Source organism: Grammomys surdaster, unplaced genomic scaffold, assembly GCF_004785775.1.
Source record: "Grammomys surdaster isolate TR1022 unplaced genomic scaffold, NIH_TR_1.0 126176, whole genome shotgun sequence".
Taxonomy (NCBI): Eukaryota; Metazoa; Chordata; class Mammalia; order Rodentia; family Muridae; genus Grammomys; species Grammomys surdaster.
Window position 1 is genome coordinate 4,422,879 of NW_021620983.1, and position 72,089 is coordinate 4,494,967.

Below are 72,089 nucleotides of genomic sequence, written 5' to 3' on the forward strand. Positions count from 1 at the left end.
TGGGTATGTTTTGTGCATGTGTGTCTGTGTACCATATGTGTGCCTGATGCCCTGTATGTATGTCTATGTACCTTGCATGTGTTTGATGCCCTGTATTTATGTCTGTGCACCATGAGTGTGCATGATACCCTGTATGTGTGTCTGTGCACCATGAATGTGTTTGATGCCCTGTATTTATGTCTGTGTACCATATGTGTGCCTGATGCCCTGTATGTATGTCTGTGTACCATGCATGTGTTTGATGCCCTGTATTTATGTCTGTGCACTATGAGTGTGCATGATGCCCTGTATGTGTGTCTGCACCATGAGTGTGCCTGATGCCCTGTATGTATGTCTGTGTACTTTGCATGTGTTTGATGCCCTGTATTTATGTCTGTGCACCATGAATATACTTGACGCCCATGGAGGCCACTGGGACTCCTAGGACTAGAACCTGACTAATCTGAGCTGCCATGTGGATGCTGAGAGTTGAACCCAGGTCCTCTGGAAGAGGCCCTAGTCCTCTTAATCCCTGAGCCATCTCTCCAGCTCCACACACGAATTTCTGTGGTTTATTCAAAGCAACACAACTATAGCAAAAACCAGTGCTTTTCATTTTCTTTTAAAGCATTGTCATAAATTGAAAAATTGAACTTATACGTGTCTGTGTGTTAAGTGATCTCTCTACAGATTGTCAACCTGTGAAGGTCTTAGCCCCTGGTAAGATCTCTGTCAGAGTTAACATGTACGTGTTGGGGAACACTTAGTGGGGAACCTAGTGGTAGAACACTTGACTAGAATGACCTAGGCCCTGGGTTCAGTCCCCCGGCATTGACAGGAGAGTAAAGGAGGGAGAAGCACATGGCCCTGGGAAGGTCACTGTCCTTTTGAGGATGTCAATACTGCACTTCCACAAGAATGGCAAAGGGAGACCTGACAGTGCTGAGGGTGGTGACATATTTGCAGACACTGATGTGACAGACAAGAAGAGACAGACGTCTCCTCCCAGGGCTCAAAGTGTCTCTTTGTGTTGAGAGAGCAAGAAGGGGGTCTCCAGTTTTTGTAATGATTTTTTTTCTACGAGGCTGATCCAATGTGATTTTAAGCATATTCTAATCAAGGGTCTGGTCCCACATAAGACACGTGACCTCTGCCTCCTGTCATGATGACTTCATGTACAGCCGGACTCTATTTAGAGTGTTGACAAGAGGCAAATTCGCATCCTGAAGCCAGGAAACTCATGATCGGGTTGGGGTAGAAGTTTATCCATAAAGTCACCATTGCGTGGCTTTCTAGCTATGTCTAAAAAACCCATGGCTAATCTCCCCCCAAAGTTATGGTCACTGGAGGTTTTGAAAATACAATATAAAAAAAACCTTTCCAATTTTCATGTTTTTAAATATTCATTTTTATTTTATGTGTCTGGGTGTTTTGCCTGCGTGCACGTCTACACCATGTGCGTGCAGGGCCCACAGGCTGGAAGACTGTATTGGATCCCCTTGCCCTGAGTCACTGATGGCATTTACATGTTTGGAATTGCACCAGGGTCCTCTGCAAGAGCAGCAGATGCTAACCACTGAGCCATCTCTCCGGCCCCTTACCGTTCCATTCTTAACAGATCTATTCCATACACTGATTTTCCAAGGTGAATTGTTTTTTAAAAAATGGCTACACTGAGTTTAAGGGTAGTAATATAACATAGTGAATATTTCTCATTCAAGGTTCCTTCACCGTGGGAAACAGGTGATTCAGGCTTTAATCTCTGGCATCTTGTGAGATAGGAGGAAACAGCCTAACATGCAGATGGCTAATAATGAAAAGAATGGCCAAGAGCCATTGGCTGACCTTGCGGTTGAGTTCATTCCTTAATCAGTGAGCGGCAGAGATAGAAATCAGAGTGGGAAACAGCCAGACAAGTTCTGCGTTCCACGTGAGTGTCTATGTGTCCAGGTCTGTGTGTCTGTAAGGCTGTGATATCACAGACCTTGGACGTCAAGGTGGTGGCAGCATCTTCCATATGTGATGACTTTTTGGATCAGTGAGTTCTGAGGACAAGAGATGGCCCTCTGTTAGATAGACCCCACCCCATCAGTCGAGACCCTAAGGACACAGTGAAGTTTCCTAGGAACTTGATTCTTAGGTTTTAACAGAAAATTCCTCCTGAGATTTCCAGCCTGCTTGGTGTCCGCTGCAGGTCACTGACTCAAGACAATAGCTCACATGTCCGAATTTCCAGTTGTCAGGTTCCCCACCTGATTGGTTAATTTTGACTGGCTTGTTTGATAGTTAGCTTCAGCTGTGGTCTTGACCTCTGGGAAGAGGGTCCCTTGATTGAAGAACTGACTGGAATCCAAGATTGGCCGTTGGACTTGTCTGTGGGGCATTAAAAAAAAATGCTAACAGATGTAGGTGGACTCACATCTACAATAGTCCACTGTGGGTGGTATATCCCTGGGCTGGTGGACCTGACTGCATAAGGAATGTTGCTGTGGATGAAGACTGGGGAGTCTTATGGAAGAATAGGAGGAAGGATTGTGAGCTACAAAGGGGATAGAAACCCCACTGGAAGACCAACAGAGTCAACTAACCTGGACCCGTGAAGCTCCCAGAGACTGAACTACCAACCAAAAAACTGTACATGGGTTGAACCTAGGCCTCCTCACACATATGTAGCAGATGTACAGCTTGGTCTTCATATGGGTCATGAACAACTGGAACAGGGGCTATCCTAAAAGCTGTTGTCTGTCCCAAGTCATGAGCTAATTGAATTCCTTAAACTCAGTGTCTAAACTGATACAGATATGCAGGCCATGGACGAATCCTCTTCCCAACTGTGTCTTAGGGATCCAGGTTGATCCAGTGACTGATGACATTGTCACCTGTGCTGAGGATTTTTCCCTCAGGAAGGAACACATGTGGAGTTTTTTCTCCTCTTGATCCAGGTCCACCGGTTCAGAACACTGCTAATCAGCTAAGGTACCTCAGCTAGTTTACTAATGGCAGACAGTACCTAAGAGAAACAGGAGTTCTAAAGCCCTTAGTATTCCTATGCCCCCCTAAAGAGGGATGATGCTGTCATATATGCAGGCACAAGCATCCGGGAGGGAAGTGGTTTTGAGGGCTGGGTTACAAAAAGCCCCTTAAATTATTGTTAGTTTTTTCTGGCTTGAGTACCATGTCTTAAGAATGTAGATGTATCCAAAAATATTTAAACGTTGGGTGGAAAGGTTATGGTGTGTATATATGTGTGTGTGCCTGTGCATATGCACGCATATATGTATATATGTATACACATATATATGTGTGCCTATGTGTATGTGTGTGCCTGTGTCTGTATGTGTGCCTGTGTGTGTATTTGTGTGTGTGTGTATGTGTGTGTGTATGTGTGTGTGTATAACTGGGGGGGGGTAGGAAGACATTATCAAGTAAGCAGCCACTTTCATGATAAAAGCTCATCTCATGTCATAACTAAATCCACAGACTCGGACCACTGTGGTTCCTCTGGAGCCTGCTGCACTCACACACAGTGTAAAGCCCAGCTCCAATTCCATGCTCACTGCGCTGTTTCTGTCAGGCTCAACTTAGGAGGCCAGAGGAGGGCCTCATCAATGTTTGGACTTGTCATTCTTAGTATTGCCCAGTTACTCACTTTTGTGTCTGTCTGTCTGTCTGTCTGTCTGTCTGTCTGTCTATGTGTGCATGTATGTATGTGTGTATATATGTATATATGTGTGTATGCATATATATATGTATGTGTGTATGTATATATAAGTAATATATGTATGTGTGTATTATGTATATTTGTATGCATATGTGTATGTATGTGCATGTATGCATGCATGCACATATGTAGGAACATAAACATGCATGTATATATGTATAATTATACATACATATGTATATAAGTATGTATGTGAATATGTACATGCATGTATACATATGTGTGTATGTGTATATATGTATTTATGTATATACATGTATATATACACATGTATATACATGTATATACATAAATACATACATATATATGCATTTATGTATATATATAGAAAAACACTCTATGTTATGGGTATTTTGTCTGAATGTATGCACGCATACCATAGAGGTCAGAAGAGGGCATCAGATCCCTGGGAAATGTAGTGACTGGTTGTTAGCTGCCATCTTGGTGGTAGGAACTGAACGAGGGTCTTCTGCAAGAACAGTCAGTGGTCTTGACCACTGAACCATCTCTCTGAACCCTGTCCCTTCTTAACAAACTTTTGCTGTTGTTTTGAGATATAGTCTCAGGTAACCCAATCTGACTTCACACATGTAGCTGATGGTGACCTTAAAATTCTGATCTTTCTGCCTCCCCCTCCCAAATGCTAGGATTACAGGTGTGAACCATCACACCTTGTGTGTGTGTTACACTCTGGAGCCAGGGAAGGACTCTACCAAATGGGCTACATCTCCTTCCTGTTCCCGTTCTTTCTTGCTGATCTATTTAAATGTCTGGAGTCAGCTTTCAAAGTCTGCAGGTAATTTTACTTTTATATTTCCCTTCTATTAATATGTTTTCTCTTTCTGGTGTTTTGGGTTAGCCATGACTGTATGCACTGGTAATTATTTATGTTACTCTGTCTCTCCCACTAGACTAGCAATTTCTCAAGAGATTTTGTATAATTCAGTTTTCTATCCTTCCTGAACAAAAATTCTTCTGTCTTGGTTAGGGTTTTTATTGCTGTGAAGACACCATGACCACAGTAATGCTTATAAAGGAAAACATTTAAGTGGGGCTGGCTTACAGTCCAGAGGTTTATCACATTATTGTCATGGCAGGAGGTGTGGCGGTGTGTGGGCAGACACAGTGCTGGAGAAAGAGCTGAAAGTTATACATGGGGATCTTCAAGCAGCAGGAAGAGAGAGACTCTGGGCCTAGCTTGAGCATCTGAAACCTCAAGGCTCACCCCCAGTGATACACCAAGTCCACACCTACTCCAACAAGGCCACACCTCCTAATAGTGCCACTCCCTATGAGCCTATGGGGGCTGTTTCCATTCAGACCACTACACCTGACATCACAGACCAGGGCTCCATTTGAGTTCCCAGCACAGTGGCTCCCGTCTAGTTTGGCACTTGCTGGCTCCATGCTTTTGTTCTTGCAGAACAATGTGTGCCAATGAGTGTTGCAGCCCTGGTTTGCAGGTTTCGTCACGTCCTCTTAGAGAGTTCACTGGAAACAGGCCTGATAGGAAAAAAACAGCTGAGAATCAGGAGCCTGGAATTAGCTTTGAGGTGAAAATCCAGCATCTAGCATCTCCTGGACAAATTCCTGGATCACACCAAATGAGAGCTTTCTCCCTGACCCCTTGTGTGTTGGCCCGCCCGTCCGTGCTCACGGACAGGATGTCCACTCGGATACAGCTCTTTATAGTGGATGCGGTGCCCACAGCCGCAGCTTAGCTTTGGCCAGGACCACCACCTTTTCAAGTCTGGAGTTTTCTATTCCCACACAGAGATTATGGGTCCAACTTCTCTCTAGATCAACACTTTTGGAACAAGATCACTGCCTCCTGCTTCCTAGTGATTGCTTTGGACTCCACCAGCCAGTCTTTAACTCAGAGTCTGAAAATGGCTTTGATTCGACCTGGATTTACCACAGCACTTTGCCCATGGTGATTTGGGCTGCCTCCTCTGGGCTGGCCTGGCTCTGGTCTTCACTGCATTGTCCTGCCAATTTCCTCTCGAAGCCTCAGCTTGCAAGAGCTCTTACTTGGCCCAAAGAGACATAACCATTTAGCTTTGAAAATCATTCTAGCTTCCTGGTGTGTGGGTTTAATTTAATTTAATTTAATAATTTTTTTAGAGGGTATCTTTAACAATCTAAAAATCGCACCTGCTGGATTGGTTTCGAAGTGATTTAAAACCTTGCCATGCATAGCTTTGCTAGCAGACCAGTAGCAATAGAAACCCCTGCATGCTCTTGGAAATAAAAGTGTAATCTCTTAAGAGCCTTCGCAGGCCTACCAAATCAGAACTCTCATCTCAGCGAGATGCCTTCTCTGTGCGTTTAGTCCAAAAGCGCTGATCTTGAAGCTGTTCGGTATCAGAGCCACAGCACGCTTGGCAACCAGATCATTTGCAGAAATGATCTTATCAATAAAGGGCAGGGGAGATGGCTCTGTGGGGAAAGTCTTGTTGCAGAAGCATAAGAACCCAGTTCAGATCATCAGCATCCATGTGGAGATTAAAGCACAGTGCATGTGTCTGTATGGCTGGTACTGGGGAGAGGGAGACAGGAGGATCCTAGGAGGTTCTCTGGCCAGGGAGTCTAGTCAACCTCTAAGCACCAGGTTCAGTGAGAGACCCTGTCTCAAAAATACAGTGCAGAGTGATCAAAGGTCAGCCTCTGGCTTTTAAATGCACATACATGTGCACACATATGTACATAGCACACCTCATAACAGTAAAATAAAACAATCCGATCTGTTATTGAATAGGCTGACATTACAGTGCTCAGAGGGGCCCTGGGCTCTGCTTGTGAATGTTCCCTTAAATGGCTAACTTTCCTTTTGAGCATTTTCCTGGCACTTACTTCTCATCTGGGACTCCTGTGAGGAAGGCATCACGGTGGTCCATTACCACAGGAAGTTACAGGAGCTCTTAATTAGTGAATTCCTACACATTATTTAGTCCTGAGGGCATAGCTACACAATTAGAAAGACCAACAAGGCTCTCAGCCAAGCTGCAGCCCGGCTGTCTCTTGGAACTCATCCTTGGTGAGTGCTCCCCCTTACAGTCACATGGTCAGGAAAGCTCTCTGCCAATGGCAGCTGGCTGGCTGAGAACATGTGAGGGACCTGAGCCCTCGGAGGGTCAGCACAACCCTGAGAGCCATCTTCCTCCAGTAACAGGGCTGAAGCTTTCTTAGAACTGAACTGAGGCTGAGTGAGGGCGGGTGTGAGGAGTGTGGTGTGTGAGTGTGTGACAGTGTATACGAGTGTGAGTGTGTGTGAGTGAATATGTATTTGTGAATTCGTGTGAGTGTGTACGTGTGTGTGAGAGACTGTGAGAGATGTGTGTGTGTGTGAATGTGAATGTATTTGTGAATGTGTGTGACTGTGTGTGACTGTGTGTGAGATGTGTGTGTTTGAGAGTGTATTTGTTAATTGTGTGAGTGTACATGTGTTGTGACTGTGTGTGAGAGATTGTATGTGTGTGTACATGTTTGTTGGGGGAACCAGGCCGTGTGTGGGTGAGGCTGCATGTGTGTATTTGTGCATATGCAAGCCAGAGGACAAGGTTGAGTATCTTATTCCTGTTTTAGGAGGCAGGGTTTCTACTGGGTGCAGTTCACTGACTGGGCTGGCTGGCCAGTGAATCCTGGGAATCTGCCCATCTCTGTCTGCCCAGTGCTGGGGTAATAAGAATGCACCACTATGCCTGTTTCCTTAAAATGTATTTTTAATACTTTAAAGTTATGTGTGGTATGTGTGCATGTGTGCAGGTGAGTGCAGGTCTCCACACAGGCCGGAGGTGTCAGATCATTCTGGATTTGGAATTACAGGCAATCGTGAGCTGCCCAATATAGGTGTTGGGACTTGAACTTAGCTCCCCTGCACTGGTGTACCCTACTCCTAACCTCTGAGCCATCTCTCCAGCCCCCATAGCTGGACTTTTATATGGGTTCTGGGGACCAAACTTAGGTCCTTGTGCTTGTGAGGCAAGCACTCTTTTTAAAGAAGAAAACCATGAAGCCACCTCCACAGCCCTGTAGCTGAGCGCAGATCTCCCTGGCCTATTACACAGCTCAGCAGTGATTCTCACACTAGCTGGGCTGCAACTGAGCCAGCAGACAGCAGAACCAGAGCAAGAGGCACAGCCAGACAGTTCAGGACACCACGCTCCCCACGACCCAACAAAATAACCCTAAATCCAGCTATGGCCCGACACCTCCAAACTGAGAAGCACCAAGCCTCCCTAGGCTGACTTCCTTCCACACAACATGATGTTATTATGCAGCTGTCAATATTCCGTTTGCCCTCTCCAGGCCCCTGATGAAATTCCAAGGTCTCCTCTGCCTCAGTTTCTTTAGGTTTTTGTCTCCTGTCTTAAGCCTCTCCAAGAGCTCTACTCCTGTCCCGGTATGTTTGTTGTCAACTTGACACAAACTAGCCTCACCTGGGAAGAGGGATTCTCAGTTAAGATGTTGCCTCCGTTGGATTGGCTGGTCTGTATAGCATTATCTTGATTGATGACTGGTGTGGGCAGTGCCAGCTCTGAGCAGGTGGTTTGGGGCTGCGTATGGAAGCAAGCTGAGCAAGCCCAAGAACATCCTTACTCCGTGGCTCGTGCCCCTGCTCCTGCCTGATTTCTTTGATGACTTCAGTGATTGGAATGTGCAAGCCAAAGGAACTTCCCTCTCCAAGTCGATTTTGGTCAGTGTTTTGTCACAGAAACAGAAAAGCAAACTAGAACAGTTTCTTCACTTTAGACCCGGGAACTCCACAGGACACTTTGGTACTCACTGGCCAGTCAGAGAGACACGGACCTTCCAAGCCATGCTCCCTTTACACTTCTGGCTTGGATGTGTGTTTTTCGGATTGTTCATGCTTAGCTGACTGATTTCAGTGGTAACTACCATGTGTCCTCTCTTCATCCTCCATGATTACCTCTGTGCCCCCTTGTTACATGTGTATGTGTGTTTCGCTGGCATGTGTGTTTGAACACTACTTGTTTGCCTGTGCCTGAAGAGGCCAGAAGAGGGATTTGGATTCTCTGAGTGATCTGCCATGTGGATGCTGAAAATTGAAACCAGGTCCTCTGCAAGAACAGCAACTGCTTTTAACCCCTGAGCCATCTCTCCAGCATCTACCTCCCTCTTATTGTTGGTCTAAGGTACTTTCTTCGGCTTGTCTGAATTTCATACTGTGGGGGGGGGGGAGTGAGGCAGAGAGAGGGGGAGACAAACAGACACAGAGACAGACACAGAGAGGGACAGAGACAAAGAGAGCAGAGAGAGATCGCAGAGAGAGATTGTCTCGAGAAAGCCCTCAATTTGGAGTTGAGAATTCTGAATTTGAGCCTCTGTCCCCAACACGTGAACAAACCAACCGCTCGGAGAAAGGAGCCTCACTAACCAGGCCCCTGACCCCCGAAGCTCCTTTCTGTTCCAAGCACGGCAACTTAGAGAAGCCTGCACATCTGCTCTTGGACTCACATTGCCTTTTTGTAACTTTGTTGTTGTTCTTGTTGCTGTTTGTTCGTTTCTCTTAAGAGTTCAGTTGCTTAGAAGATGCTCATGGTGTGGGGTGTGTGTATCTGATGTTGAGCATCTGTGGTGGTTTGAAAGAGGTATTCCTCCAGGATCTGGCATTTGAATCTCTGGTAGCTAGTTAGCGAGCAGTTTGGGAAGGCTTGGGAGGCGTGGTCTTGATGCCGGAAATATGTCACTGAGGCGGGCTCCGAGAATGCAAAGCTGCAACCTGCTTCTGGTCACTCTTTGTGCGTGAGATTCAAGTTAGGAGCCAGGATATCCAGCTCCAGTTTCGTTGTCTGCTACCTGTTACCTCCACTCCGCCATCCGGGGCTCTAACCCTCTGGAGCCATAAGCCTGAAAAATACGTTGCCTTTGTCCTTGTGTTTTCTCACAGCAACAAGAAAGTAACTCAGACATTGTCTAATCTTAAGAAGATTCTGTTATGAGCTATATACACAACCCTACACATTGTGAAGACTCTTTAAATCATAACATCGCCGCACCTTTCATTTTTTTTTCTTAATGTATTGGAATAGGACCTGGGACTTGTACATGCTGGGTTATATATATGCCAGTCCTTTTATTTATTTTTATTTCATGTGTATGATCATCTTGACTGCGGCTAAGCGCATCACAGGCGCACAGAGCCAAATCGGACAGAAGACGGCATTACATCCTCTGGAACTTGAGTTACTACTAATGAAGTTACAGACCAGAATATCTGTAAATGGATCTTCCTGCACAGTTATCCGTTAGCAGGATTTGCTCCTTGATTATGCTTAAAAACTATTTCACCCATGATTCACCATATGCAGCTGAACAGCCGGACAACAGAGCTCTGGGATATCTCAAGACACACCTGAGACTCGAACCGAGGGAGAAGATGGGTCCATCTCCAGAGAGGAGCCAATTGCTAATGTGCTTTTCAGTCTCATGTCTTCACACTCTGTTAGGAATGGGAAGGGGCAAAAAGTACATGTACTTCATCCTTTTAATTACCTGCTAATCAGACAATGGGACAATTGGAGCGGTATAGGCCAAAGGCATATTCATAGGGTGTCCTCAGAGGGTACAATCAATTAAGGGAGAAGGGGAGAAAGGTTCGGCTGAGTTACGGATTGTGATTCAAGCCCCTGAGACCTGCTCAGATTCATTGGCCTCAAGTTTTATTTGGAATGTGAAGTGGTTCCATTTGCCTGGGAGAGTAGCAGGTTTGTTAATGTAACAAGTTTGAGAGCCCAGAGGACCAACCCCCTTCCCCCCCCCCCCCCCCGTATAAAAGTTTACATAACATTTTCATGCTATTCATGGCTATTCATATCTAATATTTCCACCAGAAATAATTATGTTGCTTGTGGTAAAAAAAATTATATACCACATTCTCTTTGTGGTTTTTTCACAGGGAAACAAACATGTACTCTCTCTCTCTCTCTCTCTCTCTCTCTCTCTCTCTCTCTCTCTCTCAAACATTTTCTCTCTCTCTCTCTCTCTCTCTCTCTCACACACACACACACACACACACACACACACACATCTGTTAAACCAGTAGCAAAAATTTCTTCCAGATCTACCAAAAAGGATGTAGAAAAAAGTTCTACTGAAATCCTTGAAGAATGTTTTGACATTTAAGGTTTCACAGTAGGAGTGAGCACATAGGGCCTGGGGTTGGCCAGCATGATGGACACTTCACATTCTCTGTCCCGGCCTGCGGGACTCGGTTATTCGTGGGGGCGAGGGGAACCAAAACCTGGAAGAGAAATGGGCGAGAGAAAGGAAGGACCCAAGCAAACGGTTGCTTGTCAAGAGCTGTGTATTTTAAAAAAGGCAAGCTTTTTATAACAAGCTCGGGTTGGGGAGGGGGAAGGCAGGTGGGGTCATGGAAAGGTACAGCTTCTTCTTGGCCTGTGCCCTAGAACATTTTGTGGTTAGGGGCTTTTCTCAGAAGTAGCTATCTCTTTGTGCATCAGCTTTCAGCAGGATGAGGCATAGTCAAGGTATTCAACTGAACAGGATGTAGGTGGGTGACAAGGCTTCGGTTTCCAGGCGAGGGGGAAGGCTGGCAGGGGTCCCTGTTAGGGGTCCTGGTCTCTGACATCTCCCCCTTCCCTGTAAACTAAAGAGGGCGTCTTTTAGAGGAAGAAACTCAAGGATGGGAGAATTTGGGAGGGCATCCCGGCCGTAGGCAGCTCGCGGTCCCAGAAGGGCAGCAAGGCCATTGAGAGGCACCGTTGGTAGACAGTCTTGGCTGTCTGTCAAGACCAAGTTCGTGGTCATGAAGGAGAAGGGGAGACCACTCTCTCACGTGCAATGGCAGCTAAGGCCCGTGAGGTGCAAGAGCTGGTCCCCTTGCGATCCTCATACCCACTCCTGGTGCAATGGAAGCAAGTCCTCAGGGTGCAGGGGCTATGAGGTCGCGTCCTATTTAGTGCCAGGCTTGCAGTTAGGCCAAGGCTGGGATGTAGCTAGGCCAAGGCAGGGATGCAGCTGTCGAGGCAGCTATTGGGAGGTTCTTTCAAGCAATAGCAGGGGCAAGCCAATTAAACGGGGTGGGGTGGAGACGCCTGTCTTCAATTATCTAGGGATACGGAAGGTCAGCCAAGAGAGCCAGGAGCTCCCCTGTAGGGCCCGAAAGTTAAGAGGCCGGCCAAGGGAGGAGCGCGCGGGCCCCACATCTTCATCTTCAGGTTGTGTCACCACCACATGGGCGACAGCCTCGGTGTCGTCCTCTGCTTTTAGCTGATGGTAGTAGACTTCAACTGGTCTTTTAACTGTGGAATCTATCTGGTTTTTAACAAAACTTGTGAGGCGATTAAAAGCCCAAGGGCCAAAGGAGAGAAGCAAAAGAATACCAACAAGGGGCCCCAATATAGTGGGCAGCAGGGTAGTAAGCCAAGGGGAGGTAGAAAACCAATTTTTGTACCAAGATTCTTGTTGTTCTCTTGCTTTCTTTCTCTCTTCAAGGCTCTTTTTAACTTTCTCTAAACTGTTTTTCACCAAACCTGTCTTATCTGAGTAAAAGCAACACTCTTCTCTAAGGGCCACACACAATCCCCCCTCCTTCAAAAAGAGTAGGTCAAGTCCTCGTCGGTTTTGGAGGACCACCTCGGAAAGGGAGGCCACTGACTCAGTGAGGTCTTGGATGCCCTCTCTCAGGTGACCAAGGTCCTGATCAATTAAAGACTGGAGGTGGGCAAAATTTTGGTCATTCCTTACAAGGGACGCAATACCCGTTCCTGCCCCGACTGCACCCAGACCCAGGATGACTGAGAGGGTGAGCGCAGTCAGAGGCTCTCTCTTGTCTCTGTGTGGGACCCCGGATTCAAAGAAGCGTAGGAAGGACTCGGGCTCATAAACAAAAAATTGAGGGAGGACGGTAACAACAACACAATAATCATGGGAAAGGAATCTGGAGGTGGAGATGTAAGCGGTCAGTCCATTTGAGCAGGCAAAGAGGGTATTATTAGGCGCAACCACATACAGATAGGTTGTATTGATAGTGAGAGTCTGATTGCAAACAGGGAAAAGATCTCTAGGGGGAAGCATCTTGGGCCCAAGCAGGCAGGTGCCCATGCCAGAGATAGAGGCTAGGGTCAATCCACCCTCAGGGTTTGGGAGGGGAAGGAGGGTTAAGGAGTTGTTGGTAAACTGGGGGTCTGCGAAGGTCGCAATGCCTTCATAAAATGGTGGGGTAGGGTCAAAACACATCCAACACTCAGGAAAAGCAGAAGAATTAGCCACGCGCATGGCTTCAAGGGAAGCATTGGCCAGAGAGACAATAAGGTCTGCAGAGCGAGGGGGTCCCCCGGGAATGGTGGGCTGAAAAAGAGTGACCAGAGGGACAGCTGAGGCATGGGGAAGGAGGAGGGGACTGGTAGGGCGTCGAGCGGGAGGAGGAGCGGGCTGCCGCAGGGCAGGATTTGGGCCTAGAGCAGCCTGATGTTTGTTGGGGATTTCTTTAAGAAGCTTAATGGTAAAGAGGAGTCCTGGATTCCAGCTCTTAAAGTAGGCGCGGAGACCCCAGGTGTACCCCGAGCCTGTCCAATCTTGGGACTGGCCCGATGAGGTGAAGAAAATGGATATGGGGTTGCACCAGCCACGGCAAAGCATGTAGGGGTTACCGGGCATGGCAGAGCGGTTGACAGTGATATAGTCCCAGGAGGATGAAGGCTTCCAGTATGTGTCTCCCGTGGTTTCACATCCCCACGAAGCGCAAAAAAAGTCTGCAACCCCTCCACACCGATAGCCTGTGCCATGAGGGCGGTGACGGGGACCAGGGCAAACATAAATTCCCCTTCTAAGAAAGTTGTGGAGGGTAGAGCGCCCTGGGGCCGAACGACAGGGTTCGAATTTTGTTGTGTCTCGCTCAGGAAGATTGGGGGCCCCCTCCAGGGGCCAGACCTGGTCTTCCAGCCCCCAATATGGATCAGCCCCCACAGCCAGAGCACAAAGGTCGATGTGGAGGACGGGCCAATGGGGAGAGGTACCAAGGGAGGAGCTGGAGTTGACCATGTCTCCGGCTTGATTGATGATCACCCAAGTGAAGTTGTACACCATATAAGGATTGTGAGGCAGGTTGATGGCTGTAGCAACCAAGGTCCAAGTCGCCAGGAGCGAGGTGGATAGCAGCATCCTTGGGGCTCCTGCAAGAGAGCACATTTAGGCGTTCTCAGGGGGGTTCCCTGGAAGGGGGTCACAATTTTTAGGAGAAGAGTCCATTATTTTTATCAGTCTGTCTGGTAGCCAGCGTGCACTCTGTTCTTTGGAGTCATAGATGCACGCATGTCCCTTCCCCCAGATCAGGACTGGGTCGGGGCCATTCCACCTATGTGTAAGTGGATCCTTCCACAAGGCCCTGGCATAGGACTCCGCTGTGGAAGGGTGCCAGAACCTGTCTGCAGCAGATCTGCCCCTCTCATCGAGGGTTAGGAAATTGAGGACAAACAAGGCATGGTTTAGTAACACCTTACAATTTCCCTTTTGGGGGTAGAGAATGCCCCCTGAATGTTGCAACTTTAAGAGCATGTTTTTTAGAGACTGATGTGCCCTTTCAACAATTCCCTGTCCCTGAGGGTTATAGGGAATGCCTGTGATATGTTTAATGTTGAGCTGAGCACAAAACTGTTTAAAGGCAGTGCTCGTGTATCCAGGGCCGTTGTCAGTTTTAAGAACCTTGGGCAAGGTTACATAGGCAAGGCAGGAGATCAAATGATTAACAACATGTTTGGTGGCCTCTCCAGCCTGTAGTGAAGCACAGAGAAAGCCACTGAAGGTGTCAATGGAGACATGAATGTATTTAAGTTTACCAAAGGGGGCAAAATGGGTAACATCCATTTGCCACAAATCCCCTGGAGTAAGACCTCAGGGGTTCACCCCCAAATGGGGCTCAGGCAGGAGGGTAAGACAGCCTGGACACTGGCGGACAACCTGGCGTGCTTGCTCTCTGGTGATGGAGAACAGCCGCCGGAGGGTCTGGGCATTCAGGTGGTGGAGTCGATGAGCCTCTTGTGCCCTCTGGACGGCATCAGGGAGTGTGGCCAGCGTCACCAGAGGTGTTTGAGAGTCCCTGGTGGCCCTATCGACAAGGTCATTACCCCCACTAAGGGGTCCAGGGAGGCCAGAGTGGGCACGTATGTGTCCCACAAAGAACGGGTGTGATCTGGCCAGGATTAGCCTCTGTAGCTCAGAAAAAAGTGGGGAGGCATTGGTGGATGGCCTAATAAAAGGAACAGTTTCCAATAGGGGCACTGACTGAGCCACATATGCACTATCAGTAAACAGGTTAAAGGCACGGTCTGGGAGAGCCTTAAAGACCTGAATAACTGCAACCAACTCCACCAACTGTGCCGAGGAAAATTCTGTTTGGACTCTAGAAACCCGTCCATCGAGATGAAAGGCTGCAATCCCGGAGGAGGATCCATCTGTAAAGACTAGAGATGCCTGGGGAATGGGAGAGTTTTTGGTAATTCTAGGGAAGACCACTGCCTGGTGCTCAAGAAACTGTATAAGCTTATCAGAAGGATAGTGGTTGTCTATCTTTCCCTGAAACGAGACACAATTGACAGCCCAGTCATCTGAAGTCTGTAAGAGCCATTTGACCTGAGCAGCGTTGTAAGGGAGGCTGACAATGTCAGGGTCTCTACCAAAAAGTTTGAGGGAAGTCTCTCTTCCTAGTTTTATTATTTGTGCCACCAGGGACGGATAGGTGGGCAAAACCTTAGCAGGGGTGGCAGGCAGGTGGAGCCAATATAAAGGCTTGGATTGCCATAAGAGTCCTGTGGGGGCGAACACAGTGGGGAGGATCAACAGCCACAAAGGGGAAGCAGGAGAATAATAAGTAACAGTCTGTTGTTGAATAGCCTTCTCCACACGCGCAAGGGCGGAGGCGGCCTCAAGGGTCAGTGTGCGGGGGGAAGAAGGATCTGAATCTCCCTGAAGAATGTCAAAAAGAGGTTTAAGTTCTCCAGTGGTCAGCTTCAGGTAGGGGCGTAGCCAATTTATATCTCCCAGGAGGCGCTGAAAGTCATTAAGTGTGCGCAGGGAGTCCTTTCTGAGCTCAATCTTTTGGGAAAGAATCTTAGAAGGGTGAAGCTCAAAGCCTAAGAATAAATGGGGAGGCTGAAGCTGGACCTTTTCGGGGGCTATCTGTAGCCCAAGGTCCTGGAGAGCAGTGATCAGCTGCTGGCCTGTCCCATGTAGGGCAGTCTCATCAGGACCGGCCAGAAGGATATCATCCATGTAATGAATGATGTACAACTCGGGATGTTGAAGGCGGAAGGGGTCAATGGCTTGCGCCACGAATTTTTGGCATAGGGTAGGACTATTAGCCATGCCCTGGGGCAGGACCCTCCACTGGAACCGGGGAGATGGTCCAATGCAGTTAACAATGGGAAGACTAAAAGCAAAGCGCTTGCTATCCTCTGGGTGTAGAGGGATGCAGAAGAAGCAATCTTTCAAATCAATGACCATTTTGTAATATCTTTTAGGTATGGCCACAGGGGAGGGGAGGCCAGGCTGGAGGGCTCCCATCGGAACCATGGTCTTATTAACTTCTCTGAGGTCTTGGAGCAGTCTCCACCTACCCCCCTTTTTCTGGATCACAAATATAGGGGTATTCCAAGGGGAGGTAGAAGGCTCAATGTGGCCAGCATCTAGCTGTTCCTGCACCAACTGCATGGCCGCAGTGAGCTTGTGTTGAGGAAGGGACCATTGGTCAATCCAGACAGGGAGATCTGATTTCCAGGTGATCTTGTCTGCCTGGAGTGCAGGGGGAGCAATGGCCCTCAAGAAAAATTTGAGTCATAACCTAGTCCTGAACGCGAGGTCTTTGGCAAGACCTCAAGGGGAGCAGGAATTCCCTGGTTGTTTTTACCCAGGCCCTGGCCAGGAATAAATCCCTGATCTAGCATCTGATGGGTGACAGCCACAGAGGGGCTGAACATGAGAACTCCCATTTGACTCAAAATGTCTCGGCCCCACAAATTGATAGGGAGGCCTGGAACAATGAAAGGTCTGACGTGTCCAGAGTTGCCCTCAGGGTCCTCCCAGGTTAGCAATTGGGAACTCTGGAGGGTATTGGTGGACTGGCCAATGCCTTGGAGGTGGGTCAGAGAGGGCTGGCAGGGCCAGGAAGGGGGCCAAGAGGCCTGGGAGATAACTGTGGAGTCAGCCCCAGAGTCCAGAATGCCCACAAAGGCTTTGCCATTAAGCTTAAGTTTTAATTGTGGGCGTTCTTGTGAAATTCTTTGAACCCAATAGACATCTGAGGACCCCGGGGTGGAGGCGCCCCGGGATGAGCCCAGTGAAGGCGAGGTCGTGTCCAATGGGAGGGGAAGGGCCTGTGCAAGGCGCTGTCCCTGGCGAATATGGAGGGGGCCTCGGGAGCTTGCAGCCAAAACCTTAATCTCTCCCACATAGTCATTATCAACAATCGAGGGGAAGACAGTGATGCCCTGGAGCGTGGCAGAAGCTCTGCCCAAGATGAGATAGTAAGTTTTAGGCGGAGGGGGGCCAAAGACCCCTGAGGGAATTATCTGGACTCCTTTATCCGCCTCTAATATTGTATCGGTGGAGGCACAGAGGTCCATTCCCGCGCTCCCTGGGGTAGCCCGGCGGAGGGCTGTGACTGGCTTGGGAGCTGCTGTTGAAGGGTCTGGCGTGGCCCCGCCTGGCTGTTCCCCGAGGCCGGCAGGAAGGTGACTGGTTGAGGGGCCCGGGGCTGGCCCCTCACTCCGTTTCCCGGAAGGGGAGAAAGAGGGTTTCCCAGAATATCAGTCCTAGAGCGACAGGTATTAGCCCAGTGTCTACCCCGCCTGCAGCGAGGGCAGAGGGCAGAAGGCAAAGGGCGCTCTCTCCCCGCTTGGGGGAGGGCTCTATCTGAGGGGCACTGGCGAGCAAAGTGGCCAGTTTGGCCGCACCGAAAGCAGGATGTATGATTCTGGGCGGCGCCAGTTGCAGCACCCACAGCCAGATTTATAGACTGGGAGACTTTCTGAGCGAAGGGATCTACATCTTTGCAGAGTTTAATCATTTCATCTAGGTCTTTGTCCTTATACCTGCCCCTGAGGGCGGTCCTGCACGCTAAATTGGCGTTCTCATAAGCCAATTGCAAAAGGAGTTTGTTGTTCTCCTGACCCGTCCCCCAAGTTCTCTCTGCTGCCTCCAGGAGGCGAGCGATGAATTCTGAGAACTCCTCATTAGCCCCCTGAGTAACCTTCGTTAAAGGGGAAAGGACTGAACCCTTCATAGGAATCGCTCTCCAGGCACTCATGGCGGCCGAGGAACTTTGGGCCAGAAGGCCCAAAGAGAATTTCTGTTGCCTCTGATCTGTGGCATACTTGCCCCTCCCTAAAAGTTTATCGAGAGTCCACTTTGAAGCGGGGCGGCGGCCCGAGGAGAGATTACTCCGAGCCTGCTGGCGGCAGCGATCAGCCCAATCAGCCTGCCAGGAAAGGAACTGGCCACGAGTTAGCACGGCCTGGGCGACTGAAAACCACTCATTGGGGGTCAAATAGCCACCGCCACCCAGGCTTTCAAGAAGAGACAGCGTAAAGGGGGCGTTCGGTCCATAATCACGGACCGCCGAGTTCAAATCTTTGAGTTGTTTAAAACGGAGCTTTTTAAAGACTGTGGCGGGGGGAGCAGGCGCAGGAGGAACGGGAGCGTCCGGGGGAGCGGGTGTTTCCTCCTCGCTTTCGCTTCCTCCCTCCTCTGAAGCACTCCCGTCCGAGGAATCATGAACTGGGCCCGGGGGAGGGTCACCCGTAGGGGGCGCGGGATTCATGGGCGGGGACCCCTGGTTAGTTGTGGAAGAGGGCTGGGGGTCCGGAGCAGGGTCTGAGGACCCATGGCCGGAGCGGGTAACCGGAAAAGCCAAGCGCAAGGAAGGTTGAGGTGCACAAAGAACTGAAAGGCGCGCGACCTGATCCTGAAGGCGGAGAATGTCAGTCAGTTCCCGGAGCTGATCAGAAAGGTGAGCGCGAACGGAAGACAGAGAAGAGGGCAGGTCTGGCCCAGATATGAGGGGAAAAGTCAAAGTTCTTAGAGGAGGCTGATCAGGAGCATGTCGGCGGGCAGCTTCCACCTCAAGGTTGGCTGTATCAGTAAGATCTAAGGAATCAGGAAGCTGGGAAGAGGGCGAGAGAGGGGACGGAGCAGTGGAAGGGAAGACAGGAGCAATAAAAGGAGAAGAAACTTCGGGAGGGGGGCAGGGAGGCGCGGAGGGTAGAACATATGGAGGCGGACGCAAAGGAGAGGAAGAGAGGAGGGGGGGCGATGGCAGAGGGGGATAAAGGCGAACGGGGGAGGGCTTAGGTGAAGTGACCGACACATCAAGGATGGAAAAGGAGTCAGATGCCCGGGAGGGCGGTCTAAGGGGATCAATCTCCCTGGCGGGGCCAGCTTCATTGGTCAAGGTGTCCGATGGATCTTGGTCGCGATTGGAATTTCGCGACCCAGGACGAGACTGGCTAAGACAATATTCAGCCACCGAAAGCAGTTGGCGCTTTCCCTCATCTCCCTGAGCATCCTCAATGACATCTCTAATTAAACCCCAAAAAGAAAATATTGTCTTTGTTATTCCCTCATCTTTATCCTTGGCTATTTTTTCATTTAATTCTCGTCCAACTTTCTGCCATTTCTTTGGATGTATAGTCGGTCCATCAATCATAAACCAAGGACATTTTTCATCAACAAAAATAAAAAATTTTACGAGATCCTTTTTCTTTACCCTGATTCCTCTCTCTCTGAGTGCATCTTTGAGGCCCTTAATGAAACTCGCCTCCTTTGACAATGAATGGCCCATTTCTATGGGACGGAATGAAAATAAAACTCACCGAGGTCGGCAGGTCTAGGGCGGCGACGACTGCCTCTCTCTTCAACGATGTCGCAGCTGCTCTCTCTTGGGGTGTCCGTCCGGAGAGGTTCGTGCCTCGAGCCCCAAACGTTGGGCGCCACCTGTCCCGGCCTGCGGGACTCGGTTATTCGTGGGGGCGAGGGGAACCAAAACCTGGAAGAGAAATGGGCGAGAGAAAGGAAGGACCCAAGCAAACGGTTGCTTGTCAAGAGCCGTGTATTTTAAAAAAGGCAAGCTTTTTATAACAAGCTCGGGTTGGGGAGGGGGAAGGCAGGTGGGGTCATGGAAAGGTACAGCTTCTTCTTGGCCTGTGCCCTAGAACATTTTGTGGTTAGGGGCTTTTCTCAGAAGTAGCTATCTCTTTGTGCATCAGCTTTCAGCAGGATGAGGCATAGTCAAGGTATTCAACTGAACAGGATGTAGGTGGGTGACAAGGCTTCGGTTTCCAGGCGAGGGGGAAGGCTGGCAGGGGTCCCTGTTAGGGGTCCTGGTCTCTGACAATTCTCCATCTTGGTCCTGTTCAGCTGCTGTGGATCTACCCGGGAAGATGCAGGAGGAAGCCCACATCTCCATGGCCCTCTGAGTTCAGATTTCCTAAGCTGACAGTGTTGGCTGCTTAGTGCTAGATTTGGCTGAAAGAGCCATTGGTTTAAGTATTTTAAAATTAATATACTTTTATTTTCAAAGATGTTTGAGGTTTAAAAAAAATAAGCAGAAGAAACATGTACTGGCTGGTTTTCTGTGTCAACTTGACACAAACTGGAGTTATCACAGAGAAAGGATCCTTCCTTGAGGAAATGCCTCCATGAGATCCAGCTGTAAGGTATTTTCTCAGTTAGTGATCAAGGGTCGGGGGAAGTTCCATTGTGAGTGATGCCATCCCTGGGCTCATAGTCCTGGGTTCTATAAGAAAGCAGGCTGAGCAAGCCAGGGGAAGCAATCCAATAAGCAGCATTCTTCCATGGCCTCTGCATCAGCTCCTGCCTGTAAGTTCCTGCCCTGTGTGAGTTCCAGTCCTGACTTCCTTTGGTGATGAACAGCAACATGGAAGTGTAAGTTGAATAAACCTTTTCCTCTCCAACTTGCTTCTTGGTCATGATGTTTTGTGCAGGAATAGAAACCTAGACTAAGACACATGCTAATTCTGTTACCTCCCCTGCCCTCCGAAGTCTTTCTCATTGGCAGGTACTCATGCAATCCTGTTGTGTTATTGCTTTGCTGATGAGCTGATCTTGATGTACATTGCTAGCTAAAGTTATTAAGGGCTCAGCATAAGGATGTGAGGGCTCAGGTTTCATGTTGTGCCTTGTGGTGCTTTCTTTTCTTTTATTTGTTTGAAGGAAGGATGGCACTGAACTTCTTCCGTTATCTTCTAAGTGCCGGGATCACAGGTGTGAGCTACCATGCCTGTTTATGGGTGATGGAAATCAAAACTGTGTATGCAACCTTTCCAAAAACATAAATTTAAACCCATAAAGATACAAATCCAACTGCAACCCAAGCTAGTAGCTTGTACTGATATCAACATCCAGGTTGACCTCACAGGCTCAAATTTTACTGGCATGACTCCACTGAGTCAAAATGCAGCGAGGAATTTCTCTGTATTAGTTGTTACACTTGCATGCGAAGGGATAGAAAGGAGATGTGCCATGGGGGAAGAGATCGTCTGAGAGTTACAAGGATCAGCGTGAAGAGAGTGGCCTCAATGGGCTAGCCTCCTCTACACCAGCCTAGGAAAAGGAATTTGATGTCACTGCCTATGGGAAAAGATTTTGGGAAACTACGGAGTGGAAACTTAGTGACTTCTGGGGCTTAATTTCTCCTTTTCATTGGGGGTGATTTGCAGATGATTCAGTTCTCCACCAACACCCTCCACTGTCTGAGGAATTGTGTCCCCTTCCTCCTGGGACTTCTAGGAACCTTGACTCAGGACAAATCAGGATCCAGGGCTTCTGGGCAGAGAAGAATTTTAGGACTAGCTGGTTTATGACAAAGCAGGGTTGGAGGTTTTGTTAAATGCCGAGCCCTGCATGGTCACAGAAGGGACGGTGTGACACGGTCCTGTCCCTGGAACAAAACCAGCAGGGCATGGCCTCCACAAGTGTTGACAGTTGCTAGTGTGAAGCTTGTTTGTATAAAAGAATATATTTTACTTCACGTTCTTCCTTCGGGAAATATTCTCCCTGCCAAGTTTATCAAGGCATGTCCTCTCTGCAAAGGTTAATGACTCTCTGATAAACAGAGACAGCATGAATCTGGGAGACAAGGGTGTGGCTATGTCCTTAGCAAAAGTGGTAAACACTGAGACCTTCAGAACAGTCCTTAAGGTTGTGGGAAAGAACTCTGAAAACATGAGTTCAAAAATATATAATTTCTCAACTATGCAAAATATAAAGATGCCATATGTGTTATAAAAGAGACTTCATGGACCTAAAAGAACAGAGGCAGTTGCACTGTGAGACAGCTTGTCAGAAAGACACAAAGGCAGGCAGATCTCTGAGTTCGAGGTCAGCCTTGGACAGAATTTAGGTCTGGGTGTAGTGGGAGAGGTGAGTTCAGAGCTGGATCCCACCCAGCTAGCTTATTGTCTGTGCTTATAAAGGCAGGTAGATCTCTGCATTCATTTGCAATATTAAGAAAAATGAGCTTGCTGTCTTTTCCTAGGAGTCAAGGGGCTAAGGTAAGAAAATGCTGATTGGTAGGATAATCAAAAGGGAACCTGGGATGGATGATTGAACTGATGTGTAAATAAAAGACCGGGCTTTGTTCTGTAAGAACTGAGGCTGTCTGGTGATCTGCAGAAAGCTGTCTTGAGCAGAACACAGGCTGTCAGCTTCTACCCATGACTCCTTCTTTTCATGGCTCCCAAACACCCAGCCCTCAGGATCCCCCCAACCAAGCCGAGGCTGGTCCTTGGCAATTAAAGATATTCTAATACGGGTATGAGAGTGAGATCTAAGAAGAAAGAGACATTCAGAAGGAAGTAAGCCGAGCTCAAGTGTGGGTCTGGGCTTCCCATGGGAAAGTGAGGGACCAGGTTCGGGTAAGACCGTTCCTGTCTCCGAGAAAACAGAAGCAAAGAGTCACCTTAGCTGAAGCCATGTTTAAGGTTTTGGCAGTTCTCAAGTTATATCTCAAAAGTTGCTAAGAAGCTACTCCCTCTTTTCCCCTCCGATAAGAGAGATAAATGAGGTGTCTCTGGAGATGCCTTGGATAGAGTTATAATTGAAAGCAGAAGAGGCTAGGGCTGCACAAGCCCCCTCCCCTGTAGATGGGGTTTCTGGTGAGAGTCCCAGAAATGGCAGGTTTACAAGAAAGGGGAGAGGCTTCGAGCAGTCATTAATTGTGTTGGAGTCTTTGCTCTGAGGATGACTAGGGGCTTTAATGGGATTCCTGGCAGGGACCTCTTTTTTTCTTCTCATGTCTCCCAAATTCTTCATCTTTCTAATCTGCCTTCTTATTTGTGGTTGTTGGTGTCTCAAACTCCTTAGATAACTTGTTGTACATGACTCCTCTAACCATTAGTATACACTCAAGACCTGCTAGAAACATCTACAGGGGAGGTTCCATGATGCAGGGCAGCCTGGCCTAAGACTCAAGCCTTCAGGCAGTTCAGACAAGAAGTCTGTCTACAACAGGGTTACCAGCTGGACAGGACAAGTGCCCAACAACAGGAAAGGAAACCTCACAATGGATGGGCTCTCTCTAAATGAACAATCCAGATATAACATACAAAAGCAAGCTCCATGGAGGATGGGCTGATGTGTTTATAAAAAGATAATGAGATAAAGAGTATGTTCTGTGGGTGTGTGGAGAGGTATGGGGGAAGGGGATATCTCAGCGGGCCCATGCAGAGGCATCTCTCCCTCCTGAGGTACCAGTCACACACCAGTATAGTATAGAATAGTTTATTCAGGGCATGGGGAGGGGAGCCAGGAGGGTAGTAGAGGCAGAGAAAGAGAGAGAGAAGTAGAGGAGTAGAGGCTGGCCATGACCACGTGGAGGGAGGGGAAGGGGAAGGGGTGAGGGGGGAAGGGGACAGAGAGAAGTTAGAGACAAGAGATCAAGAGAGAGTGGAGGGGGCAAGCAACCCCTTTTATAGTGGGCCAGGCCTACCTGGCTGTTGACAGGTAACTGTGGGGAGGAGCATACCTGGGCTGTTGACAGGTAACTGTGGAGGTGGAGTTTAGACAGAATACTAACAAGGGAATCCCTGAAGTTAAAGGTAGCTGATGGACTCCCAGCAAGGAGTGGTTAAAGCTGGGTAACCAAATAACTGGAACAGGACTGGAATGCACCTTCTTCTCCATCTCCTTCAGCGGAGGTATTCAGTGACTCAGTTTGTGAAACAGTTTGCCAGTGTATACAGCTTTGCCTTGAAATAGCTTGATCATCCATCCTTCCAGCTCTTTCAAATGATGGATACATTTCTAGTATGAATGTGTAGGAAATGAACGCTCTATCACCTACTAGACCAGTCTGTACAGGCCTCAAAGAAATAATGTATGCACTGTGTCCTTTTCTCCAAAAGATGTTTTATTAATCAGAATTTAGGTCAACATGACAAAAAAGAAAGTCAGAAAGGGGGATAATAGTTAACAGCACCGAATCAGAGCGTAGAAAGTGGGGCTTAGCCGTGAGGATCTGATGTGTAGAGAAGGAGGGGCTTTTACTCTATTACTTGTCCTGTTGACAGAGCCATCCTCCCCAGCCTCTTAACATACCGTCGGCTGCACCATGCTTCTTGAAGCCACAGCATTTTCAGGAGTATTTGCCTGCATAAGTGACTGACAGGCCTGTGCATACGTCTCACCAATTCAACAATCCTTGACATTTAGACTAAAAACAAGGACGACCTTGCTAAAGACGATGACATCACCCATCTCCTTTGAAAGGATCAACGGCTGGATGAAAAGGAGCTGGGTTCCGAAAGTTTGCTTGAAGACGCTGGGGAAGTTAAACATTTAAACACACCAACACACAATTTCCACTGCAGATAAGAATTATATGCTTTGATCCCCAACCAAGAATCTCATCTTCTGGGTGGGGCATCTGCATCTTTATTGTTGTGTTAAGTAATTTTCGAATTATGAAAGCCTAAGAAGTAAGAGTTTTGGTGAGGTGGCTCAGTGCATAAGCACACTTGCTGTTTGCAGAGGAACCATTTTCTGTTCCCAGTGCCCACGTTGGGTGGCTCACAACCACCTGTAACCCTAGCTCTAGGGCGTTCGATGTCCTCTTCTGGCCTTCACACAGAGCCATGGGGTCTACATCCCAGATCCCTGGATTATCTGTTAACAATTCAGCATTGCCCCTGTCTCCTCTCTTCCCACCTTTTGTAAGGAGTGAATAAAGTCTTTGGAAAGACCTCCTCTTTCTGGGTATGATTCTGATAAATTATCTCCACTCATTTATGCGAGCCCCGGAATGTCCACAGAGGCAGCTGGAATTCTCCAGCAGCGGTTGAGATGATTCACAGTGGCTCCTCTTGCCATGTGGTACTTCAGTTGGCCGGCAGTCACTGGTGGATGCCAAGCTACAATGGTTGTCCTTCTTTCTGCCTAAAGACTACATTTCTGCTCTTTGTTCTTTTGATCCCTGTGGATGTTATAAGGGATGGGTGAACTCTGATGTATCTTTCTGTTTGAGACAATATGAACAGATCCAGCATACTTAGTTAAATCCCAACAACCTCAGTGGACAGACCAGCTTTAGCCTGTGTTCTCCCTGTCTCATGTGGCCATTGATTCTTCTTGTGTTCAAGGGAGCTACTGACCTTTTGTAAATTACTTTTTAATTTTAAGTTTATTTATTTATTTATTTTTTGGTTTTTCGAGACAGGGTTTTTCTGTATAGCCCTGGCTGTCCTGGAACTCACTCCGTAGACCAGGCTGGCCTCGAACTCAGAAGTCCACCTGCCTCTGCCTCCCAAGTGATAGGATTAAAGGTGTGTGTCACCACCGCCCGGCCTTAAGTATTTATTTTTATTCGTTTAAAATTATGTTTAGGTGTGTGTTTCTATATATGGGTGTGGGCCATGTATGCACAGGTGTCTATAGATACCAGATACCAGCAGTGTCAGTTCTCCCAGAACTGGAGTTAAAAGTCATTGTGAGTTATCTTACACAGATGCTATGAACTGAACTTGGGTCCTCCTGAAGTGGACCTTAACTTCTGACCCATCTCTCCAACCCCTGATTTTTTTTTAAAGAAAAATGTGTGTATACATATCTGCATGTATCTGTGTGGGCATGTGTATGTGAGTGCAGTGTATTCTGAGGCCAGAAGAGGGTGCCAGCTCATCTAGATCTAGACTTATGAGTTGCCTAATTTGGGTGCTGAGACAGGAACTCAGGCCTCTAGAACAACCTTCCCCACTTATAACCACTGAGCCACTCCTCCAACCCCCAAAGCTGCCGGTCTTTATGAGCCAATCTGTCTGTGGTTCATTTACAAACATCAGTGGCTGAGGAGAGGGATGAGCCACCCAGCCATCAATTTCAGTTTATGTCTGTGGACACGAGCCACACACCTTCTGTGCTGACACTTTACAGCAGATCCCGGAACGCTGATTTATGTGCCAATTGTAGTATCTGTCTTAGCAGAGAAATAAGGAATTATCTGTAGGGCAGTCGCTTACATTTAAAGTTTGAGGAAGGCACATTGTCACGTTGAATTGTTCAATTTCAGTTTTATAAGCAACTAATTTAATAAATAGCTCCTGACCTAATTTCTGTCTGTTACTTAAGAAGGCTGCGAAGTGATTTATATGAATTTTCCAGGAAGTGAGTGCTGAGTTAGGTTTACGGATATATGTGGTTTCCTGGGGGATAAGATGCCTGTGGAAAAGGAGGGGATTGAAACTGGCCCTGGAGCCAAGATAATCCTCCCCTACACCCTAAGACAAGTCTTGTACAGGACAGACAGAAATTTCAGAGCCCTAGCAACCCAATCTTTTTCTAGGGTTGTTCTAGGAAAAGAATGGTCTGTTCTTAAAAGTGGAGGTGATTCTGAAGGGGCCGGGGCTGGAGGTGGCTGTCATGTATATATGCTCTTTGTAGTTGTTGACATAAAAACACAGCTTGCACCTCAAAGGGAATAAGAGATTGTTTGGAGTCAAATATGAGTGCCCATGGCCCAGAGCGCAGATTCAGACAACTCCAAAGATCCTGTTCTGTTTAGTTGGTAACAGTTTCATTAAGTTGTATAACATTAATAAAGAGATACAGTAACAGTTTCATTAAGTTGTATAGCATTAATAAGGAGATATTCGGTCAATACACTTTTCATCTACTCCTAAAAGATTTCTTATTTTATTTTTTAAGTGTGAGTGTGTGTGCACATGTGTGTGCATGTGTATGAGTTTGTGTGTATACCTGCATGCGTGTGTGTCTGGGAATGGTGCTCTGCAGGGCATGCTTGCTCTTAACCACCGAGCCATCTCTCTAGCTTCTGAAGAAAGCTTTTCTTTGACTGCTGTGACAGCGTTTTGTCCCCTCTTGAGAAAATCTCTCAAAGGAGCCCACACCATGCTTTCGGAGAACATCAGTCTCCAAAGCCAATACATCTCTTTCATTGTTTATAAATTACCCAGCTTCTGGGATTTTGTTGCAATAACGGGAACAGCTTGATATGCTTAGCACATGTGGCTACACACAACTCAGTGACATTTTCAACAGCATACTCTGCCATCCAATCATGGCACATATTTTGTCCAACAACTCTAATTTAACACAGTGAAGGCAAATCTCTAATTTTCCAGAATAATACTTCTATTTTATTTTTTCTTCACACAAGAAAGTACAGAATCATTTCCCAATATTCTATCTATGATAATGAGCACAGCAGATAAGTTTCCTGAACAATATATGTGATATAATTTGGGGATTTGCATATTAGTTATTATTTTGATTGTTTTTTTTTCTGACATAGGTTCTCATGTAGCCCATGTTGGCTTCAAACTGGCCATGTGGCTGAGGAGGGCCTTGAACTCTCTATTCTTCTGACTGACTCCACATCCCAAGTGCTGGGACTGCAGATGTGCCATCACATCCAGCCTTACCTCATTATTTGCCCCCATTTTACAGAGATGAACTGGAGGCATTAAAGTCTGTTTATAGCTGACATAGCACGGCAGAGTCACCAGCACACACATCTGGCCCATGCAGATGTAGTTAATTGAGTTTGTTGAGAGGTTCTTTTCTATGTCTGCTAACAACCTAACTTATGGAATTCTAAAAAAAGCAAAGGAAAACAAAAACCCAACAAACCAACCAACCCCCACCCCCACCCCCTACAAGACATGTGCTGGGTGTGAGAATGTAGGTCATTTGTAAAGTCCTTGACTAGTGTACACAAAATCAGAGTTCGATTCCCCATCGCCTTATAAGTCAAGGATGAATGACAGTTCTCTGAACGTGGTGTCTCCTGACAAACCACCCAGTGGGGCTGTTGTTACGAGTAAGTCATGAATGTGCTGTGTGCAGGGCCTAGCCAATGGGCAGTTGGACCTCACAGCCTTCGTCCCTGCCAGCTTGCCTTCCATCCCTGTGTCTACAGCCAATCAAAATAAAAAGACACAAGAATCTAGATTACCTTTTATTCTAGAGTTATTGAGTGCTCACAGTTGTGTCTGAATAGAATAATGACCTCTGAATGACAGGGGCGGACCTCAAGGCAATGGGGTGATTGGTTTAGTCAATCCTTAACACTCTTGTGTGATTTCATGGCAAATCATGATAATGTGCCATCTCAGGGACTGGCGAGATGTCTCAGTGAGTAAAGGTGCTCCCTGCCAAGCTTGGTCACCTACATTTGATTTCTATGATCCACATGGTGGAAGGATAGAATCTATTTCTGTACGCTGTCCTCTGACCTCCACATGTCATGGAGGTGTGTCCTTCCCCAAAAGCAAATGTAAAAAAAAAAGAGAATGTGTCATTTTACTTTTAAGTGTGTGGAGCTAAAGATGTGAAGTGTAGTGACCCCCGACTTAGACTTAGCCACACAAAGCTGGCAGTGAGTAAGCATTTTGCATTTGTTTAAACCGATGACCCAGCAGGATGGAAACACAGCTTTGATCTCTCTTCTGGCTTGGCAACTGCCCAGATTTTGATCAATAATTCATTCAAAGAGAATCCAAGTTGCGAGTAAATCACTTAAGTTTATTGGACTGATTTCCCCATCACTGGATACTTAAGCTGCGTCTTAGTGTTGACATTAGCAGCTGTGCTGGGTAAATATTCAGACTCAGTATCTTAATCTGGTAAGATTGTATCTCTTGCTCACACAAAGTGCAATGAGTTCAAGCTCCTCACTGCAGATGCTCCGCCCCTTACTGCAGATGCTCCGCCCCTTACTGCAGATGCTCCGCCCCTCACTGCAGATGCTCCGCCCCTCACTGCAGATGCTCCGCCTCACTGTAGATGTTCCGCCTCCTAGTACAAAGGCAGGCTCCTTTGTACTAGTTTTGAACATACGCACTGTAGCCTCCAGGTTTCTCTGTCTGACCCTCACCACTTCACTACCACCAGTGCAAGAATGCACAGTGGCTGATCCAGGGATAGGAGTAGATTTGAACTTGAACCCACTCGTGTCACTTCTGCTTATATTCAGTGACCCAAAATGCAGTCCTGCAATAAAATCCGATACCATAAATACAGGATACAGGAAATGCCTGTAGACAGAGGAAACACTTTTCTGAATGCTAGTGGTTTATATCATAGATTAGTTCCAGTTTATTGCTATGATAAACAACTCTAGGATAAACACTACTTTATTTCTATTTTTGTTCACATTATTTTCTTTAGAACATACTACTTATAAGTGAGTTTGGAGTTAAAGACTGAATTTTATGATACTGCCTTTGCTGGAGAGCCGAATCAAGTCCTGCTGTCACTGCTAATATAACTATAATCACCTTCTCCATAGCCTTTTAAAATTAAAAAAAATATTTCATACGTATGAGTATGGTGTCTGCATGCAGATCCGTGCACCTCACGTGCGTCTGGTGCCTGTGGAGGCCAGCAAAGGCTGTCATATCCTCTGGACCTGCAGGTACAGGGCGTTGTGAGCTGCATGATATGGGTGCTGGGCACAGAACTTGAGTCCTCTGAAGAAGAGCAATTTCTCTTAACCAATGTGCCATCTCTAGCCCATTTCTCCCTATTCTTGTCAACAAGACTCCTGGTTAGTTAAATGTAGACATTCGTTTCTCCAACCAAAACAGCATATGTATTCCACACAGTTGGTATTAGTTAGACTCCATGGTTGTGAATATGATCCATAAGTGAGAATGTGATGTATGTATGTTGGTGCACATATATGTATATATGTATGTATGTATGTATGCATGTGTGTACATATGTGGAAGTGCATATATGTTTGTATGTATGTATGTATGTGGGTGTGCATGCATGTATGAATGCATGTATGTATGTGGGTTTGCATGTATATATGTGAGTATGCATGTATTTATGTATGTGGGCATGCATGTATATATGTATGTATGTATGTACATATGTGTGTATGTATATGGTGTGTATTATGTATGTGGGTGTGCATGTATGTATGTAAGCATGTGGGTGTGCATGTATATATGTATGTGAGTGTCAATGTATGTATGTATGAGGGTATGCATATATGTATGACTGTATGGGGGTGTGGATGTATGTATGTATATGGGTGTACATGTGCCATGTGCCCATGTTGAGGCCAGAGCATGACTTGTGGAGATGGTTCTCTTCTCCCACCTTTATGTCATACCCTAGTTAGCTGAACTGTTGGCTTAATGCACCTATGGTCACTTTGGCTTGCACAGATCTCTGTGAGGGAATTATCTCCATTGCTAATTGATGTGGAGGATCCAGTCCACTGTGGGCAATGCCATTCCCTAGGTTGGTGGTAGCGGGCTGTATAAGAAGCTGGCTAAGCATGAACCTGGGAGTGAGCCAGGAGCAGTGTTCCTCCATGGTTTCTACTTCAAGTTCCTGCCTTCACCTCACTCATGATGGACTGTGACTGCAGGTAAATAAGGCCTTTTCTCCCCTAAGTTGCTTTTGTTTATAGTGTTGCCACAGCAACACATAGGAAACTACAACACACAGGTTCTTGGGCTGGGACTCAGGTTGTCAAACTTGCATGCCATTGAGACATCTGGCCAGCCCTGGCCATTACTTTGAGAAGTGAGTTTGGAAAAATCTTTTTTTTTTTTTTTTTTTTTTTTTTTTTCGAGACAGGGTTTCTCTGTGTAGCCCTGGCTGTCCTGGAACTCACTCTGTAGACCAGGCTGTCCTCGAACTCAGAAATCCGCCTGCCTCTGCCTCCCAAGTGCTGGGATTAAAGGTGTGTGCCACCACTGCCCGGCATGAGTTTGGAAAAATCTTGAGTACCTGATATTCATTTTTAAGTATTTTCAAAACTGTATTAGAAAATTTGAGAAATTTTAAAACGAGCTTGCTAGTTTCCAAAATATTTACTCATCCCCACCCCCGATGCTCACAGATAGACATTAAATCCAGCCCTGAATGAGAATGGAGAAGGAATCTGTTCTCCAGGGACTCTCTTCTAGTTGCTTCCAGCAATGAATGCTGGTTATAAATCCACCAGTGAGAAACGTCGGATGTACAGCAGAAATGTCATTAAATTGTGAATATATGTCCATGTATGTATGTATGTATACATGTGTGTATGTGAGAGAGAATGTGGTGTGTGTGTGTGTGTGTGTGTGTGTGTGTGAGTAAGATGAGAGGCAGAGGTTGGATGGCCAAAGATACGGTGTTTTTGTTGTTGTTTGTTTTTTGAGACAGGATGATTAAAGACTTGTACCACCGTACCTGGTCAGAGTGGGTGGGTCTTATTTAAAGATAAGTGCTCAATATACAATAGCCAGCCAGGCACAGGTACAGGTGTGTAAGCACTAAAATTAGCAAGATGATAAAGGTTTGTAATTGCAACGACAGAGCCATCTTGTCCCCCTGCACCTAGCATGAATATAGCCACCTTCTTCCCCAGCCTCCAACATGAAAGTCAACATGTAGTGGCCACATATGGACCCACAAAATCCAGGGGCTCAGACTTTGGATATCTAGTTCAAGATCTGAATTACTGTGATAACTCTCACATCCTGCTCCAGGCAGGAAAATGCTCCTTTTTTTTTTTTAAACTCCCATTTGTATCCTAACCCCTGAGACCTGTGACTGGTTATTTCTAATGGACAAGGAAAACTTTGTATATATAAATAGGACATATATATATGTATATACACATATGTGTGTATATACATATGTATGTATGTATGTATGTATGTATATATATATATATATATATATATATGTGTGTGTGTGTGTGTGTGTGTGTGTGTGTTGAGTGTGTGTATGTTTACATATATATGTTTATATGTCTATAACACCGGTTCCAGGGATCCAACACTTTCTTTTGTTATCCATAGACACTGCACACACATGCTGTGTGTGCATATACACACAGGCAAAACACCTAAACACTCATTTAAAAAAAGGCCCTGCCCTACGATGCTTTTCTCTGGTGCGGACCATGTAGTTGTTTTATTCTTGAACATTAGATGGTGCTAAGCATCCACGTTTCTGACGTCGTCTGCCTGCTCTTCTAATTTATAATAATTAGGACCACATGATAGTCATTGGAAATGGTTGAACTAGTTGTTTTGGGGAAGTGTAAATCCTACTGTTACAGACTCAGGAAAGCTGCCTCAGAGTAGCAATGACTGACAGCTCATTGGAGGTCCGAACAGTCTCTACTGATGCAAGACTCAGGGATTAAGCTCATTCTGTCTGCTGTGTAGAGTTGTCGATTTCCCTTCAAGGTGTGGGAATGTGAAGAACAACATCCCTTCAGATCTCTGAGCAACACGGAGCCACAGAGCTCAAAGAAATACCTGGAGACGAGAGCTACAGGAAACTCAGCAAAGCAGCTAGCCGTACAGGCGTCGCTCTCTTAAACACGGTGTGTTCAGTGTTTGAGAAAAGGCAGCAGAAGCTACCTCCCTGTCTTCTCTTGAAAATGATTTACTCTATTCAGTAAAGTGCTGAACAGCAACAAAGGAAGCATTGTGTCCGACTGGCGGACAAGGTGCTATCTCCTTCTGCTTCTGAGACAGGGTCTTGCCGTGTAGCCAGGGCTGGTCTGTAACTCACTATAGACCAGGCTATCTTTGAACTCCTGGAGAGCCACCTGCTTCTGACTTTAGGGTGCTGGGATTAAAGGTGCTCACTACCGTGGACACTCTGATGATGTTTTAGTAGTTTGTGCCTAGGGTTTTTGTGTTTGCTGCTTGCGGATTGCATATTTCTAAGCATATGTGTCTACTCAGTTTTCTCCGTCAAGTTTAGTGGGTTGTTGTTCACTCATGTAATATAGCACATGACCACTCTGGAACTCGGAATGATAGAGAGAAAAGAGGGAGATGTGACCACCAAAGTCATGCCTGCCTCTCTGTTCATTTCCTTTTCAGAAAGAACATTTCATGTACTCAATTTCTTTTGAGAACAATTGTGTGTATGTGTGTGTGTGTGTGTGCATGCAAGCGTGCCTGTAGCATGACAGTGCAGTGCCTGCAGGGGCCAGAAGAGGGCTTTGGATCCCATGGGGCTGGAGTCACAGGCAGGCGTGAGCCATCACATAGGTTCTGGGAGTAACAGTGCATGTTCTTAACCACAGAGCCGTCTCTGTAGCCTCAGTGTTCTGTGTCCTGAGTAAAAGGAAACATCCTGAAGGGTGAACATGACCGAGCTGAACACAAAAGCAGAAAACACACGCCCACTCAGAGCAGGTGCAGACTTGAAGCGCTGAACCCAGAATGCTCAGGTCTGAGACCATGGGCCAGAAACATTCATGTTTTCTCGTGGGATCTCCTTTTAGGTAAAGAACTTGTCTCCTGTAAGCCCAACTCAAGGCTTTATTTGAAAATTTTCTTTGTCACTAAAGGACCAAGCCTACAGAGACCTTCTCCTGTGTGGAGAAGAAGAGACCAAGGTCAGATGGGGATTATGGAGGGATCACACTGAGTCACTTATCCTGACCATAACTTTTTTCTTTTCCCTAACCTTCTCGTTTTGAAGCGGGGCCTCACTCTGTAGCCCAGGCTAGACTAGAGTGATATAGAAATCTTCCCTCTGAGGCTTTCTAGTGCTGGATTTACAGGTATGAGTCAGAATGCAAAGCCTCTCATGGTGAATTATTCTTTATTTTCTTGAATTAATGTATTAAACAGCAGAAGTCATGTGACAGAAAAGACAGACAAGTTAGGAAGGGCCAATCCTGTGGAGAAATATATCCTTTGTACAACAAGCTGCTCTCTCATGTCTACACAAGGAAGAAAGAACCTGCAGCTGTGGCCTGCAGGTGAGGAAGGAACGACTGGTAACAGTTTTTAAACTTTGTCATGGTCGTAACAAGTGAGAGAACTTTGTTGCAAGTCCAAGATCACTGTCAATATCTCCCAAACTAGATATATTAGAAAGACATAGAAATATCTCTCTCTCTCTCTCTCTCTCTCTCTCTCTCTCTCTCTCACACACACACACACACACACACACACACACACACACATCTGTGAAGGGAGTGAGAGACAAAAAGACAGACACCCGCTTGTAGAGGCTATAGGTGGATGTTGAGTGTCTTCGTCTGTTCTCTCCCCCTCATTTCCTGAGACAGGGTCTCTTTATGAACCTGGAGCACACTGTTACGGCAATTGGTACACTCTTGAGGCAGGGGATGAAGTGAAGTAGGGCTGGCAGGCATTGAGGTGCAGAGATACAAGGGAGTAAGGCCCTGGTTATGAAAGGCAGGAAGAAAACCAGATGCATTTGAAACCCATCCCCACCACCACAAGAGGGACCCACACGCTCACTCACTGGTACCAGGCTTTCTACAGGAACAGCTTTAGGGGACTCTAAAGATGCTGATTAGTGAAGATATAAATAAAATAGAGACACAGGTGTTGGCCATTACTGTAGAGAAAGAAACTGGGTGCTTCCACCAAGCCCAAGGGAGGGAAGGAAAGACTCTCATCACCGATTTAAGGGATTTGCCCACCAGCCCCTTTGCGACTGCCCTTCCAGCTGGATACAACCCTGCGGTGGGATGCTGTTTTATTCTTGAAGATTTTCCGTGTCTCTGTTTGGCCAGAAGGTGCTGCTAAAGTACAGTGAGCCACAGAGGACAAACTAATGCAGGAGTAACCGGCGCCAAGAGGGATAAAGATGTCAACTGTGTCCATATGAGAATCCAGGCACAAAGATATCCATTATGAGGGGAGAAGAGGGCTTCACTGTAGCGTGTACCCTCTATAAATAGTTCAGCTAAACGTAAACATGGAATGCTGCCTTGTGATGTTTGCGGCTGCGTAAACAGCAGCCTGGCTTTTCTTCTCATTAACGCCCCTTTCTTGATACAGAGGCTTCTGTACTGTGAATCTGGGACAACATAGTATGATCTGTAACTTATTTTTTTTCTAACAGGGTGTAGCGTACATGGAATAAAAATGAGAACTTAAAATCAGCAGACTTTTATTTTTATTTTTAACAAACACAGCTTTGCTTTACTGTATAAAATCCCATATGTTACAGGAAGAGCCCCGCGCAGGCAGCAAGGACTAACAAAGGATCCGAGCGGAGTGCGGGCCGCGCTTTCAGAAACTTGGGATTTCTTCTGATGGTGGCAAACAACACTCAAACAAATACTTCTTTTAAAGATGTCACACCATCACTCAAAATGTTAAACCGTTTATAAAAAGAGTGTCTTTAAACTGAGCTGAGGCGTAATTGTATTCAGAACGACTCATTTTACTTTCAAAACTTAGACCAGGGTAACTTTTTTTTTTTTTTGAAGTGAAGCTTTCTCTCCTGCAGGAAGCAAACTGCATCAAACATTTTCAATATGGGATTACAGTTCACCCCAAGTTAACTCAAATAAGCCAACCAAGAATAAACTAAGGGGCCCAGGGATCCAGGCTTTCCAGCCTCCTTTGACACCCTGCATTTTTAAAAGTAAATGACTAAAAGTAGGTATGTGGAAATTATGTGTCCTTTACTACCAGATTTTCCTAGGTGTCTCATGCTGATTTTCTCAGTATGTGGAATATAGAGGCAGGAGGACCAGAAGTTCAAGGCCAGTCTAGAGTATATGAGATTCTGTCTTAAAAACAAATCAAAGGGGGGGGGGAATAAGAGAGGAGAGATGAGAGAGACAGAAAGAGACAGAGACAGAGAGAATGAATTGGTTTGGCCTGGTGTGTTTGGGTCTAGCAAGCTGTATTTGAGGAATACCCCAGCATAAATCATTAGTTCTAGAAGGAGTAGGTACCTAACCTCAGTGGAACTTACTCTGCATTTACTAGAAACATGGCCATGGCAAAACTCAGAGTGGGGGGCTTCAGTTACATCTCAGGGTGTTTCCTTTGGTCACAAATCATAAACATCTTAGCCAGGCTTAGCAGAAATCAAGACTCTTTCTTGCTCCCCACGAGGAGGCAAGCAGAACTCTGCAGGGCTGGGCTGACTGAGTAGGTGCTGTCTGCTTTTGTCTGACTCCTTTGCTGGGAATCCTATGGCTGCAGAGGAGGTGAGAGAGGGGGTCCAGGGTTTGGGGTTCCCCTTGCAGTTTCTTCTTCAGTAGAGGATGAGTAATGGGAGGAAGAGTCTGTCTACCAGACTTCTCCATTGTCATGGTTTTGGGGAAAGACAGAAATGTAAGATGCATTCTGAGAATATGTGTGTTTGATTTTTAGTTATGTGAGAGAAAGGGAAATACCAGGCAAAAACCCTTGTAAATTTATCATGATCAGTTTAGAATTCTTATGAGACTTTAGTACATTTTTTTTTTTCAAATCAAGATCAGAAAACTAATTTGTTCTTTGTTTGTGTGTCTTGAGGACCTGGTCCTAGAACTCATTATGTAGGTGGGACTTGAACTCCAAACCTTGTGTTGGTTTTTGTCTACAGGCTTTTTTTTTTTTTTTGAGACAGGAAAAGAGGTGCACATCTTTCTCTGCTCTATCCAGAGGTAGTCCTCTGCCCCAGTGTGGGACAAGCACTCCTCCCCCTCCCCTTCTCTCTTCCCCTTCTTCCTAGTCCTCTGTCTCCTGTCTTTGTCTCTCAGTCCTTGCCTTGACTTTGGCCACTTCCTCCTGAGGCGGATTCCAAAGGTCTAGCTATGAATGTCCGGCAATCAAAAGCCCCCTTTGGCTCACCACAAGGGCAAAAATCCACCAAGCTCCCCTCTTTTTTTATCCCAGGCTATAGGAGTCTAGAAGGTTAGAAAAGTCTAATCGATTTAAAAAAAATATTGAGAAGACATATCAAAACTTTTTGACAGGAGCCTGGTGTTATTGTTTCCTGAGAGGCTCTGCCAGAGCCTGACCATACAGATGTGGATGAAGCCAAACATTGGACTGAGCACAGGGACCCCAATAGAAGACTTAGAGGAAGAACTGAAGGAGTGGAAGGAGATTGCAACCCCATAGGAAGAACAATAATATCAACTAACGAGACCCCCCAGAGCTCCCAGGGACTAAAACACCAATTGAGGAGTACACATGGAGGAGGGACCCATGATTCCAGATGCATATGTAGCAGAGGATGGCCTCGTTGGACATCAGTGGGAGGGGATATCCTTGGTCCTGTGGAGGCTTGGTGCCCCAAAGTAGGGGAATGCTAGGGCACTGAGGTGGGAGTGGGTAGGTGGGGGAGCACCCTCATAGAAGCATGGGGGAGGGGAGATGGGGAGTTTGTGGAGAGGAAACCAGGAAGGGGGACAATATTTGACATGTAAATAAATAAAATAACCAATATAAAAACACTTTTTCTCACAGACCTGTATAAAATACAAATGCCTGCCTCATCATCCAGCATGATGAACAGAACAAAGAAGTGGAAAGTGTCCAAGTGTCCAGCAGTTGATAAACATGAATAGAATGTGTGTGTGTGTATGCATGTGGTCTATGTGTGTGTGCGTGTGTGTGTGCATGTGGTGTGTGTGGAGTGTGAGTGTGTGTGTGTGGAGTGTGTGTGTGTGTGTGTACTGTTCAGCCATGAAAAAGATCTTATAACATGGCTGGACGAGATAATCAAGATACGTGAAAAAAAAAAAACTCCAGGCAAAGAATAATATAGGCTTGTAGCTCATGATATGACTCATGAGATCTGAAGAGGCGGATTTCACAGTCTCTGAGAGTGCACTGGCAGTCACCAGAAGGTGGGGTGAATAGGAGGGAAAGCCAGGGAGAGGGTAATCAATGGCCATTAACTTATAGTCACATAGGAGGCAGAGGTGTGCTTGTGCACAGTAGGGTGACTGCAGATGAGAAGAACATAGAGTGCATCTCAGCAAGCTAGGAGAAATGAGTGTGACGGCTTTTATTACAAGGAAATGACAATTAAAGAGAGAGGTGTGTTTAACCTGTTTAAATATCACACGGGGCAATGGTTAGTATTAAATGTCTACTTGCTACAATTTAGGGTCTCCGAGGTTGAGGCTGACTGAGGGACTGCCTAGATCGGCTAGGCTTGTGGGCATGCATGCCTGTAGGGGATGGTCTTGATTGTTAGTTGATACAGGAAACCCCAGGCTGTTGTGTGAAGCACCATTTGCTAGATGACAATCGACAGGCCTTGCGGGTGTATTTGCTCCTTACTGTTCTTGGCTGTGGATGTGATGTGCCTGGTTGCTTGTAACCTTGCCTTGACTTTTTCTAAATCGATGGATTGTGACCTGGGATTAGAAACCAAACCAGACCTTCCTCCCTTATGCTGCCTTTCTCAGGAAGTTTCTCGCAGCTGCCGGGATGAACTTAGAACACAAAGTATCTAAATTTCAAAGTATCAACTGGCTCTGCTTGGATACAAATCATTGTTATGTATTAGCTAAAAAGAGTAGACTGTTAAACAAGATGGGATTCAGGGGCAGCTTCTGTTTCCATTTGTCTTCCAGCAAAACCAGGGACATCTAGAACAAACAGGTGGGCGAGTTTGCCTGTAATGCTGTGCTTTTCTTGTCATGATGTCATAGCATTTAGGTCCAGGGGAGTGGCCAAACCCCTCCAGTACTAGTTGAGCACAGAGTCACAGAGCATATGCCATATGCTCATAAACTCTTCTTCTAGCTGGTTGTGTAACCAAGCATGAGAGAGTGGATCTAACTAACTCACCAGAGTCCTCCACTTTCAGAGGACACAAGCAGTGGGGGCCTTGCAGGCCTTATAAGGGATAAAAGTGACGATATTAAATCTTTAAAGAAAATACACTGTAAACTGTGACTTCCTCGTTGCTTTTGATAGAGGGCTTGTTTATTTGTTCTCCATCTTCAAACAAAACACAATCTGCGGCAGTGAGGATGAGTGTGGGAATCTTGTCCGAATAGTGCAGCTGTTCTTCACTTTCTGTAGGGGTGGGAACAACCTGCAGCCTCCTGCCTGCTAGCCTTCGAGTCTGGCTCTGGTAACTGGGAGGAGGCCTTCATTTACAGACAGGGATTACAGTGCTCATGGGAGAATGGCAATTTGGAATCTAGCATATAGGTGTAGGAAGATTTTCTAGCGCATGATAAAAAACTAAACATGGAAGTTGAAAAGACTTATCGGACAATACGGTGACCATAGTTCATAGCATATTCTTTTGGAAAATGCTCAAGAGTGGCTACAAAGTGTTCTCACTATAGCAATGAAATCTGTGTGAGGTGATGCCTGTGCTAATTAGCTGGCTTACCCATGCCATGTCACATGCTGTAGTGACACATCATGTCACATGCACTTCCAAACATGTTGCCCATGGTAAAAACACACACTTTATCTGTTACTTGAAAAGAGAACCCAGCAACTGATTTCTTTCTTTTCATGTCTCTCCTTCTTCTTTTCCATTCATTTCCCGTTCCTTTCTTTTCTTTCTTCCTATTTTGACTATTCCTTGACTTTTGTTTTCTAACCCACTAAAGCGATCTATTCTTTCACAATTACACACACACACACACACACACACACACACCATACACACTCTTTCTTCTTGCTCCTTCTACTATACTTTTTCCCACCAATTTCCCCTCTATTTTGTGTCCTTTGTTGGGTGTGGCCCACTGCATTTGACGAAGGTGCCTACGTGAGTACTAGTAGGGGTTACTTACTTGAGCAGAAACAATGTACCAGGAATCACACTACTGAGAAGTAGGACTCCTCAGGCAAGGAGGTGGGGGCCTCACGAGCCCCTCACCAATTCCGTGACAGAATGTTGACAGCCTAGCCATGCCTTTGTCTCCTTTCTTGAGTTCCGCCTTGGAAACCGTGATCACAGTGAGTAAATATTGAGCAGAATCTCATCCATCCCCTGGGGACATGACCAGACTAGGAAAGAATAACAAACTAGTAGAATGGCTAACACACACACACACACACACACACACACCACATACATCTTTCTTGCTTTAGACAGGCAAGGCTTGGATTCACTATGCAGCTAAGGATATCCTTGAATTTGAATTTCTGATCTTGCCTCTACCTACCGAGCACCAGGATCGTAGGTGTGTGCACCGTGCCTTGATGTCGTGTGGAGACTGAGCCCAGGCCTTCCTTTCACTCTGGACAGTAAGAGGGGGAAGGCATGAGGTTTAGAAGCATTGGGGACAGTTTATACCCCAAGAAAGAAAGTTCTTGGTGTCTTTCTATTCTCAATGTGTGACAGCTGGTCTTTGAAGTCTATGACATTTCTACTGAGACTTTAGTACCTTTAAACAGTCAAGTGGATTCTTTTCTGTTCGCACTGTTTATGGTAGAGTTCATACCTGTTCTTCTAATGAAATGCTTCACCTAAAGCCCAAAGCATAGCCTTAGAAAGCATCTTGGTCATAGGTATTTTATTTCAAAGGTGAGAGGTCAGAGACAGGGAAAGAGGGCAGCCAGGCAGGGGCTTCTGGAAGTTGTTTCCCCATGGATAGCTCAAGGCCAACAGATGTTGTTCACCAAAGGAGCCTTTGCAGGTTCAGGGAATCGGGGAGAGAGTAGAGTGCTCAGTGTAGTGTAAAAAAGGAAAAGTCACTAAAGAAGAAGGAAGGGGATTATTATCCCTCCCCATATGTAGTGGTTTGTACACGCTTGGCTCGGGGAGTGGCATATTAGGAGGAGGAGGTGTGGCCGTGTTGGAGTAGGTGTGTCACTATGTCAGCTTTAAGACCCTGTCCTAACTGCCTGGAACCCAGTCTTCTCCTGACTGCCCTTCGTTGAAGATGTAGAACTCTCAGCTCCTCCAGCCCCATGTCTGCCTGGATGTTGCCATGCTCCCTCTTTGATGATAATGGATTGAACCTCTGAACCGGTAAGCCAGCCCCAATTAAATGCTGTCCTTTATAAGAGTTGCCTTGGTGATGGTGTCTGCTCACAGAAGTAAAACCCTAACTAAAATACTATCTTCAGATAGAAGGACAGGAAGGACACCTTCACTTCAGGGAAGGAGACCTAACCAACTCCAATCTTACAATCAAACCAATTGCATCAGGGGCTGGAGAGATGAAGTTTGGAGTGCTTACTGCTTTCCCAAAGAACCTGGGTTCGGTTACCAGCATCCACATGATAGTGCTGTCTGCTTGCAACTGATCCCAGCTCCAGAGGCTCCAACACACCTGTGGGCACCCATACACATGTGGTGCATGTAATCTCACAAAGCTTCACACACGTGAAAATGAATTTAAAAAACAAAACCCAAGTAACAGTGCTACCATGGTGTGATACAATACTAGGCAGAGTCCTAGAACTCCAATCTTTGGCTAAACCCCACAGTGTAAGACTGTAATTGCATTCCACAGGGCAGCTGGCAACCCCCACCTTCTCTTCCTTTCCCTCAGGTGTCAGAGGGAAGCCAGACTTCACTTGCCGAGGATCAGGGTACAAATGCTAACACAGTGCTGTCTGGGGTTCTGGTGACAGGCCTGCAGAGGCAAGAGCAAGCACTCACACTCTCTAGAAGCTGAAAGCTCCCCATGAAGACAGAAACAGAGACTACTCTGACAGCAGACAAAGTCCTATGCATTGGGGGCAGACCCAATTTCTGACCATATCAATTCCAACCTTGGAATGGGTCTGGTCACTGACTTCCTCCATCAAAGACTGTGTAGAACTTTGTGAGACTCAGATGACTCATTTAACACTGAGTTGGCAGCTGACGGATGGTTTCCAGCATCTATCTCTTGATCTTGGGTAGCATAGCTTTGTCAGGACAGGGCTCACTGTTGGGACTTTAGCATTTTCTGTGATTCCAGGAAGCCACTTGAGCTCTGGTGAGAGAGATTTATGCCTTGGATTACATCATCACCAGATATGTAGGACTGCAATGCATTCCTAAGACGGCATAGGTTCTCAAAGCTGGGAGATTTGACAACTACCTGTATGGCCAAAGGACTGCCTGTACCAACTTAACTCCAACCTCAGGCAGCATATAAAAGTTGGGATGGGGAAGTAAGTATCGGATTGCCCATGGAATTTAGTGTTGGACCAGCAAACACTAACAGTGGAAAGACTCAGGCTCCCCATTACCAGACCTGCCTAGAGATGTGACTCTAGTAGACCCATGGCTGTAGTCTCTCAGACTTTGTTCTAATGTATCAACTGTTACCGGGTACAGCCAGTCACAGGTCCACTGTAACTAAAGACAGACAGTAGAGACGTGGGGCATGATCTTAGCCCAGTATTGTGCTGGTTCTAGTGGGTTGTCACCTCAGGGTGTGACTGACACACACTGCTGTGTATAGGGGTAGCATAGGAGGCCAGGGCTGGTCCATATGTAGTGGATCTTCCTAGAGCCAGACAGAATTCTGCAGTGTCTAACCCAGGAAATAACAGAATGAGGCATTGAGCCCTTCCTGGGTTCTACCCTGTGTTATGAGGATAGACTACAGGTCACTTCCTGTCTTGCTGTCTATTCTGTGAGGAATAGTTGAGCAGTCTTGCTTGCTTCCTAGAGCGGTGACAAAGACACCCGTGGAGAACAGGGTTTACTTGACTTACAGATTGTAGCCCATGTCTCAGCTACAGTTCTGTTACCGTGAAGAGACACCATGACCTAGACAACTCACTAAAATCTGTCCCAAGACATCTTATAATCAAGCTCTCATGGGTGATACATGATAAAGAGAAAAGTCTCAAGGTTTCTACAGGAAAGTAACAGCATATGGGCATTTCAATTCACATGACCACACTCCTCAGGAGAAAGCTCACGGGTCAGGAGAGAAGCACCAGATTTTTTTTTTTTTCAGCACAAAGAACTTCAAAAATCAGCCAAAAGCATTGTAGTCAGAAAAAACTTCAATCCCTTAGAAAGGAGCGAGATTTTCCTGGAAAAATGAAAGCTGATGAAGTATGCCTCCATCCAGGCTTCTCTACCAGCAGTGCGCTAAAACCTTGAGCTAAAACGAGGAGACATTATCGAGTAAGGAGACAGCACAGGAAGGTATGCAGAGTATGCATACCCACTAAGGGAAGCTATAGGAGAAGGAGAAAAACACTATTAGGAAACCAAGTTACTATTAGGAAACCAAGGTTGATTGTAAGACCTTTACTATCAATAATTACCTTAAACATAAATGGACCAAATTCTTCTATTAAAAAATATAGAATCACTAAGTGTATAAACAATAACACCCAAATATGTTACAAAAAAACCTTACTGGACTTTTAAAGATACACAAGATAGAAATGTAAAGAGAACATGATTATCAATATTAATATCAGTAAAATAGACTGTATATCTAAAGAGTGAAAATAGATAAGAGGTTGATACAGAATAACAAAGTCACCAATTTAGCAAGAAAAAAATAGCAATTCTAAGCATATATGCTCCCCTGGCAACAGGCAAAGAGATACCTTGTTGTTGGTGGTGCTCTATCAGTCAGGGGCAGAGCAGATGGCAATCCTTTGTTCATTCTAGCTAGATGCCTGGCTTGGTGGACAAAGCTATTTTGTGCCTAGGACTCATAAAAAATCAGATCAAATCTAGGCCGAAGGAGGAAGACAGTCAGAGACCTGGGGACTACCATGCCATCCATGGACCAGCCTTCCCTCCAGTGTACAGTACTGGTCTATAGACACCTGCTTGCTGACACACCACACAGTGTGGATGGAGGATGTCCCCCAGAGGCCTGCCAGCCTGCAGCTGAAATCACCACAGTGTTTGAGTATGTGGTGGTCAGATGGGAGAGAAACAGAAATGGAGCAGGCAAAGCATTATGAAGAGAGACAGAACTGGAGACTTGAGGGTGGAGAGGAGTAACCTGTTGTGAATGGCTAGCTTTGTCACTTGGGGCCATGGTGAGGTCCTAGCCAGAGCTGTCACAGAGGACAATGTCTTAGATTGTGATTATGCAGTGTCAGGGGTCAGTGTCAATGTCTATGACTCATATTAACACCAGATAACAATGGGATGTCCCTGGCTGGGACAAGTGCAGGGGACCACCTGGATGTACAGGGGCTGTGAAGAATTGGCCCCACCTCTCACTGGATGTTACACTCTGGAGAGCTGGCCCTATCTCTTACTACTGACAGCACTCAGGAGAGTAGGTCCTTGTGCTTCTGCCCCTCACCACAGGGGCCATGAGCTTGGGAGAGCTAACCCTGCCCCTCATCAACTACAGCACCTAAGAGCGCGGGTCCTGTACCTCTCCTAGGCAGCACAACTGTGCTGGCCTTGGTGGAGGGGTTACAAGTGAGCTGACCCCAAGGGCGAGAGTGGGAGAGCTGGCCCTGGGACCTGTCTGGCCTGAGGTAGTATGGAGGGGGTGATGATTCTTTTCTGATTTCCTCCTCATTGCCTGTGGTAGTGAGAGCAGGGGAGCTGGCCCAGCTCCTCACAGGCTGCAGCCCTTAGGACAGTGGGCCCCATCCATGCCTTGACTGGGCAGCACATTAGAGCTGGCTCTGGAGTTGTGGGTGTAGGTAAGCCGGTCTGAAGGCATAAGAGCTGACCCTACTTCCTGCTGACGGTGGTACTGGGTGGCCTAGCGACAGCCATCTGGAGAGCTTGCCCTGGAGAGCACATAAGGGAGAGCTAGCAGGCTGACCACCTCTGCTACCACTCAGGCCAGATCCAGGGCTCTCAAATGGCCCACCCCCAAATCTCTATTGTCTGCATGGTTGGGACATATGAAAGGGCCGGTCCTGCTGATCCAAAGCTGTAGGATCTCCATGACACCAGGCAACAACAGGATAACTGGGAGAGGTCCTGATGAGCATCCAATATTGATGGTGTCACAGAAGCCAGAGATCATGAACCAGACTAGTGACTCAGTTCGATGAACATTTTGCACGTGAAGGTGTGTGGACAGAGGGACGTTCTGCAGGGCACACTGTGACATACTACAACTTCTACAAGGAGATGCTTTCTGTGCTGTTTGTTTCCTGTTGTTTATGTATGTGGCTTTGATTGGGGGGAGGTTGCAAGGGCAAAGGATGGATATGTGGGGACAGGGAGCCTAGCTGAGCTGGGGTACACGATATGAAACTCACATAGAATCAACACAGAGCTTTAAAAAAGAGCTAGGTGTCAAACATCTAAAGTAATGCCTGCCATCCAGTGAGGACTACATGAGTATTTGCTCAATACGATTGCACATTATTTTGAGCATATGGAACAAAATTAATATAAAAATTATGAATCCAATATTTGGGGGATTAACTATATAAGGCAAAGTATGATAGACACGCAGAGATAGATGCACTCAAATACTGGAACAGCTAAGGATCTTAACACATACTTCTGGCAATGACAAATTATCCAGACAGACAGGCCACAAAGAAACAGGAGAGTGAGGTTTCATCCTACATATAATAAAGCTAGCACATGTACAGAGCATTCCAGTCAATAGTTGTCGGATGTACACTCTCCGGATCACTACAGGGAACATTCTATAGGATACATGCTATGCAGGGCACTAAAAACTGAGACCGTGTCAAGTATCCTCTCACTTAGACCGCAGTATGGCTAGAAATAAACAATGAGGGAAACACTGTAACAAAACCACTGAGGCTTGGACACTCAATGAATCAAGGAAGGAACTGAAAAAAATATTTTCTTGGAAGTACTCAACATACCAGTGTCTATAGGATACCGCTAAGGCGGTGTCAAGAAAGAAGTTCATACAGATCAGTGGCTTTATCAAAATATAGAAAGACCTGAAGCAACTAAATTTCCACTTGAACAAACGGAACCCAAAAATTAGTAGAAGGAAAAACAACAAACCAAACCAAAGATAATCACATAAATCAGTGGAATGAAGGCTACAGGACAAAATGTCAGAGAGACAAAGACCTGGCCCTTCAGAAAGATTAAAATAAAAGAGATGCTTCCTTTAGCTAGTGTGGCTGTAGAGAGAGGACCCTCACTCAGACACAGGTGAGTGGAGGCACTGCAGCACACCACAGAAAGGTGCAAGACTTACCAAGTACTGAAACTGTAGCACACCACAGAAACCTGCAAGGCTTACCAAGCCCTGGAAATAGTTGCATGTTAATTTCGTAAGTAGCAGAAATGGAAAGTTTACAAACCCATACATCTTACCAAGAAGGAATCATGAAAGTTTAGGAAACTAACCAAACTGTGGGTTATGACACTGAAAAGGTAACCCCCCCCCAAAAAAAAAAATGACCATCAAAGAAAGTTTAGGACCAGGCAGTATCAGTATTGAATACCTAAGACTGTAAGAACAGCTAACAGCAATTCTCCTTGTATTATTATTCTGAGCAACGAAAGAGGGTACAGCCGGTAGTGGTGGCACACACCGGTAGGATTTGCTGAAGGAGGCAGAGGCAGGAGGATCACGAGTTCGAGGCCAGCCTTTAATCCCAGCACTTGGGAGGCAGAGGCAAGCGGATTTCTGAGTTAGAGGTCAGCCTGGTCTACAGCGTGAGTTCCAGGACAGCCAGGGCTGTACAGAGAAACCCTGTCTCGAAAAACCAAAAAAAAAAAAAAAAAAAAAAGGGGGTAAATTTTCCCAAAACTTTGATAGCTGTTTTTCTTCTCTCTCTTCCTCTTTCTTTCTTTCTTTCTTTCTTTCTTTCTTTCTTTCTTTCTTTCTCTCTTCCTCTCTTTCTCTCTTCCTCTCTTTCTCTCTTTCTCTCTTTCTCTCTTTCTCTCTCTTCCTTCCCTCTCTCTCTCTCTCTCTCTTTCTTTCTTTCTTTCTTTCTTTTCTTCTTTTCTTTCTTTCACGGCCAAAGCAAAGCAAGCTTTATTCCTGTAATGAGAGCTGGCCAGTGGCTGTCTTCTCCTAAGGCGAGGTTCAAGAGCTCAACACCAAGCCAATTTTCCATACCCTTTTTACAGGACAAAACCAGAGTGGGGATGGGAGGCATTTGCAAGCAGGCGTGGTTACAGAGAGACCAGGCAGTACCAAACAGTGAAGGAGATCACCAGGCACAGAGCAACATGAGGTTACAGGGTGGGGTGCAGCCCAATTTAGAGAAATAGCAAAATGGAAAGTTCCTGATCTTAAAACGGAGCAGGGCTGGTTTCTCATTGTGAGCTTGCCCCCCATGTCTGCCACTCCGTGGGTACTGAGAACTGAACTCTGTGTGGTGGCTCACGACAATATACCTTCAGAAGAACAACAAACATGCTTTTTTTTTTAACCTCTGTAGACACCAGGCATGCACATGGTGCAGATTCATACATGAAAGCGAGACACTCATACACATAAAATAAATCTTTTAAAAGAAGGTATGTGCTCTTAACTCCTGAGCTATCTCGGTAGCCCTATTTTTTTTAAGAATTATTTTTATTTGTGTGTAGGTGTGTATATATCTGTGTGAATGTATGGCACATGTGTGTGAATGCCTTCAGAGTCCAGAAGAAGGACTCAGATCTCTTGGAGTTGTGAGTTGGTGATGGAATATGAATAGGATGTATAATAAGTCTTAGTTATCCTGTTTATTAATAGGGTATGATTCTTCCCAGGTAGACAGCCGTTTTCACCTTCCTACCAAAACAAGGTGAAGAATGCAGCAAAAACCCGGTGTTTGCTACACGCTTTCATTCCAGCACTCGGAAGGCAGAGGCAGGCAGATCTTTATGAGTTCAAGGCCAATCTGTTTCACAGAGTATGTTTCAGGATAGCTAGGATTACACAGAGAAACCCTGTCTCAAAAAAACCAAAGGGGGAAAAACCAACTCAAATAAAATTATAGGTCTGTGTACTTGAAGTTGCTGTTAAAATCTCTAACAAAACAGCAGACAATAAAATCCAGTAGCACATTAACAAAGTATTTCTGTTCAAATAGGATTCATCCAGGGACTCAATGGCGGTTCATTAGATTCAGATCAATAAATGTGCCGCATCGTATCAATAAAATAAATCTTTCCGATAGCTTAACACACACAAAAAGTTTTATAGTTGGTTTGTTCAAGTCAAGATCCACTAGGATGATATGGTTCTCTAGTTTTAAATATTTACTTATTTTATGTGTATTTATGTGTATGTGCACCATGTGTGTTCAGTGTGTATTTATGTGTATGTGCACCGTGTGTGTTCTGTGCCCTTGGAAGTCAGAAGTAAAGGGCTCTCTAATACTGCCTGGAAATCAAAATTCATGCTTTGGCTTCCTTGGTGAACAGGTCCAATCAGGACTTACCAACTCAGCCCAACAGACTTCTCTCTTGAAAAAAATACCTGTTGCCTGTCTGCCTTTGCCAAATCCAGAGGCAGTGCCATCAACTCCCCACCTTGTCCCTCCTGGGTAAAAAAAATCTCCTCCTGGGGAAAAAAATTTTTTTCTCTATGCTGAGAATTTGGTGTCTGGGTGTGTTCTGTGCCCCACTCCGAGGCTCCCTCACAAGAAGAGAGTGCGGGATCCTTTAGAACTGAAGTTACAGGCAGTTGTGAGCCACTAGGTAGGGACCTGGAACAAAACCTGGGTCCTCTACAAGAGCAGCTAGTGCTCCCTCCTTACTGCGGAGCTAAGCATCACTCCAGCCTCAGATGGCTTCTCTCTGATGTCTTTTAATCTGTAAGCCTACAGAGGACTGAGGAGGAGGGAAACAGTCTGACCTGTTGAGCTACCTCTAAGCCAAGTATAGAGCTCTCATGGGGTGGGCTTTTCAGGGATGCAGCTGCCTGTCAGACATTCATCTTCCCATCAGCACCCCCCCCCCACACACACACTTTATTGGTAAGCAACCCCAATAAACCCACTGGCTTACTAAATTGGACTTGAGTAGAATGGCCTCCTTGGTTCATTTCGATGCCCACTCTGAGATGAGCAGACGTCTGTTCATGTCTCCCAGGAAATGTCTCATACAACCAATGTGTCTCCAGAACACGAGATGCGAGAAGGGGCAGAAGGATTCATTCAGCCAGGAGCAGGCCGACTTGTCTGGTCCAATGGGAGTTTCCCAGTAGGAGGGACCACTGACGTCATGTCTAAGTGAGGATGTGCCGTGGCAAATGAGATGCTCCCTGAGATGGCAGTGACTTTGGCTCACGATGACTCTCAGAGGAGGTTTCTCTCAACACACAACAGCAACCGAAGCTCAGGGTGGATGAGGGTGGGAGTGGGAGCCTCCGTCCTGAGGGGAGTCTGAATGCTGAGCTCTAGAGTCTACAGCATGAGCTCGCCACACCACTCAATCTCTGTCCTGCCTTCCGTCTCTTTCCATGTAATAACCTCACCTCCCATGTATGTCCCTTAAGATGTATTTTTACCTTTAGTTATGTGTGTGTGTGCATGTGCACATGAATACATATGACTGCGGAGGCCAGAAGAGGGCGCCAGATACCCTGGAGCTGGAGTTCCTGGCCATTGTGAGCCATCTGACGTGGGTGCTGAGAACCCATTTCGGGTCCTCTGGAAGAGCAGAAAGTGCTCTTAATGGCTAAGCCCTTTCTCCCGTTTATCACAGAATAGAATTTATTCTGTGAATCATTAAGGGAGGGAATCATGTACACACTGCAGGACTTTTGTAGAAAGTATATAATAACTTCAATATTAATAAGCTGATGTGAAGTTGGAATTTACTTTCCCTTATATAAATGAATTCACAGATGTGTAGGAGTCCAGAACTTGTATAGTAGGTATTGATTTTATTTGTGTGCTTGGGCTTGCTTTATAATTCTAACTTCTTTCATTACATGCTATGCTATTTAACCCAGGCTAACCTTGAACTCATGGTAATTCTCCTGCCTTAGCCTCCCCAGAGCTGGAATAATAGGCGTAAGCCACTCTGATGGTTACTCTTGGCTGTCCACTTGACTAGATCTATAACTAATTAGAAGATTAGACACAGGATACACCTGTAAAGGCTTTTTGAGCCGGAAAGACCCATCGCTAAATGTGGGCAGCGGCTTCCGGTGGCAGCCGAATGGAGGTCTGAGGAGTTCAGTGTGTCCCTGGCGGGCCTCTCCGCTCCCTTTCTGACTCTGCCACTGTTGCTACATTCTTTTCTTGGTAGCAGAATCCAGCTTCTTTGGGCCTCTATGGTGGGCTGAGATCAGTGGCTCCCTGGAAATTCTCCAGATCTTCTGCGTCAGGTTGGGACATCTCACGCGTCGCGTTTTGTGGGCTGAATAGCTCCGGGATTCCCAGCCTCACCAGTTGAAGACAGTCATCGTTGGACCCAGTGAACATGTAAGGCTGCCTAGGAAGTTCCTTTTAATTGTAAATCCATTCTACGGGCTCTGGTCCTTTATAGAGGCCTGGCTGATGCAGCCACTGTGTTTAGTTTGAATCTTTTTCCTGTGAGAATTTCAGGGCGCGGACTACGTACAGGAGCAAGATTCTGATTAGTTTCTATGAGTGAAAGGTAACCAAGGCCTTGAAGCATGTAGACAGAAGAGATGAGCTCCAGGGGAAGTCTGTACAGGTAGAAGGACTGGAACTAGAGTTACGAGGTCTGTTGGTGTCATATATCACTTTCGGGCTCCGTCAGCCTGCGACCTTAGGCAAGTTCCTAATCCAATCTGATTCTTCCTTCCTGAAGTTGGTTGGGTACTTTATTCAAGTGCTGTGAATATCGAAAGTGGTCCCATGGAAATCTCTCGTGGACGCCGACACCATCTTTTAACGTTTAATACACACAGATATTACTGACTTCCCAGAATCCTAATTGGTCTGACATATCTAGCAGTTTTATGTAAAGAAGATGCCTGGGTTTGTGTTCTCCCTAGCCTGCAGCCAGGTTACGAGGGCACTAGACCTGCCGCAGGAATGTACTGGAACTCTGATGGGATCTTCAACTCAGAGGATTTCCTGGCCTCCCCAGGAAAGCAGTATCTTTTTGCCTGGCATAATCTTTTACAATTGGATCAGCCCAAGGAGGCTTGATAACCTTAGTGTCAGCTGTAGCCTGGAGTGGGAGACATATACAGGTGTGTCCCCTTTCCCTTATTTGGTCCAGGGATGTCTGCTGAACTCTTTGGAATCCCAAGATGGTATTACAGACCCCCACCTGCAGCTCTTTAAGGCACTCTGGCCCAAGATTGATGGACGCTTCACAAATCGTTGGTTTTCAGTTCCCTGTTGTTCGATCATTACAATCCCATCATCAGAGCTGGGTCTCACAGAGGGCACACTCTCCTGTCACAAGTTCAGCTCCGGGGACTAATATTTCTGGTTTTAGGTCAGTCTGTAACAGAACCCTCAGGGCCCCCAGTAGACTGTGGTGGTAACCAGGGACTCTGGGGAGCCATTGCAGCAGCCTGCATTCAAGTCTGTGAGTCTCCAAGCACACAAGAAAACAACCCTGAATTAGACGTGTTCTTATAATCTAGGGAAGGCCTTTAAAAACATCGGAGCAAACAGTGTCCCAAATTGGTTCCGTAATTAAGGTATGCAGATCTCGGCTTGGAAGATCTCTCACGTCGGCTTTAAGGGCCTCGGTAAGCGAGCAGATAATTGCATGTAGGAGCCGCAGGGCCGTTAAAGCAGCTTAATCTACAGAAAGCTTTGGATATTAGGGGCTTCTGGGACGATGTTTCCACAGTAATGTCTCATCTGCAGATATTACCCCAGATGTGTGCTTTTCCCCATTATATTATATATATTTTTTAGAGCTGGGGAGTTTGGGTTTGGGTGCAATTTTGTAACAGGATGAATAGGCACCCAAAAGATACTTTGATAGCCACGAAAGGTAAAAACATAATGAGAAAACCGCTTAAGATTTCCAGGGTACAATTCTCATGACCTGTTAAACTTGTATGCAGTGGAGAGGCAACAGGCTGATGGCCCCAGAGAGGGGGGCCGTTATGTTTTGTTTGGCCTCAACCGTGGGGCCACACACCGTGTTATCTCCTTTATCTTACTCTCTGTAAGTCAAGACAGTAGTAGCAAGTTCAACATCCAAAATGAGCCCGGGAGTTTCATCTTTCCCCAAGGACTTTGATGGAGAACAGATTAAAAAAGAGACTGTACCTCAGAGAGAAACAGTGAGACAAGCCTTCTAGGCAGTCAAGCTGCAGCCTCCCAGAGAAAAGTATCTTATCCTGATTTGTTATAAATATGCCTTCATAAGTAATAATTTGGGAGCTGGGGAGATGGTTCAGTGGCTAAAGTGTTTGTCCTGTGAGCATGGAGCCTGAGTTTGGGTCCAGGGCACCCACATACAAAGGAGGGCACACGTGTGTCTGTAAACCTCAGTGCTGGGAGGCAGAGGCAGCCAGATCTTTGAGTCTCACTGTCCAGACTGCCTAGCAAATTTAGTGTGCGCAAGGTTCAGAGTGAGACCTGGTCCCCAAAAATAAGGCATCAAGGACACCCAGATGGCTTGTCTGGGAGAGCCAGGGAACTGGAGTGTGATCCCTGGAAGTCACATAAAGATGGAAAGAGAACTGAGGTGCTTGCATGCACATACATGCACACATACACACACACATGCACACATGAACATGTGTACACACACACACACGCACACATGCACATCATGCATACACACACACATATGCACATGCACATGCACACACACACACACACGTGCATACACATACACACACATACAGAGACACATGCACACGCACACACACATGCACATGCACACATGCACATGCACACGCACACACACATGCACACATGCACATCATGCACACACAATACAGTATTAAATAAAGGTCAGCTGACCCCTAGCTTCCACATGTATATTCACACACATGCAAACACGCACAGCCACCAAATACTCACATGGCCCCCACATGTCATGTCTGTCTGTCTTCCTCCCTCTCTTCCACCGCCCCTTCCCCTCCCTCCCCTGCACACACACACAAATAGTAATTCTCAGATAACTGACAGATAAAACCGCATTGTCGTAAGTAGTGACAGAGTCACTGAGAAAGTCCAGGCTCCTCCTTGTCACTCTAGGTAGGGAAGGGAGCAGAGCTGTAACTGTATTGTTAGTATCTGCTCATGTTCAAGTCCACTCTGCCCGTGTGCCCGGTACACGGTTTACTTTTATAGTCTAGCCTTTCTCTTAATGGACCACGTACACAGACGTGGCTTCAAACCCCCTCCTTCCAGCATTCTGTGATATTCACCTAGCCTCTGCTTTTTAACACATTGCAAGAAGGGCTCAGTAAAACAAAGGACATCATAATTTATTGTTTTGAGATTATTGATTCAATAAATTAACAACAATTTCCTCAGAGGGTAGCAACCCTGGTGCCATAAAAGTTTATTTATTCCTAGTTTAACTAGCATTGATTAGCCTCTTCAGATGTCCCAGCGAGCTGCAATCAGGCTTTGTAGGTGAATTGCTCTCTATGCCCAGGAGACAGTAAAATAAACATGCAACCAGAAGTAACAATGGCGCCTTTAAAAAAACCAGAAACACCTTTTTCTTTTTTTTCTTCTTCAAAAGAGCAGGGATAGTTCACATGATGCTTTTAGTATCTGCTGCGTATACACTGGACCCTAGGCCCTAAAAACACTCCAAAAGTTTGAAGGGAGTCTTGCAACTGTGAGTACACAGTAGGTGTCTATTCATGGGGACTAAATGAACACATTTTTTTTGGGGGGGGTTGGCTTTAAAATGTCATTTGATGTTGCATTTCAGAGCAAGCTGAGTTCAGGTATTTTTTTCTTCTGTCCCTGTACTGGAGGGAGGATTCTCAAGGAGAAAGGATAGCAAGACTTTGGATAACTATGATTATCTGTGGATAATCTGGGAACTATCTATGGGTATTGCAAGACTGTTGATTAACTGTGGATAAACAGGTATTGCTTTTGTGTTCACAGTCACAGGGCTGATTAGTCAGAAGCAGAACCATGGACCTGTTAGACACACCTTTGAATTTCTGAGCAAACAGGCTTGTCGAGGTGGGCTTCTGTTTTCCTGTAGTCACCAAGGGCTTCCCTTCCTCTGTGACATCCAGGCAGCACGTTTGAGCTCTTTACTCTTAGGTTTAATGCAATGTTTCCCAAGGCCATCTCTTTCCTCTTCTGCCACCAAGAAATCTCCCCGTTGAACTGTGATTTCGAACCGGGCATTCGTGGTAATTAATAAGACGGAATAAAATGAAAGACCTCAAAGCTCTTAGTAACCAAAGGCTTACGGTGCACGCAAGCTTTCAAGGATTGCCGGTGCTAAATTGTGTGTCAAAATGCAACTCAGGAATTTGAAGTTGTCAGATTAACTGCTGTATTTACTGGTCTGTTTGATTAGGTGAGTGTAATTTATATTCCCTCTTGGAGACCTAAATAGCAACCATTTCCTACCAAAACAGTGCAGAGAATAAAGGCCCCATTCACAGGGCAGTGGGCGTGGCTTTGCGGGCCTTTACGTTGGAGGCACCATGGTTACCAAGCGCCTTCCTCTGAAAGATGCAGCTAATTTTTTAAGTGTACATGGAACAGGCACACACAGAATCTCACCACATACCAAACATACTCCATCAATGTCAAATGGGGTAGGGTTTTACTTTTATTTATTTATTTTTTGGGTACTGCCAGCCTTCTTTCTAGGGAATTAATGAAAAATGACCGCGGTCATTTCTGAAGGGTGTCGGACAAAAGGAAAGCAATGTTGGTGGATGTTGTCTGGTTTCATTATCGTAACTGCTTGTAAACACCCTCAGATCTGATGCCCGTGTTTTGAGTCAGTGAGCGTTGTTTGGAGATGCTCTGTAGGCTGGCTTCCTCTGGGGACACGGAGGCCAAGGATGTCGCGTCCCCCACACCCTCTTGTTAGTATTATAGCTTACATTTTAAAAGCAATTAATTAATAATTAATCGTGTGTGTGTGTGTGTGTGTGCGCATGCTCACTCGCATTTGTGTTTGTGTGCTTGTAGGCCAGAGGATAATCTCAGGTGTCATTGTCAGGTGCTATCCATGTTTTTGTGTTTTGGAGACAGGATCTCTCTCTGGTTTGGAGCTTGCCATGAAAAGCTGGCTGTTTAGTGAGCACCAGGGATCCACTTGCCCGGGTGCTGAGATTACAAGTGTGTGTCACCTTGCCTGGCTTTTAAAAATGTGGTTTATGAATATAGGACCGGTTCTGGGTGATTTTTATGTGAACTTGACACAAGCTAGAGTTATTTGAGAGGAAGGAACCTCTCTTGAGATGATGACTCCATAAGACTGGGCTGTAGACACACCTGTAGGGCATTTTCTTAATGATTGGTGTGGTAGAGCCCAGCCCATTGTGGGCGGGGCCATCCCTTACCTGATGGTCTTGGGTTCAGTAAGAATGTGGACTGGGCAAGCGATGGGGAGTAAGCGTTTCTCTATGGCCTCTGCATCCGCTGCTGCTTCCAGGTCCCTGCCATGTTTGAGCTTCCGTCCTGACTTACTTTGACGATGAACAGTGAAGTGGAAGTGTGAACCGCATAAGCCCTTTCCTCCCCAGCTCGCTTTGGGTAAACCCACCTGAGACAGAGCCCAGGTCTTCACAGCCGGAGCAGTTCCCTGGCTCACATTTAGAGGATGGCGCCTTGGCATGGATGGTTTCAGAGGCCACACGGAGAAGGAAAAAAACCCCAGCTTCTTGGAGAAGTTGATCCTGGAGCTCACCCCTAAAGATGGGTCTTGGGATAGGAATTCCAGGTACAGTGATCACATGAACTAAAGTTTGGGAAATACAGCCCCCCTCCAGCCCTCTCCACTGCAGGAAGGTCCAGTCCATCCATGAGTCGTTTAGTATAGAACGAGGAGGAAGGAGGCAGCTGCCTCTCTCTTTGTACAGCTCCTGTGCCAGGATGAGGAGTTCGCTCTCCATCCTGTTTTCCTGGGCCTTAAGCTTTGAAGGCAAGGTCGCCTACAGCTTTTCGGTAAAGCCCACTGCCCTGCACCAGATAGGTCAGGTCAGCTGTGCCTTTAGGGTCCCTCCACACCTCTCCGAACACACACTCTCCACCTTTCCTCAGAATGTCAGCAGAACCGTTCGAATTTACCAGAAGTTCACTTAAGAGTTTACTTCTCTTGGAAACTCAGTGTGTCCTTTGTTGAGAGATGTCATTTGTCACACCCCCGTCCCCCTCCCCCAACACCAGTCATAGGAGTTCTCAAAGGGTGACTAAGTGGCAGTTTTGGTCCCTGAGTATCCGGATAACAGTGGCCTTGGGGGTCTTATACCCAAGAATATACTTCAAGTACTGTAGGCGACATGAAAAACTATACAGTGTAAGTTTCAGCCCCTCTCCCCTGCCACTGCCCTTCCAGTGGCTTCAGAAGGAGGGGTGTGGACAAGACACAGGCTTTTATAGTTACAGTGCAGAACTGCTTACCCCTTCACTCCTGATTTTCACACTGACGGAAGCCTCTAGTCTGGTGGCTGGCAGGACAGTTAGGGAGCTCTTCAGGACCCCAGGCTATCTTTTATGCTTTGTTTTAGTTTCTGGAGACAAGATCTATACTGAACCCCAAACTCACAACCCCCTGCCTAGGCCTCTGGGTGCTGTAGTACCAGCATGCACCTCTGTCTGGCCCTAACTCCACACTTGTGACTCTCCAGCCAAATAGTTATTCTTCAATGGGAGAGTTACTTGGGGTAGATGGGAAGTTGTCAGACTCGATGGGACTGAACTTGATTTAACTCTTTCTTTAAAAAAAAAAAAAACCATGAGGAGTGTGTGTGTGTGTCCACATGAATGCTGGAGACCAACCCGTCCCTTACAAACTCTGATCTCGAAATCTATCCAGGACCCAGGGACCTGTCTGTACAAATGCTCCAGGTACTTCTGCTCTTCAGGGAACCTTGGGTCACTCTGAATATGTTTCCACACACAGGGTGACACGGCCCCCTCAAATTCAGTTTATTATTAAACACAGAGCACTTGGGTCCACTGAGCATCAGCAGAAGAACGTTTAGCGCTCACACCTTCTGTTAGTTTCCAAATTGCACTACAAGGAGTGAGAATAGTAGCTGGAGGCTGGCAAAATGGCTTCTCTGGTAAAGGTGTTTTCCACCAAGCCTGACATCCCGAGTTCCATCCAGGGACCTACACAGCGGAAGGAGAACTGGCTCAAAAGTCCTTTCACCTCCACATGCCTGCTGGGGCTCATGTGTGCCCTCCCCCCCCAGCACATCACAGACACACACAAACATACCCCCCCATACTAACACACTTATATACACACACATAAACACATGCACTTAAACACACATGCACAGAGACACACATACAGGCATGCATATACACGCACTCATATACACATGTGCACACACATACACACCTATGCACACATGTGCATTCACACACAAAGACACATAGACTCACACACACACACGTATGCACACATGCACATATACAGACACATGCACTCACATGTGCACACACATGTTCACATGCACACATGCACACAAAGACACATATACTCATACACACATGCACACACACAGACACACACACATTTTGCTTTGTTTTGTCTTATGGGTTCTTGTTTATTTTCATTTCTGTTTTTGAGGGGTTTTTGTGTGTTTCTTGTTTTTGCTTTAGATAGATAGATAGATAGATAGATAGATAGATAGATAGATAGATGGATGGATACAGCAGCAAGTTGGATAGGTAGGGATCTGGGGAGGATCTGGAAGAAGCTGAGGGAGAGGAAAACATGATGATAATATATTGTATGAATATTTTTCGATTAAAAACAATTTTTTGTTGTTTTCGTTTGTTGTTTTGATACAGGGTTTCTCTGTGTAGCCCTGGCTCTTCTGAAACTCACTCTGTAGACCAGACTGGCCTTGAATTCACAGAGATCCACCTGTTTCTACCTCTCAGGTGTTGTGATTAAAGGCATGCATGACCACCACCCAACAATTAAAAACCTGTTTAAAGGAGTTGGCACACTGGAGTTTTGAATTGGCCTCCAGATCACCATGCTAGCATAAGCACTGTGCATTACATAGTGGTGGAAAAAATTGTGGGGGAGTTTTAATATTTCCTTTTTACTAGAAAGCGGAATAAGTCTGCTGTTGATTCTTAACTGAAGAAAACCACTGTCTCTCCAGAATAAATTTTCTTCCCTGCTTGTGACAAGAAGGTGACTCTCTGGGTCTACCACATCTGCCATGCAACCTGACCTACACGATCTCTCCACATAAGAACTCAAAACTGACACTCAAGTGAGGTATAAGCATAGTTTTCTGGGACTAGAGAGACAGCTCGGTGGTTGAGAGTCGGTACCAAGGATCCAAGTTCAGTTCCCAGCACCCACACTGGACAGAGCACAGCTGCCTGTAACTCCAGCTCCAGGAGATCCAATACATTGGTCTCTGAGGTAACCAGCCATCACTAACATACCTACCCACCCACGTAGACACATAAACATAGCTAAACATAAAATAGATCTGTAAGAATGCTTTTTCATCAACAATTTTAACACTACAATTTTAATAGCAACAATTCCCTGGGCTTCCCCAAATTGTCACATTATTTTATTATTTTATCATATGGGTATAGGTATTTTGGTTGAATGTCTGTATGTGCACCACATGTGTGCAGTGTCCTAGAGGGTCAGGGAGGTCATCATATCACCTGGAAGTGGAGTTACCCATTTTTGTGCGGCACCATGTGGGCGCTGGGAATTGAACTCGGGTCCTCTGTAAGAGCCACAAGTGCTCTTATAAGCTGAGCCATCTCTTCAGCTCCTGAAACCCAAGTTGGAAGCAGATTTTTTTCTTAGTATTCTAGGAACAGGCCTTGGAGGAGGAGGAGGAAGAGGAGGAGGAGGAGGAGGAGGAGGAGGAGGAGGAGGAGGAGGAGAGGAAGAGCTCAAGGCCTTGAGATACCAAGGAGGTGATACAGAGTCGACTCTTTCGTAATACTGGAAACAGAATGGGCAGAACCAAGTTGACTACCCTGTGCAATCATCCAGTGTCAGAACACGGTCCAAGAATGGAGTCATCCTGGGGAATTTTGAGTGCCTGTGAGAAAACTCCAACCAGACAAGAAACAATTGTTCTTGGAATGTGCTTCCATGCCCCACCCCGGTGTAGCAGATTGGAGTGACTTGACTTCAGATCATTCATTACAATTGGCTATCATTTGTTTCTATGCCTCTATGGAAATGCATGCTTTTTGCCACATGCAGTTTGTCCTTTTGATTATACACAGCTTGAACTCATGAGAACTTTACACAGGTGACCTTTCTTAACCCTCAGAGTATAAACTGCCTGATGCCCCAAATAAAGTTGGCTATGAATGAGACTTTAGTCCACCTCATTTTTAGGCTCCAGTCTCCCAGGTCCTACCTCCTGTAGAGTGGTAAACCATCCCGAATGGGGGATAGGCTTCATCAAAACACAGTGTATGAGGGTGTAAAGTTCCTCAATACAGAAAACCCTTGCAATGGTTTCCCCCAAAGATCGCTGTCCCATGCTAGATGTCTGGCACATCCTAGACACTGATGAGAGGTTCACAGTTGGATGTTGGCATTGCATGCAAGTCGTGTGGAATCCGTAGTCTGTGTCATGGCACCAGGAATTATTTCAGATTTCACAAAGGATGTAGACTCTGGGCGGGGATGGAAGAGACTATGGATGCACACAGTTAAAGTGTGCTTTCAGAATAAGGCCGTGTCACCACAGAGAGCTCGTGTATGGTGTGTGGACCACCTCCTGGTGCATTAAGGTGGGCATGAATGAGAGAACTCAAAGGTTCCCATTGATCATGTAAGTGGACGTTCAGGAAAGTCTGCCAGTCTCAGCACCGTGTTATTAAGTCTCACACCTCATATCTAGAGTCCATAATTTCAACCTTGGCTTCTTGTGACAGATGGATGATTCGCAATGACGATGGAACTCCACTCAGTGAGTGCATGGTTTCATTTGCCCCTGATACCAGGAGTGGGAAAGCAAGCCACACTTGTTAAAGCAAACGGGCTACTTTCCGAGGTGGACAGAGAATACCGTCGGGGCGAGGAAACACAATATCCCCTTTTCATAGCAAGAGATCGATGCCTGCAGAAGACTTTCATGCGTCCCTATGTGCCAGAGCCCAGGCTGAGACATAGCAGTGTTCCAATCCTCTCCGTTCAGTCAGAGTTTCCACCCTCGATGACTTCATCCTGTGAAAACAGAATTAACAGAATTCCACATGAGATGGAGGGTAGGAGTTATAAGGAATTCAAAGACATATTGTGCTCAACATGCTAGAGAAAACGGTGACATTGGGCTGGGAAAGATCACACTTCTGTGGCAAGTTCTTCTTGGGAGTTATTTGATCAAAGGATTTACCCCAACTTTCCAGGAGGGTGAAAGGGGGAGTATAGGTATGTGGGCTGGGATGCAAATTCTACACCATGCATTCTCTGAGCCTTTTAGATCAAAGGCTTGCCTTGAGTTCTGTCTACCAGTCCTGTTGTCTGCCTCCTGCTGGTTTTGCTTTTGGGTGTTAGTGCCGTGTTATGCTAATATCCAAGGTAGTCTGAAGTTTGGGTAGAATACGGTCAGACATTAGGAATAACTCCATTACTTCGAAAGAGTGAAGTTAGCTGTGAGAGTGTATTCTATCTGAGAATGTGCCACCTTGCTTGGGATGTTTGTTGTAGAAGTTGGTGTTGGTTAGTTGGTTCACAGAGAAACCGTCTACTAGGGACAAAGTTGTGGTGATTGGAAGAAAGCAGCAGGCTGTGTCAGAAGACTAAGAGTTTGCAGAGCTTACTTATTGGCTGCTTTTGACCTTTGGATAGCTTCTGGTGTGCAATGGTTTGATGCATTTATTTTTAGAATAGAGAAGCAAGCACACAGACCTGGATGCAGAGGGTGCATTACACAGAAGCCTCCTGTTGACAAATGGGAAAGAATGGTCTTTTCATTCTGCTGGGCTCTTGTCACAGTCCCATTTGTGGCTGCAGCGTTGAGATTTGCACGCCTTTAAAAAAGAGTCCAGTGAGTAAACCTTCCTTCTGGGATGATTATGGCTGGAAAAATGGAGGGTCTGAGATGCTGCATGCAAATGCATTGCAGGTTCTTATAATTGATCCCTAGGAATTCATGTCTGCTTTGAATCTGCTTACCAGAGAGGTAGTAAGGATGGAGCAATGGCTGGCAGGGTTTCTGATAGCTAGAGTAGGCTCTTAATCAACGAAGGAGGAGGCAGCAGCTGTTCAAAAGAGTTCTAGGAAGAACAAGGTACAGGTGGGAGTTTTTAAATCTTGACACACTGATAAGATTTCAGCGAGGCTTCAAAGCTCGTTAAAAAAGAATAAAACAACGACCTACATACATTGCCAGTATTTCTTTGAAACCTGTTGGTGAAACAGAGCAAAGGCAGCCCTCTTTTGTGAATATAAGTAAACACATTTTTCAGGGCCATCAAAGATGATGTTATAGCACAAAGGCCTGCCTTGTACTTGAGAGGCCTCCATGAGTGTTTTGTGAATATTTGTGGCTATCGTATATCTTTCAAGGAGCCACCTAAACCAAGTACTTCTGGCAATCTCCAGACCTTCACCCTGTGACAAAGCAGGGTCCTGAGCTACATACAGCATGTCACTCAGAGCCTTTCTCGGGCTGAGTGGCAGATCAGTAGCTTGATCTTGGTCTTCTGCTTATGGAAGGGGTTTGGAGGATTAGAGAGAGAAGCAAATGAGGAAGCTTGGTGAATAGTTCTTGACCCTTGGCAAAGTCAATCAGCCTGGTCACTGGAGGAGCAGAGAGCAGAGGCTGCATTGTTGTATAGTGTGTCAGAGCATTGTGTGGCCATGCAATGTGTCAGAGCATTTCATGGCCATGAAGTGTGTCAAAGCATTGCATGGGCATGCATGCAGTGTGTCAGAGCATTGCATGGCCATTCAGTGTGTCAGAGCATTGCATGGCCATGCATGCAGTGTGTCAGAGCATTGCATGGCCATTCAGTGTGTCAGAGCATTGCATGGCCATGCATACAGTGTGTCAGAGCATTGCATGGCCATTCAGTGTGTCAGAGCATTCCATTGCTGTGTATGCAGTGTGTCAGAGCATTGCATGGCCATGTATGCAGTGTGTCAGAGCATTGCATGGCCATGTATGCAGTGTGTCAGAGGATTTCATGGCCATGCTGTGTGTCAGAGCATTGCGTGGCCGTGCAGTGTGTCAGAGCCTTGTGTGGCCGTGCAGTCTGTTGCAGTGGCAGTCACAGAACCTGTGACCTTAGCTGGAGTGGAGGACGCCAGGGTGAGTCTTGAAGTTATAGAGATGACTGTTCTTCAAAGAAGAGAGCCCTCCCATGACTCTGAATGGCAGTTGCTCTTACGCTCTGTGAATTCTTCCACCAGGACAGAGACTCCATCTTATTAGGGGTCTCTCTGTATTCTTATGGCCTCCTTTTTCATCAAAGATGTAGTTTTATTTTTAATTGTGTGCCTGTGTGCTGCAAGGGCAGGTGCACACATAAGCATTGGATCACCTCTCCATTCCCTCTAAAGCACCCCTAAAGCTGGGAATTCTATTGAAAATAGGTCAGCAATAGAAACCAGGTGCTCTCTGTTTCTCTGTCTCTCTGTAACTAATAATTTCTGAATCTGTGATGTTGAGCACCAGGCTGGAGACCCAGAAACAATTGATGAAGCTATATAGAGTAGCAGGCAGCCTGCGGACACAATCCCCTCTTATTTGGGAGAGGTCAGTAGCATATGTGTGTGCATGTGTGTATGTGTTTGCATGTGTGTGTGTGTGTGTGTCTGTGAGGCCAGAGGTCAACCTCTGCCCTCTTGCCTCAGAAGCTGCTTCGGTAAACATCTTCCTTGTTTTTCCAGACAGGAACACTCAGTGGTCTAGAAGTCAACAGCTTGCTTATGTTGGCTGGACAGTGAACCCTAGAATCCATTTGCCTGTGTCCAACTCCCTAGCATTGGGATTACAGGAGGATGCTACAACACAGCTTTTTAATGTGGTCCCTAGGGATCCAATGCTTACACCCTGAGTTCTCTGCCTCGAGTGGCCTGCTATACTGTCAGTGCCTTCAATGGGACAGACAGGAACCACTCACATAGTGGGTGGTGATTTGCTTCCCTGAGAACATAGTGATTTAGATTAAAAAAAAAAAAAACTTAATAGAAACTTACAGAATGATGTTTGACTCAACAAACATCATCTAGGTGCTGAAGTCCAGTTAAGTTAACACTTAAAACTAACCATTGCGCCAGGCGGTGGTGGTGCACGCCTTTAATCCCAGCACTTGGGAGGCAGAGGCAGGCGGTTTCTGAGTTTGAGGCCAGCCTGGTCTACAGAGTGAGTTCCAGGACAGCCAGGGCTACACAGAGAAACCCTGTCTCGAAAAACAAAGCAAAGCAAAACAAAACAAAACAAAAAACAAAACAAAACAAATCATTGCATAGTGACTGAGAACAGGGTAAGAGTTGGGGTGGGTGGTTCCCCAGGAATGCTAAGTGCTGGGACACTTACAGCACTGGGAACCTGGGGAAACACCTCTTATCCCTTTTTACTGGTAATGAGAAGTTGTCTGAAGGCCACTTTGGGTAGATTTTGTACTTCAAATCAGTGTCATGGCAGAAGGCAGGCAGGCTAGAGATTTATCTCAGGAGATGGCTAGCATAGAATGCAAGCATGTCTAGGAATCCACCAAGGACTGGCTCTACATTTGAAGTAACCATTTCCAAATGGGGCCAGTTGTGTAAAAAATTCAAATAAACGGTCAATATATGGTCTCTATAAAAACTCGTTTACAGCACACGGGAGGTGGAGGCAGAAGGGTTGGAGGCTCTGGGTCGTCTTGAATCTTATAGCTGGCTCAGTGCCAGCATGGACTAAGACTCTGTCTCAAAAATATGAAACACTCAAAACATAGCCCCAGACCAAAACAAACAAACAAACAAACAAAACAAAACCTGTTTAGTTCCTACTATCATGGAGCCCATTATCACTTCCTGATTTCTGATTCCTCCTTGCTGAGGTGGGCATAGCTTTGAATGCCGTCTTTGTGTGATAGGACTAGGGACGGAGGATTGTCCTTGGCTCACAGGTGGAGAACACAGGATTGCTATATGCGAGTTCTCTCTGGATTGGTTTAGACATGGAAAGAGTCCTAGGCTACAGCCACTGTCTTGCTTGGCCAGGAGTGAAGCTAAGTGCACCTTTATACACATACACATACAAAAACATATATATATATATATATATATATATATATATATATATATATATATATATATAAACATATACATACACACATATATATACATATATACACAAATACATAAACATATATATACACATATACACATAATATACATAAACATATATACATACATAAACATATGCATACATACACACATACAGATACACATATACCCACCAACATATATGCATGAACTTTTTCTCCCTTACATGTACATATAATGCACAAGGGTATGACCTTGACCAATGTTATCAACAGACAGTTTCTGGCTGTGTTTTTATTTACGTGTGTGTCTTGTGTGAATGTATGCCAAATGTTATGGGTGCCCTCCAAGGCAAAAAGAAGATATTAGATCCCTTGGAGCTGGAGTTACAGGTAGTGATGAGCCACAGGACATAGGTACTGGGAACCAAACTCTGGATCTTTTGAAGAGCAGCGAGTGTTTTTAACCCACCTACATATACTTGTTATGTATGTATGTATATATATATATGTGTGTGTGTGTGTGTGTGTGTGCATGCACACTTATATATACAAGTATATATATACTTGTATAGTATATATACATGTATAATGTACATACATACATACAAAACATAAATGTTTGTGTGTGTTTAATATAGCTTTTTATGTACTAAGCCTTATGATCACGTCTATGAATATCATAGTATGTAAAGTGGTCAAGCTTTATCTTGTATGTAAATTAAAGCTTATATTTTTGTTGAAGGAGACAGACATGAAAAAGTAAATGGAGACTTTTATAGTTAGTGTAAGTAATGGCGACAGAATGAGGGACAGGGACTTAAGGCAGAAAACAATGAAACTTACCTTAAGTAAAGAGATCAGAAAGGAGATTGCTGAGATCTTGATATTTAGCCTAAAGGCCCAATAGTGAAAGGATTCTGACAGAGCACAGAGCCATCTGAAGGTTTTTTTGTAGCTTGGGAAGGCGACTCGGTTCATTAAAAACAAAACAAAACAAATCAAACCACCAAAGAGTCAGCTCAGCAGTTAGGGCTTGTTGCTCTTCAAGATTTTGTTCCTAGCATCCATGTTGGGCAATTTAGTCGCTTGTAACTTCAGTTCCAGGGGATATGATGCCATCTTCTGGCCTCCAATGGCTCCCCTACAGACAATGCAGGCACCCCAAGGGACAGATATGAGGTAGGGGTGATAGGAGTTGAGAGTGGGGGATGATCACAGGAGCTTTGGAGCCTTCTCAGTGATCTATGAGAAGACAGTGCCGTGGATGACATCAGATCCTCGGATACGGTCATCGTAACTGCTGACTGAACACCGCTTGAACAGGGTAATGAGAGAAGCAATGACCTCAATGGAATGGAGTCCATGAAATGAGATGAAGGGGGAGTTGTCTGAAGAGGTGGACAGAGAGATACAGGGAAGCCCTAGACACCTAAAGAAGTACTTGGAGAATGCTTTGAAGAACCACACTGTTGATCAGAGGTGGGGCATAAGGATATATAATACTTGGGGTGACATCTCTGTATCCCGAGTGACTGGTAGGCTGGTGAGTGTCTTCTGTGAAGAAGATTTGCTAGGATGTGGGAACAAGTCCTGGCAGAGGGGTAAACCCAGGATTCTGCTTTAGAGTTGTTATGCTTAAAATGTCAGTAGAATATTCCAGACAAAGCAGAGAAACAACGTGCCAACATTAAATGAAGAAGCAGAGAACAATGTGTGGAAACTTTCTTTGGAGCAGTTCGTATATGCAGAGGAGCACAAACACGGGTGTCATGGTAGGAAAGGTAACATGGTTTTATTTTATTTGTTTGAGACAGGGTCTCATTGGTAGTCCCCCACTCTGGCTTGGAATTTACCATGTAGATTGGTCTGGCCTTAAACTCAGAGATTTGCCTGCCTCTGCTACCCAAGTGCTGGGCTTAAAGACATGCCACTGTGCCTGAGGTGATTTGGGTTTTAATGGTACATACCAAGATGTTCTTGCTACCATTGCATTTGGATGCATGAGCAAGCAACAACTAACTGTTGGCATGTGTGCATGTGTGTGGGGTTGGAGGACAACCCCAACTGTCATTCCAAGGTACTTTGCTTTTTTGAGACAGTTCTTTCATTGGCCTGGAAAAAATCAAGTAGGCTAGGTTGGTCGGCCAGAGAGCCCCAGGGATTCAGAGCTGGATTTTGAGTGTATGCAGGCATACCTGATTTGTTTTTTTAAAAATGGGTTCTGAGGATTGATCTCAGGTCTTTATCTTGCAAAGTAAGCACTTGAATGACTGCATTACCATGCTCTGTCCCAAGAAAACATTTGTTATTTAAGTTGGTATTTTTTTATGTTTATTTACTTATGTGTATGTGTGTATGTATGTATGTATGTATGTGTACACACATGTGTGTACCCATGCCACAGCCTGTATGTGGAAGTCAGAGGACAACCTACAGGAGGTAGTCCGGTCTTTCCATAGTGTGGGTTTCAGGGATGGAATTTAGGTTGGCAGCCTCGGTGGCAGGAAGCTCCACCCACTGAGCCATGTCACCAGTCCAACCAGCAATTGTTAAGATGGAAGAGAAGCCAGAGAGGAATCCACATGGTTGCACTGCAAGGCAGTTTATGGCATGACTCATATGGAAAGCCCGTAACAAGCACAGTAATAGTTTCCCTCTCTGACAGAAAGCTGGTCTGAGCACATTGTTCAAGGTTTAATGAAATACCTCAACTCATGGAGCTGCTTAGTGTCATTGGGGGGTAACCTTTCAGGGTGTGGGGAGGTCTTTACTGAGCGAGTAATTCAAACCACAGTGTTTCTTAAAAGAAAATGTCTATGTCCATTTAATTTCCTGGCTCTCCCTTCTGAATGTGGGATGTCCCGTTGATCTGCCTCAAGAGGCGTAGATGGCAGAAACTCCCGCTCCACCCTCTATAAAAGCCAGCCTGCTACATTATTATTATATGTAAAAACACATCAGCTTGCACCATTCAAGAGCTAAGGCTGCCGTGATTTCCTTCCACAGATAAAATGCCCCACTCTGCACTCAGCCTCCGTCATATAGTTGGTCTTTTGTTTGTTGAAAGCTGAACTGGGCCCTGCATTGGACCAAAGGCAAGAACCTACACTCACACGTCTCCCTTTGTCCATCTTAGGATGGTTTTTAAGAAATGCTGAAATGCAGCAGGGGAAGCTGGTGTGGGGCGGCTTCCAGGTTGGTGCCGACTGAGGGTTCTTTGCCTCCTACCCTTCTGTCAGCCATCCGATAGACTGCTCCTGTCAGCAACTAGTCCGTGTTGGTATTGGGGCCTTCCAGTCCTGCCTCTGAGAAACTCTGAGTTACCTGGGGAAGCCTGGGGAAGTTCTAAGATCTGCTCTGGACTGCATCAGGCTGCTTTGCATCACCTCCCTGGACCACTAGAGGAGCCATTACTGCCTGGAGCTTCTTCATATTCTCATGTCTGAAGCGGGGGTGGGGGGGTGGGGGGGTATATATGTGTTGTCTTAGGTACCCCTTTTACTCTTCCTAACGTGACTATGGCCTGAACTAAGCTTTATAGCTCTTAAGAAGCAACTTAAAATGTAATCCGCATATCTCGCTACTTCCATGTTCAGGGTGTGATTTCCTGGTGTTTGGGGTAGTCACGGGATCACACGGCCATCATTACCAACTTCCATCTAAGCTGTGGAAACTCTCCAAAGTCAAGGATTTGGATTTTATTTTATTTTATTTTATTTTATTTTATTTTATTTTATTTTATTTTTTTTTTGCTGACCCCAGAGGGTGCCTGGAAAAAAGAGGGGGTAGTATAATGGTTTCCATCCTCGGGAACAGTTTCCATGTTGGAAAACAGGAATAGGTAACCAGATGAAGCTCACTGTTTCCGGGCAGACCCACATTGTCCTGCGCTTTGGTAAACACTGTGACTGTTTTAGGAACTCTGGCTCAGCTGTAGAAAACCCCCAGCTTTCTCTACTTTGTCTCATTCAAAACTGGTTATATAGCTGGAGAGAAAGGAGAAAGAGAGAGAGAGAGAGAGGGAGGGAGGGAGGGGGAGAGGAGGGGGAGAGGAGGGGGAGAGGAGGGGGAGAGGAGGGGGAGAGGGGGAGAGGGGGAGAGGGAGAGCTGGAACTGGGCAGTGGGGCGGAGTTCAGTTCAGGGGCTCTATCGCCCTCTTATGGCCATCTTGGGTACTGCACACACAGTGCACATACACTCACATTGCAAATCATTTGTACGTAAACAAGTAAAAATTAAAAACGTGGTTGTATAATTTCCTCTTATACAGTTCATCTATAGTCAGAAAAGGATGCTGTCTACTGAAGCTTCTCTTCCAACTCCACCTGCACATTGGTTAACTGTGAGGCTTGTTCTCATCCTATACTCAATCTGCTCCTCTTAAAATTTAACCAGTATTTTCTTATACATGTTATTGGTAATGCAGGTAGGCTTAGGGAAAAATTCACTCTGGGCTTACGGTTTGTGTGGGGACTCTCTGTGAGGTCACTGCCATTGATCCAGGGCTTGCAAAGCATTGGGTACTATTGAGTTCACCATCTACATAATTTCCTAATGAGGACCTTAGCAGCTGTGGACTTATGCACGTACTCAGGTTGTGTCTAGCAATGTGACATGGCAGTAGTGTTTGGCTAAGTGCTTTCATGAATCCTGACCCTTCCTCTACTATTTGCTAACATTCACAGATATGAATTTGATTTATATAGATTTATTTAAAAATTTAAATGTATTTTGTGTATGTGCAGGTGTGTGTGTGTAAGTATGTGTGCATGCATGCGTGTGTACTATGTATGTGTAGGACCCTGTGGTGGCCAGAAAAGGGCATTGAGTTCCCTGGGCCTGGAGTTACAGATGGGTATAAACTGCCTTATGGGTGCTTGGAATTAAACCTGGGTTGTGGGTGCTGCCAATGCTCTTAAAGTTTTTGAATTAATTTTTTAGTCAGTGTACAAAATAATGGGGTGAATTAGGAAAGTCTCCTACGTACATCATTGTATGTTGCTCATATTTGCACCGTTGCATCCCTGTCTTGTCTTCTGCTTGCTGCTCCCTGTGTTGACTGGTTCTGTGTGTCAACTTGACACAAGCTAGTGTCATCAGAGAGGAAGGAGCCTCAGTTGAGGAAATGCCTCCATGAGATCGTTATGGTGTATGTTCTAACTAGTGATCAATGGGGGAGGGACCAGCCATGGTGGGTAGTACCATCCATGGGCTGAGCAAGCCAGTAAGCAGCATCCCTCCATGGCTTTTGCATCAGCCCCTTCCTCCGGTTCCTGCTCTGTTTGAGTTCCTGTCCTGACTTCTTTCAATAATGAACAGCAATGTGGGAGTGTAAGCCAATAAACCCTTTCCTTCCCAACTTGCTTTTTGGTCATGGTGTTTCATCACAGCAATAGAAACCCTGACTAAGACAGTCCCCTTCCAAACACCATCCCCTCCCCCCATGCTGATATGCCATATATATGTATATAATTGTATGTAGATAATTAAATCTATGTTCTCATATGAGAGGAAACGTGATATATTGTATAGTTTAGTCACAGAGCATGTCTCTCACATGCACAGAGTTCTGGCTACAATCTCCAGCACTGCAAAAACTATGATTGACTATAGTGGGAAGCCATGGTGGGCTTGTGGGTATGGTGCACTGTAGCCATGGAAACCATGCTCCTCCCACTCCGTCCTGACCGTGTCTGTTCCATCATGGGAGTTTATCCTTTACCCAGAGTTCTTGACAGAAAGCTGAGGAGCTCACATCTTGGTCAGCATACATGGGCCTTGGGTTCCCTTCAGCTGACCATGTTTGGGGAGCTACAGGAATGAAGAAGCAACTGTCCATCCAGGGAGCTCTCCGTTCATTTTGCTTGAAGGAAGAAATGAAAGAAAGAAAGAAAAAAGAAAAGAAGAAAAGAAAGAAGGGAAAAGATACCTTGCACCAAGTGCCGGTCTGAAGAACATTTTCTCCAATCCTTTGGAAACGCTTGGCGGTATCCTGGCTTTCCTTTTCCTTTTTACTCGTGACAAAGGTGAAGGCTGGTGTTGCAGGCGAAATCTCTTTCCTCTTTGTCTTGCCGGTATTTATTCCTCATGCTCGCTGAGCCTCTGTCACATCTCAGGAAAGGAATTCCCTCCTGAGCAGTGCAATTAGGAAGGCAACGGAGACTATTAAACATCTCTGAATACAGGTGGCAAACTGCCATGCAGCCCATCTCTGGAGCCCACCACAGGGCACTTTGTGAGTGAGCTGCCAATCACCTCCCACCATTCCAGCACTCTTTCATGCCTCCTTTCAATACCAGCCCCTCCAAGATTAGCGTCTCCATCCTCCCCTCCCCGGATCTCGCCTCCTAGATATATTTCAATATCGGAGAGCAAGCATGAAGCAGGTAGAGTGACAGGAAATCCAAAGTAGTAACACCAAAACTAAGCAAGCAGAACAAGCAAGCATGCAAGCAACCAACTAACCAACTAACCAAGCAAGCAAGCAACCAACCAACTAACCAACCAACCAACTAACCAACTAACCAACCAACTAACCAACTAACCAGCAAGCAAGCAACCAACCTACCAACTAACCAACCAACCAACCAACCAACCAACCAACCAACTAACCAAGCAAGCAACCAACCAAGGAAACAAAACAAGCTCACTAGCTCCCAAGGTTTCTTTCCTGTGGTTGGTTGGAGCAGAGTTGCCCACACACAGTCCTGTCACAGGAGATCTGTGCCCCAGGGTCCAACTTCCAGAAGTAAAAATTGTTGCCAGTACGTCTGTGGTTTCTCAAAAGCTACACAAACTGGTTGTGGACGACATGGCCAACTACGAGTCCATGTTTTATCGGCCCCATATAGTGAACCAATGCAGGTGCTACACTGAACAGTTTTCAAGACCTATAAGTGAATGAGCAGTAATATGCAAGTGGATGAAGGGACCTTCTCATTCTCCTCTCACCTCAGGTAATCCCCATTCTGGTCCCTTGAGAGCACTCCAGGGTGGCCCCTGCTTCACTGTGAGGAAGCTAAGGAACAAGACTAACCTGGTTGGGTTTGGAGTTGGAGGAGAAGGATTATGCCCGAGGTCACATGGTCCCTGAAAGGTGAGAAAACCAATAAAAAAACACACAAGCAGACAAAGCAGGCGGTAGCATTTCCTGGAATAAAATGTTTTGTATAGTTTCTGTTTAGTTTCCCATTTATCAGACACGGGAATGCCACACAGGAAGCCATGAGAAAGTCAAACTAAGACCCAGGGAGCAAGGACACCATTGTACATTCTAAGTACCAGTCACTCAGAGCCCAGGATGCTCCCCTCACAGCCTGAGGTGGCCAGTTGCAAGTTCCCATTTTTGAGCTGTAGTGACCTCGCTTGTCCATACTTGGCTTCTTGTAGGGAACACAAGCACCATGGAGTCCAGAGTAGTTTAACTCATTTCAAAATGATTCTTTTAAGGCTGAGAGGATGGATGGTTTAGTTGGTGATCTGATGTGCAGGCTGAAGGCCCTGATATCAGGTCCTTGACACCTCCATAAAGAGCTGGATGTGGCAGCATGTACCCATAAACCCACTCCTGGAAAGGGCAGGGTCAGCTGGGTCCCTGGAGCTCCGAGGTCATCCAGTCTGCCGAGCCAGTGAGCTCTGGTTTCCATGAGAGACTCTGACTCAAAAAAAAAAAAAAAAAAAAAAAAAACCAAGATGGAAAGCAATTAAGGAAGACAGCTGATGTCAACCTCTGGCCTCCACACATGTGTGTACACATAGGTACACGCACACACCCATGAGAATATGTATGTAGCATATAACATGCATACACACATTTAAATATCTTTTTTTCTAGAAGAATCCCCAGACTCTGGACAGCCAAACAAATGAACAGATGTTTCCAGAAATATCAAAACCGTGGGCACACGGGGTAGGAGTGGGCACGAACCCCTCACACTTTGCATTATGGCAGCCATCTCTTATGCGTGTCAGGTGGTCACTTGCAAACAGACTGGAGG